General features: G+C 40.8%; 1 protein-coding gene across 1 annotated transcript; it reads left to right on the plus strand.

The window, feature by feature from the left end:
* Positions 1 to 11167: 11167 nt before the first annotated feature.
* Positions 11168 to 55668, plus strand: LOC148016063 (uncharacterized). The gene is made up of 5 exons (XM_087664539.1): positions 11168 to 13288; positions 13391 to 13558; positions 13652 to 13717; positions 55009 to 55077; positions 55178 to 55668. Exons 1-5 carry the CDS (start codon positions 11753 to 11755, stop codon positions 55247 to 55249), a joined length of 1911 nt encoding a protein of 636 aa, XP_087520665.1. The 5' UTR covers positions 11168 to 11752; the 3' UTR covers positions 55250 to 55668.
* The last annotated feature ends 16421 nt before the right edge of the window (positions 55669 to 72089 follow it).

The following is a 72089-nucleotide window of genomic DNA, read 5'->3' on the forward strand; positions in this document are numbered from 1 at the left end:
AATGCCTGGAGATTGCTTCTGAGTAGTGCGAAGATTCCAAGTTCTTCAATACATATTGATTCAATTCATTGTGATTTATTTTTGTAGTGTTTACCACTTGGGTATTCTCTATCTTCCCTTCCATCTCCTATCTCTGCTTCCTTCTACTTCTGATCCCTAGTGGATTCGACCTTTCAACAAAAATCCCTCTGACAATGGGCATTAATGGCTGAAAAAAATATGCCAAAATATTATTGGACTAAAGTTGTTCATACTATGGTCTATGTTATGAACAAAACTCCCACAACTGCAATTCAACTCTTGAAGAATGCTTTACAGACACCACATGCTTTACAGACATCTATAGTTAGCCGTAACACCACATCTTCAAGTGAATCTACAAGTGTTGCAAGTAAAGATAAAGGGAATAAGAAAGTGCAAAATGGTAATGATGCATCTACTAGTCATTTATGATTTGATGGAGATTCCAATGGTTTAGAGAGTTTGGATGATGAGCTTGGTATTCCTTCAATCAAGACACCAGGTGTACAAAGAGCACATGGTAATGTAAAGGCTCCACTGAGTGATCCAATGGTATACAAGTCTAGCAAGATCAAATATCTTATTTAAAGATTTGGTTTTGAAGGTTATGTAGCTCATTATTATGTTCATATAGGTAAGGTGGTTTTGAGGATGTTGAGCCCACTTGTTTTGAGGATGCTATTGGTCATGCTCATTGGGATGCAAAATGGATGAGGAGATGGTTGTATTAGAAGCCAATAAGACTTGGGATTTAGTACCATTGGTTAAGGGCAAGAAAGTTATTGGCTGTAAGTGGCTTTACAAAATCAAGTATAATGTAGATGGTTATGTGTATAAGACTAGGCTGGTTTGCAGAAGATTCGATTGTTGATTCACCCTTCTCTAGATAGATTGTTGGGAGTTTTCAAGCTTTCCTTCCTTTGGCTTAGATGAACTTTTGGTTCTTAGATCCTTTTGGGACTAAATTTTTGCATGAGTAAAAGCACATTCCTTTCCCTTTTTAAATTCCTAGTCTTATGCAGACTTGTGATTATACCTAACATCCGAGTTCCTAATTTTTATGTAAGAAGTTAGGAAGAAGAGATGTTTAGTGTATAAATAACAATATTACCATGTCACACTAACATAGGTATAAAAGGGAGAGACGTGTAAATTTTCACATCTTTTTGGAGCATTAATACATTATTGTCTCTTTCCTCATCACCTTGCTCATGATTTCTATGGCTTCTCTTCTCTTTCTATCTTTCTCTCCTTTTCTAGTATTTCTCTCTTCTCGTAACTCTCTTTCTCTCTCTTTTGCACCTCATCTTTTGTCTCTTCTACAATCTTCTCTCTCCAGTCCTCTCCTTGACAAGTAGTATTAGAGCATTGGTCTTTGATCCATTTTTCTCCTCTTTTTCTTCATGTTCAATCTTAATTTTCATCATAAAAATCAATTTCAAATAAATACTATAGGTACAAGACATGGATAGTGACTAGCAGTGGCATGCGCGGCATTTACAGTTGGAAGAAGACTGAATCTGGAGATCTTTGGATAAATATGGCGGTGGATGGACGAAATAGCAAGTTGCCATCATCAAATTTTCATGCAAATTTGAAGGTAACATGGTCAAATAGGAGTTAACTAGACTTGGAAGAGAAACAAACTATGGTTACTTTTTAGAAAAGAGCTTCTTCTTCTTCATGTCTAAGATCTCTATGGAACCTTCAGCCTTTCAACCTCATATTTCTCCATGAATCTTGCTTCTCTTCAAGAATGGATGGTATACAAAGCTTCCAGGGGATCGAACTCTACAAGTTACATACCATTTTGACTAGTTGGGATGATGCCACGTGGAGTAGACATCAACCCAAAATTTGTGCTGATTTTTTCAGCATGTTCTTCATGATTTCTTCACCTCTTGGACAACATTGATGCTTCTAATCCATCATTAACATAGTATACTTCAAGTCTCTGATGTCTGGGTTGTCAAATGAAGCTCTATTTCTCATTATTTTGCTCTCTTGAAACCCTAACTGTGCAGTCCATGGACAACTATGAAAGCTTTAGCTCAAGCTTCAATTTCTTGAAGATTCTTCATCATTTCAGCCTTGAGATTCATTTTAGTATTTTTTCTTGAAGAATTGCAAGGATTGAGCACAAATGGCCAAGGATTGAAGTTCAAAAGCTTCTATGGAGTCAAAACTTGGGGGAAACGGGTTTAGTGCTTCAATCTCAAGCTTCTGAAGCTTTAAGATTGCTTCCAAGCATTAAATGCACAAGGATTAAAGATTATTTTAGCAACATTGGGCAACTTGAGGCTTCATTAAGCATTTGGGGATTTTTCAAGCCTTCATCAAACTAACAAAATGTATTCATATTCAATTCTTAATCTCTCTCATTCATCCAATTGTTGAGCTTCACCCAATTGATTGAGAGATTAAAGAATTGTAAAACTTCCATCAAATCTCAACCAATCATTGCTTAAATCAGCCCATTCATGGAATGCATTGTTTACTTGATTCATATTAGATTCAATCAGTGAATTAGAAGCTCTTGATTGAAGTTTTAACATTGCATTCAATCCAATTAATTAAAGCCCAATTGATTAATAAGATTGCTTACTCTAATCCATTGATTTGTTGATAATTGTTCATTCATGGAAAAAATATATCATAATTCATTGTAAAGGGGAAGTTAGCAGTGAGTCACTACTACATGGTAAGACCCTCTTCCCATTCATTTTGCTAAATTTCAATTCTCTTGCATTTCATGGAAAGAGCTGAATGAAAGTTTCACTAATGCATATCATGCTGACTGATTAGAGTAGCATGCTACTGCCATGTTGATATTCTCATCGAGAAAAAAGGTGGATATCGGGGAGATAGTGGGACAATAGAGAGGTGACCCTCCCCCACTGTTGAATATCTCGAATGAGTGCAACAAATTGATTTGAGGGGAACTTTGCCCACCTCCCAATGATTCAGAGCTCATATAGCGAACCTGTTCTACCATTTCATCCTCACATAGGTACAACGAGTGGAGAATTGAATATTGAAGCAGTTTCAAAGACTCAAGTGCCTTGAAGATCCAAACTGGGTGAAGTAGGGGATTTACAGGACACTACAAGTTATTGCATATAACATCTTTATCATTGAAGTATAAATGCAAGTACTATAGGTTTTCCATAGGTCCTATCCAATGTCCTACAAGGTTTGGTACCCATTAGGCACTACCATTTTGCTCTCACAGGTGGAAACATAGTACTTACAAGTTAAAACAAGGTGCAGGCTTGGATAGTTCAGCCTCAGAGATTGAATTGCAAAATTTTCTTTCCTAAACTTATTATGACATGCTATAGCTCATCTCTGAAGAGGGCATTGTTGGCTCCGGTTTGAATTAAAAAAATTTGGGATCAAACTTTTCTAGCTCAAGTTATAGCCAATTTTATGACTAGGGGCAGTGCAGGACTGCACTACTATAGTAGGTCATAAGGGAAAGAGTAAGGCACAAGATGAGTATGCTTAGTAAATCAAAGATTCTATGTAGGAAAATACACCTCAAGAGAGACATGAAGAGCCTCAAATGCAAGCAGAAATTAGTGCACTTAATAATACCATGTGTAAACATGAGAATAGGCATGCTAAAAGCCATATCGAGCTACTATCTAGAATGGAACAGATAGTATTGTCTACTAATCAAACGAAGTCTTTAATTGAGAAGTTGGTGGATTTCACTACCCAAAAAAAGGCTTCAATTGACAAACTAGAAGAATCCAATGCTCAAATAATGGCTCAATTCTCCCAAAGGACGCAAATGCAAATGGGAACCAAGGAAGCCAAGGAGAAAGCTCATTCAAACAGTGAACCTTCCGTCCCACTTCAGCCACTTGATCAAAAGGGTCAAGGTCATGGTATCATTGGATTAAGAGACATTCCCAATAATCAATATGGAGTGGATGAGACTTTGCAAAGGCATGATGACTATTTGGGTAGTTTGAATAGTGCTAATTCCCAAGCTTAAGGGCTGAATTTTCAACCTCCTAAAGGTCCTCTACCATAAAAAAGGTTTCACACTAGTTCTCAGCCACCTATTGGAAGAGTACCATCTTATTTTGGAGGTTTAATGCCTAATAATCATAGCAATCTATTTTGGAATAGTAACCTTTTCGTGAAAGGGAGTTGAAGGATAAGATCATTTTGACAAAGTACAACGGGCAGCCATCTTCACCATCTAATCTAGAGGAATGGATTTCAAAATTAGAATCCTATTTTGATATATTCCCTAGAACTAATGATATGAAGATTCATTTTGCATCTTTGTGGAAGGATTTGTGCATACTTAGTGGAGATACATCAATAAAGAGAACATATTTGTAGAGAATTGGGACGCATTCAAGACACTTATGACTGAAGTCTTTGTCTCTCCTCTTAAAAAATAGAAATTGGCATGGAGATGGTATGGATTAGAGCAAAGAGGCCTAAGTGTATGGGATTATACAAACCAATTCCTCAACCTTACCATGTATGTGGAGAGCATTAGTGATTAAACTAAACTCCACAAGTATATGTATGGTTTAGAACCTTCTTTATCAGCTAATGTTATGTCGCAAAGCCCTACTAATCTTTTCAAAGCCATTGAGCTTGAAAAATGTTATGAAAGAAAGTATAGAAGGGAGTTTTCATTTCAACCTAGTTATGGATAGCTAAGGACTATTTTAAAACAGGGACAAGTTGGCAATGTTTATGGCAACAATCATGCACCAAGTGGGAGCCTAAGAGTGCAAACTTATCCATCGTTCAATGCTTCAAGACCTCAAAGCAAATTCAGGACAACAAACAATCCAAGAATGGAATTTAAACAAGGGGGGGACAACAAGTTTAGATCTACTTTAGCCAATATAAATACAAAGTCTATTGCTATGGACCTCTACAAAAAAAGGAAAGAAAAGGGCTTATGCTTCAAATGTGGAGAAAAGTATACAACTGATCACGTAACAAAGTATGTATACAAAAATGCAAAAGCCAAGGTTCATTGTATAATGTCTTTGAAGATTCACAGGATGACACTAATGAGGTCAATGCATTTGTAACTACCACTGAAAATGAGGATGTTAAGGAGGAAGTTGGGCAAGAACATTTTTATGATCTTGCCACCGACACTTTTCCTTTTGATCAAGGTGGTAGTGTTCCTTTTGATCTGGGAGGAACTCATGATAAGCCGCTTGTTGTCACTGATTGTTCCATTTCCATGGATGTTTGGATAGGTTCTAAGAGCCCTAATGCAATTTGTATGAAGGGTAATATTCATGGGAATGATGTGTTTATCTTGATAGATAGTGGCAGTATACATAGTTTTGTGAATAAATCTATTGTGGATAAATTGAATTGTCTTTCCACTAATTTACAACAGCCCATAAGAGTTCAAATAGCCAATGGTGAAGACAAAATCAACACTCAAATATGCCCATAGGTTTCTTTATAGCTGGGCTCAAAATTATGAAGCAAAAGTAAACATGGTAACTTTGGAAATGGGGCCCATATATGTCGTGATCGGGTGTAATTGGTTGATGACATTGGGCAAAACTACTATGGATTTCTCACAACTATATATGGAGTTTATCTTTGATAGTGGATAGCTCATCCATGTACAGGAAATCTCTAGTAAAATACATTTTTAGCTTACCACCATTCAACAACTCAAGAAGGAGTACAAGAAGCGCTCATCACAGATTTTTATTTTGCATTTGAATAAAGAGATTGAAGATCAGTCCAAAAATTTAGCAAATCATCTAGCTTTGAAATCTCTTCTTGAGGAGTACAAGGATTTGTTTGAAGTACCTACTTCATTACCTCCTAAGAGAGCAATAGATCGCCCTATTGATTTGGAGCCCAACTCAAAGTCAATTAATAAGCCACCCTACAGATTGTCTAAGTGTGAGTATGAAGAAGTAGCTAAGCAAATCAAGGAGCTTCTTGAAATGGGATTCATTGAACCTAGTTCTTGTTAGCGAAGAAGAAAGACGAATCTTTTAGGATGTGTATTGATTACAGGGATCTAAAAAAGATCACAGTGAAGAACATGTATCCAATACCCAGAATTGATTATTTGCTTGATGAGCTAAAGGGGGCTAGATTCTTTACAAAGATTGATTTGAGGTTAGGGTATCATGAGGTACATATGCGAGAGGGTGATGAAATCAATATTGCCTTTAGAACTAGTCGAGGGCTGTACCATTTTCTAGTGATGCCATTTGGGCTTACTAATGCTCTAACTACCTTCCATAGTCTAATGAATAAGATTTTGCAACCTTTCCTCTTCCAGTTTGTCCCAGTCTTCTTTGATGACATTTTGATTTACAACAAGACTCTTCAAGACCATTTATCACATATGAGGAAGGCTTTTGATGTATTGAGGCATCACATATTCTTTGCTAAGGAGAAGAAATGCTCTTTAATACAGACTGAGGTGGAGTACTTTGTTGGGACATATTGTCAGTGAAAAAGGAATCTAGGCTGATCCCAAGAAAGTGCAGTGTGTTAAAGATTGGCCAACATCTACTACCACTACTTGACTTAGAGGGTTTCTTGGTTTATTATCATTTTTTCACTAATTAATTAAAAATTATGCGGCTATTGTAGCTCCTTTGACGACAACTGACAAGTGGAAGAAGGAAGCTTCCTTTTGGGACGCACTTGCAGATAGTAGCTCAAATCAGTTAAATGAACTCCTACTTCTGCCCCTATTCTAGTATGCCTAGATTTTTTGAAGGAGTTTACCATACAGTGTGATGCCAATGGTTGAGGCATAGGGGCTATTTTGTTACATGAGCATGGATTGATTGCCTTTGAAAGTTGCAAGCTTGCATATAAGGAAATGGCTATGAATGTCTATGACCAAGAGATGTTGGCTATCTTACATGCGATAAAGAAATGGCACCATTATTTGTATAGTAGTCATTTTAGAGTTCAAAGTGATCATAGGGTCCTAAAGTATTTCCTTACTCAGTCCAATCTTACTCCTAAGCAACGTAGGTGGGTAGCTACACTGCAAAATTATGATTTTGACATCACTCATGCAAGGGGCAAAGATAATGTAGTGGCTAATTCTCTTAATAGTATATATGTGGTGGTGGATAGACTCGTCGAGACAACCCATTTCATTCCAACCAAGACCCAATTTACTGCTTCATGAGTGGCTAGTCAGTTTATGGAGCAGATTTTTAGATTACATTGATTATCGTATGTGATTATTCATGCTAGAGAATCAAAGTTCACGAGTAACTTTTGACAGGTGGTATTCACATCCATGGGTACTAAATGGGCTCCTTCTACAACCTATGATCCACAAATTGATGGACAGACAGAAAAGGTAAATAAGTGGTTGGAGACTTATCTTCACCATTTCTGACATGATGTGCAGAATTCATGGGATTCTTGGTTGCACTCAGCCGAGTTTGCCTACAATAACTCCACTCATGCTAGCATTGGAGTTTCACCCTTTGAGGCTATGTATGGATATAAGGTGCCCTTAACCACAATCATTTTCACAATGAGAAAATCAATCCTCATGGGAAAGAAGAATCGGAAAGAATGTAAACCCTTCTTCCAACAGTGTAAGATGAATCTTAGGAAAACCCAAGATCAGATGAAGATATATACAAATGAGAAGAGGCAACCCTTAGAGTTCCAAGAAGGAGAATTAGTTTTGTTGAAAGTGTCCAAATCTCATTAGTCTACCTTGAAGGATGGATCTAGTAACAAGTTTTCTCACAAGTTTTATGGACCCTACAAGATCCTGAAGCACATTAGAGACTTGGTATATAGATTGGAACTACCCTATTCCACTAAGATTCATAATGTATTCCATGTTAGTTAGCTCAAACCTTTCTATGGTGCTCCTATTGATACAATTGATGAGCTGCCACCTATTAATAAAGGTCTTATTCAATACATCCCTAAGGTTGTCATAGGTCAATGTGAGAAGAAGCTTTTCTCTTGCTCTATCATTGAATATCTAATTAAATGAAGAGATTTGCCATATGAAGAAGTTTCTCGGAGGCATGATTCTATACTAGATGAGTTTTCTTACCTATGGAACACATTGATTGACTGAAGCATAATTATTGTGAAGCCAGTTATGGTGCAAACAGGGTCCTAACAACACAATGTTTTAGAATAGTTTTTGTTCTTCCCAAATTTTAAATATATGCCACCTACATAAGGTCAAAGTACTCTTCAAGAGCTACATTTTGACATGTGGCACGCTTTGTTTTGATACATTTACAAGAAGTTATGGAAGATTTGGCTCAACAAGGTCTGTTCTTACACAAGCTGTCTTCTTCATTTTGAGTCTATTTCTTGAAGACTTTAAGGCTCCAAACACTTTTAAAGCACTCCTAATCACACATAATCTGAGGCTTACTTTCATTCATTTATTTCAGTCCATATGTCTTCAATCTTTTATTCATTTCCCTACTTGTATAGTTGAAAACAGAATAGTACTCTTTTTCATCCATCCTTTCTAACTTTTGCGAGTTTGTTTTTGATGAGGGCAAAAACCTTGGGGACAGAATGGATTGTAAGAAGTTAGGAAGAAGAGATGTTTAGTGTATAAATAATAATATTACCATGTCACACCAACATAGGTATAAAAGGTAGAGACATGTAAAATTTCACATCTTTTTGGAGCATTGATACATTACAGTCTCTTTCCTCATCACCTTGCTCACAGCTTCTATGGCTTCTCTTCTCTTTCTATCTTTCTCTCTCCTTTTCTCGTATTTCTCTCTCCTCATCACTCTCTTTCTCGCTCTTCCGCACATCATCTTCTCTCTCTGCAATCCTCTCCTTGACATTCTATTGGATTTCCTTTATACACAAGCAAAAGAACTTGCTTTCATTTACTAAAAATTTCCAACCTTTGCTAGGATTTTCTAAAGGATTTGTTGATCTTTGCTAGGATTTACTCTTGGCACGGGCAAAACCACCTCATTGGCATTTTCCATAGTTTCCAAATTGTTATGGAATTGCTTTGGTTGTACTTGACTCTAGAGGGGCTAAATCCATTGCAACTCTAATAAGCTTTCTAATAAATTATCTTACCCTAGACATTGCATAAAGTAAAGAAAGGCTTGAAAGATTTGAAAAACCATAGATACGTTTAAATATTGGCAAGCATAGCATATTAAATAGGTCAAATGGTACGCTACTTTGAGAGGCCATTGAAGGTTCTTGGAGTGCCTATATGCACATTGTGTAGTTTGACTATTTGAATACGGTAAAGCAACATTCACATCATGCTAGGACTAATCTGAGACATAGGCCAAAAACTATTAAAACTATGATAATCCTCGAAGATTTTCTTTTTGTGGGGATTTTGATGAGTTTAAGACTATAAAGAGCCCAAAATGCACCTTTTTATCATCTTGAGTACAAACATAGCCCCTTTTAAAGTTCAACATAAAGATAAGGTTATAGTTTTTATAGGGTATGGGTACCACAATAATAACATTTCTCATGTTTTTAAATATCTTTTACATGCTTTTATATAAAAGACATGAAAATCTATTCTCCATGCATTTTTAAAGAGAAGATATGCGTGCATGAAAAGAGGAACAAAGTTTACATCAAGTAGTATGGAAAGGTTGACAAAGTTGCCAAATGGGGTTGTGGTGTAGTGGTTTGGGTGTCGGCCAAGTTATAAGGGTGCGTGAGTTCAAACCTTGCACATCATATCTTGATTTCCTTAAGGCATATTAAAATATGCGTTTGCTTGTAAAATGCACAAAGCCAACTTCCATGGTAGCTTCCCACTAGCAGTTGTGATTGAAAGTTTACTGTCTTCTTCAATTATAGCAAATCAAGAATGTAAAGTTTCTAGTGTAAAGAGGCCAATAGAGTGTCATCTCTAGCAATCCTCGATATTAACTATTTTTCCCAAGTAATTTACATGCATGTTTCTGAATAGTCTAACTATATATATTATATGGAGCTCACAAAAAACACTTTTTGGACATTTGATGTTTTAATCAAATAGCCGTGGCTAAAAATGAAGGGTTCACAAAAGGGTAATATGTAGTATGAAAAAACTCGTTTCATAATGTTTAGTGGCTAAAAAATTTACATCTTTTTTTAGCAAAATTGTCACTCAATTGGGGTGGGCTGCGTTTTGCTTTTGGGAGGTATCATTGTATTGGCCCCTTTTACCCTACTTGGTCATCCACCAGAAATAGATAGGGTAGAGGAGCCGCAGTTAAAAAACGGGTACTAGTTGGGTGACATCTTATAAGATCTTGCTTAGACCAATTATTCGACAAAGATGTTTGAACTTTGGGCACGTGGTTTACATGGTTGAAATAAAGCCTTATCGTTGACTGCTGGCATGGGGTCAACTCACATCACACAATTGTCTCCTTCTTGCAACTCTCATTAAGTGCCCCATTGTCACTTTATGAAAGCCTATTTTTGTTACTCATGATTTTCTATTTTGTCATCGTCGTCGCTTGCGTGTACAAGTAACTCGGTGCAAATTTCTTTATGCTAAGGAGGGGCAATACATGAATGATCAAATTTCTTTTTGCTAAGGAGGGGCAATACATGAATGATGAGTGGGAGCCCAAAAAGTTGTTAAATTTCCATGAATCGGAGAAGGGAGATGCACCTAAACTAAGGTGTTATTGTACTTGCTTCTCTACCCTGGAAGTGGCTAGACCTTGAGAGAAAATTTCAAATTGGTTGCTCCTATCCACACTTAAGTGCATCGTAAGGTTTGGAAAATATCAAAATCGATGTTTTTGTTCCTTTGCCTGTGAAATGTAGGAAACGAACCTTTGGATAACCATGTGAATTTTTTGAAAAAGGCGAGACAAGCTTTTTTTAATGTGTTCGGGGCTTTTGGGACACTCCGTGTGAAACGGGTCTAAGAGAGGAGGATTGGACTCTGGACTCTGGAGTGTGGACGACGTTCGCTTTATGGATCGTCAGGATGGAGGTCATCTTCAGAAAGTTCAGGTGGGAGGGCCCACGTGAGGCTCTAGCCTCTCTCTCTCTCTCTCTCTCTCTCTCTCATCAGTTCCAAGTCCCGAGACCTGAGAATAAACAACGCACGAGGAAGCAGAAGAGTGGGTGAGGCAAAAAGGTCGAGAACGTGAGGGTGAGGCACAGGCCTCTCTCTCTCTCTCTCTCTGCCAAGCTGCAAGTCTTAGGAGAGGCCCCCCCCTCTCTCCCCCACCTCTCTCTCTCTTTCTCTCTCTCTGTGCGCTTTTAAAGACCACCCCAGTCTCGCACGAAACATGTTTGCCCATTATCTCCTTCGTTCCTTCCTTCCTTCGTTTATCCATCCCATCATGTGCTCCCTCTTCTCGCGAATTTGGACAGCTTGCCCCTTCCCGCAATGTCCTTTCGGACGAGGCTCGATTCATTGCCATATCCGGAGCAATGTTTATTCTAAACTACCTGAAATTTGTCTAGGGGTGTGTTTGTAGAGAGAGAGAGAGAGAGAGAGTGAGAGAGTGAGAGAGATTTCCTTCCTCAGGTTCCAGTTCAGCTTCTGTACAGCAGCATAATCCTTGGCAATGTTCCACTGTGTTCAGCGCTCCTTCGGTTCGCTCGCGTGCAGCACTTTCATTCTTAGTGGCCATACCTGTTTATGCCCTGTCATCGTTATCATGCGAGTATAAACACAAAGCTTGCCTCCAATCCCTGCGCCGAGGCAGCTCCCTGCGGCTGAATATGCTCCGTGCAGCTGAATATGGACATTGATTCTGGGGCCTTTCAAGCAGAAGCAACCAGGAGGTCCACAGCAGACAGCATGCAGTCTTCGGGCGGACTGACACGTTACCACTCTGCGCCGAGTGCCTTGCTTGCAAGCCTGCTGGATGACGATCTTTTTTCTCAAGAACCCAGCACATTTAGTCAGGCTCAAGAGTCCGACTTTGCACGGTTCTTCTGCGGTGAGCTCGAACCAGTGCCCTCTCTTGGTGTTGCCGGGGAGATGAATGGAGCTGGAGCACCTTTCAATGTGAATGCAGCGGAGAGTCAACAGCATGCAGGGGAGAGTAGAATGATTGCCACGGGATCTCAATATGCAGGAGTACCTACAAAACCAACATCTAATGCAAGAGGAGGTCCTCTCTCTGCCATTTCAGAGCATGGACTTGAAGATTCGTTAGATGTTTTTAATAGTCCTCAGTTTCCTGCCCCGGATAGTCAACTGTTGGCACACTCAAACCATCGGAGCCTTTCAGACATGAAGCCAATAGTGACGTCAGGTTCAAACCTTTCCGAAGCCAAGAACAATTTGATTCGACACAATAGCTCCCCTGCTGATTTTTTGTCCAGGTTGGTTATGGAAGAATGCTCTGAGAGCACCATGCCCCAGTTTTCACAGTCCTACACCTCAAACCTGGTTGAGGCCATGCCTGAAAGAAATACAGGACAAAGTAATCGCTTCTCAGCACTTGCGAGACCAGTCCAGGCTGTGCGCAGCACAAACAGTACGGGAATTAACTGCGTGGGCCAGCCTAAAGATGCCAGAGGAGGTCTTCTTTCTGCGATTTCAGAACATGGGGTTGAAGACTCATTAGATGTTTTTAGCAGTCCTCAGTTTCTTGCCCCAAACAGTCAACTGTTGCCACACTCAAACGATCAGGCCCTTCCAGACATGAAACCAGCAGTGACATCAGGTTCTAACATTTCGGAAGCCAAGACCAATCTGATTCGACACAATAGCTCCCCTGCTGATATTTTGTCCAGGTTGGTTATGGAAGAATGCTCTGAGAGACCCATGGTCCAGTTTTCAGGGTCCTACACTTCAGACGTAGTGGCCATGCCTGAAAGTAAAACAGGACAAAGTAACTGCTTCCCAGAACGTGGGAGACCAGTCCAGACTGTATCTGGCACAAACAATACCGGAATTAGCTGCATGGGTCAGGCTAGGGATGGTACTGGCTTAGATCCTAAAATGAGGACGTTTGGATCCCTGAACAGAAGCGGACTTCTGCGTCAGAGTAGCTCTCCTGCAGGCCTCTTATCTCAACTTGCTGTTGATGTACTTCTGGTGGGTAATGAGAAGACATCAATTTCATCCCCTTCTGGTAAATTGACGGAGGAAGGTACTTTTGATAGAAGTACTGGGACACCTGTTTATGCCAATCAAGCAACATCTGTCTTGGATGAGGTTGGAATGGAGCTGGCAATGGAGGATGATGGTGCATTTGGACAAAGGAAAAGAGGAAGGGGACTTGAAATTAGAATACCTCAGGATATGGGGGTGACAACTTCACCTGTAAGTGTCTAGCTTGTCTGACAAATGTGATTGAATCTAGTTTTAATGGTACCTACTGGACAGTTCTTTTGATGACGATGTTTATGCTGGTTCATACTGTAGAGATCTACAGCAGAGCTTAACCTCTCTCAGTTGCATCACCACAACCACTCAGTGGGAAGCAGCTCAGGAAGACTTGCAAGCATAGATGGGTCTTTTGAGGAATCTGTCCTATGTAAAATCAGGGCAAAGCGAGGATGTGCGACACATCCACGAAGTATTGCAGAACGGGTCAGGCTAAGTCAAGCAACTTCCAATGAGCTGCTAGTATTTGAAATTATTCTGTCTTTATCTGATTGGAAATTTGCCAATTTGGTGATGCAGGTGAGGAGAACGAAGATAAGCGATGGAATGCGAAAGCTACAAGAGCTTGTGCCAAAGCTTGACAAGGTGAGTTTTCAGTTGCTTGTTCCCTTGATGATTTGTAAAGACCTGCTAGCCAACATATTTCTTTTAGGTTCTGATTGCAACCTTGAGCATCACCAGGGTGAGTATTTGAGTTACTCGAAAGTTGGTCTGGTGTGACTATCTACCAAGTGTTTGCGCATCTTTAGGTGTTTTTGCTGCATTCGGAAGTGTGGTTCTAGGACTTAAGTTGTGGCCAGCAAAGTTGTTACTTGCTGGTTTAAGTCTGAAAGCAAACCATTATTCTCCAATCATTTGTAGCCTTTTGTACTAACCTCGATAAGGGCAATAGCCCATTTGAATTTTGCATAATGGGATGATAAGTCAGGGTACGAATACTGATTTGGTGTTTAGGAAGCACGTCACTAGTCTCAGGATAAAAACTCTCTGTATGTTATTGACATTTTACCCAGAAATACAGGCACTGCTATAGCCTATCAGAACTCATGCTTTTTAATCCTCGGTATTTTATTAAGGCCAAAAAGTTGGCAGCATACAGCTTATGCCACCCAGTGACACCTAGCAGTTGTATGGTTGCGGAATCTCTGTTGGTATAGACACTGTCAAAAGCTAGCGAAAAAATTAGAAGTTGTATGGTTGCGGAATCTCTGTTGCTATAGACAGTGTTAAGCTACCAAAGATATTAGCCTAAGTTAATCTCATAATCACTGGCTAACTTCTTTGGCTCTAGTATAGCCCTGAACCAAAACTTGAGACAAATAATTCAAAAGACAAGTCTCTAGATTCTAGAAGAAATTAGAGGAACACTGGCTTAAAATTCTATAAAGGGGGATCACGGGCAGACCACTTTTTCATCCTTTATTACCCCTATCATCACTTTCTTTGCTAGAGACATGGCCATCTCCTGTCTCCTCTGCATTCAGCCATCATTGCCATTCTTAGTGCCAGTGTTTCTCTTCCTCATCCGGTGAAAGCGCCAGGAGACTAGGTGACCATCGTTGCTGCGATGCATCAGTCACTGCTGCTTTGTCCTGCCTTTGCTGCTCCAATTGCTAGACTGGAAGCTTGATGGCTGCTGCAGAGACATCTTGCTGCTGCATTTTGATGGTCTACACCCTCAGGCTGTTGCCTGGAGACAATCTTGCTGCCACATGCTCACTAAGTATGCTTTGTACACCTGCCGTTACTTGTGCCCTGAGAACTGTGCCTGCCTTCGTTGGTTCATTTTCAACCTCACAAGATTTGACCCATCATGAGGCATGCCTCATGGTCACACATGACAGTGTTGACCCACTTCTTGTGGTAGTTATTGGCCTTTGGGATTTGCTCTAGCCTCTAGACCTGCCCAAGCCATGTCATCTTTGCTTAGGTTGCATTCACATGTCATGAAACTATCCTCATGTGTCCATCTGCTGTCTATGTGGTTATCCATCTCTTTCTTGTTCTTGGAGGACATCTTAGAACTATGTAACCGATTAAAAGAGACGAACGCTGAATCTGTATTTCTAAAGAATTCAGGGACACATTGTACTCCTAAGAGTTTGGCATCTTTGTGTTTCTAAGTGATGGGAATAGAAACATCACACAAAGATGAGTTTGTGCTATTTACAACAAGGTGTGATCTTAAGTGAGGTGGAAGCTACATTCTGATAAAGAGGGTTTGCAAGGCAAAACTTTGAGGAGGGAGAAAGTGAGGGTACTCTAGAATTGCTAAGGGCTGGATACGATGTCAACTGGAAAAGAGAGAATTGTAGTAGTTGTTTATCTCCCCCTTATAAGCCTCATTATTGAGTCAGTAAGCAGGATATCAAAAGCTTTGTAATTCCTGAAAGCATGTATCTATTTTGGGCAATTCTTATTTGGGACATCACATTTATTAGTTTTTATCTGATATTTTAATAGCTTTGGCTTAAGAAGCTCCATTGTAGTTTTTGTTTTGAGTTGTTGAGACATTACAGTCTGATAAGAGTTCTTTCTTTACTTCATGGCCTCCTTCCATAAAATTGGAGAGTTCTCCTAGTTTCCTCAATATGCAATCTGCCCACCTCCTAGAGGCTATGAGGAGGTTGATTTGGATGGCTCCTCTGACTTGCTTTGGAAGCCCAAGGGCGAGGGGGAGCACCGGTGAATGTTCTATCCTAGTTGTATGGGGCTGCTCTTGTTTATATCAGCAGCTGGCCAGCTCATTGAATTTGGTCCTTTATGAGGTTTGCATAATCTTTGTTTCAATTTGTAGGCTTGGCTATGGAAGTTTACTTGACTCCTTGAGAAGCATAAATGCTGTCCTTGATCCAAAAAGTTGGTAAGGTGTGTCCCAAAACAAGGGGATAACCTTATCCTATCTCTTTGCTCCCCCTTGTCCTACCCGTCTCATTTGGGAGTGCAAACGTCTACATACAAAATAATGAGAGAGAGAGAGAGAGAGAGAGAGAGAGAGAGAGAGAGAGCACATAGCAATGGTGGTGTTGAGCGAGGCACTTGTAGAGAGGGATGATGGTGAAATGTTACTACTTTGGATGATGGTGAATGCTGCTACTTTGATTTTTCTCGCTTTCACTAAGTTGTTGCAAGAAGCTCTTCAGATTGTCAATATGGACAAGGGAAGTTGGATGGGGGAGTGGAAGCAAGACGAGAAGTACAAGAGGAGGCTTTTGAGCTTGTGATGAGAGGTTTCTAATCTTTGCTTTAGGCCAATTTTGTGAAGGGAGATGAGAAGGTGATGCGAATATATGCTAGAGTTTGTATGAGGAAACACATTATGTACGACCAAGATTGAAACACAAAGACTCAGATAGAGACAAGCAAAACTCAAGTCCTAAATGCAAGACACAAATACAAAAACTCAAAACTCAAACATGGAGTGTCGGAGACTAATATAGAGAGAAGAAACTCTAAAGTGAATGAATGCTATAATAGAATGTAAGAGTGTATACAATGACCAAGGTCAGAGCAATGCAGTATCGGAAAGTGATGTCCACCAAAGGTGGATCCCAAGTGCTATGACCGCGAGCCAGAGTGCAGAGTGCGGAAAATACCAAACGTTGATCACTAGTGCCAGGGAACTGAGGCAACTGCAAAAGATGATCTGTGATGATGAGGGCAACAACAGAAAGTTGCAAATACAGCCGTAGAAGGGTTGCTTGGAGGAGGAAGAACACAACCAACTGTCACTTGGTTGATGAGGGTCAAATGTAAGCAGTATGAGGTAGTTTGATTGTTGGTGATGGTTGATGGGACCAAAGACAACAGGAGAGAGGGTGCCAAACAATGGGTGATAGTTGTGGAAGAAGGCAAGTATGTAAGTATGCAACATAAGTCTAAAAAGGGAAAGGCTAAGTGTGTGGTCACCATTGTGTAGGGGGAGGTAGGGAAGTAGTCCTTGAAGGTGCAGTGGCATAGGAATGGACACGTAAAGTACAATAGGTGAGCCACTAGTAGACCAATCAGCTAATCCTTCAAGAGTAGTGAAGGATATAGGTTGTTGAGGTTGCCCGTGTGCCATATATCTAGTAGTTGTTGGGGCAAATGGAGCAGATGGTGCAGTAGCTGGAGGCATAGCTCCATTGCATTGGCCAACTGGAGTGGAGGCAATTGTAGCAGTTTGCATTGGTTTTCTAAGAGGAAGACCATAGGCCTTTATACGACACTCCGTGTCCATCGGCTTGACCTTTGGTAGTGTGTGCAAAACCTATTTTTCTTAGGAATTTGTAGCCAAAGGGATTGTGTTTGTGTGGTTCCATTGAAGGAAATGGTGTCACCCTTGTTTTGGCTTGCCTTTGTATCTTGTGAGTTCTTGCCAGTGGTGGTTTTCCCTTACAAGGAAAAGGCAACTAACCCTCTGTTGGGTGTAAAGTCCCTTCGTCTCCCTTCGTCTCCCTTTGTCTCTGTGTAAATAGATTTATGGGTGTGAACACACCCTTAATGTACCCCAACATATAAATACATTCTTTTATTCCTTGTGTACCATAGCAAATGGTACACCTATCTCTGTGTTTACTCTCTCTAACTCTCAACTCAGCTTTGCGCTTCAGCTAACGCCTTGATCTCACACGCCATTGCGCACTCATCCCTTCAAAGTGGTATCAGAGCCCAGAGTGCACGCTTTCCGAGATCAAAGGCAGCTTGTGAACTCGAGGCAAAAGGTCAATCAAGCACCAGTCAGTGTGACTCGCAATTGCTGAGTGTGTGGCCGTTGGGCGATAGGCTGATGTAGGCAATCAACAAGACTTTTGGGTAATGAGCGATAGCTCACAAGCGGAAGGTAGGATCAAGGTAGGTCCAGTGTGGACCATAGCGATAGCAGCACCAGCGACGACCAGCGGCAAGAAACGTCTGTAGGGATTCGAGGCGTGACAGGCATGATGGAGCCGTGACCAGCGGGTGATGGATAGGTGATGTGCGTTAGAATTCGTTTTTCTTTTTCCTTAAAATTTCTCTTGGAATTTCCCCTTGGCTTGACGGGGGTTCGTGTGTGCAAGCACATAGTTCAGATTTGTGCATATCTATGCCGAGAAATTTGGGGCTTTTTAGGTTGAGTGCTGCTCATGCAAAATCGAGGCATCTTTGTCGGAAATTGCAGACATTGTGCATGTTTGAATTAGGGATTTCCCCAAATTTATTGAAATTTCACTCATCCGAGTGAAATTTCTCAACATTGGGCCCATAAAATTTGGGGCTTTTGCTGTATTGGTGAAATTTTGTTCAGCTGAGTCAGATTGGCTGACATTCGTGCACATTGGACCTGGAAATTTTGGGGCTTTTGCTGAAATCTGTGGATTTTGGCAAAGTTAATGCGTGAAATGCACTTTGGGAATATTGCTGAAGCAATCTTGTGGTTATAAGCAGAGTGATTTGAGCATTTTATCTCTCACTTGTGCAATTTTGGAGAAATTGCAGAGATTTCTTGGTGTTTTGGGTATCAGAAGATGATATGAGCACATATGTATGCAGTACACTTGCTGGACAGCTCCCATTGAGTTAATGTATTGCTGATTATTCATGTTGCAGCAGTCTTAGTGATCATTTGCAGATTTGGGATTGGTGTAGATGTATTTTTGGTGATATTGCTGAAGTGGGAGTTACCTGGCAGTGGTGTATGCATTTAATGTATGCTGAAATTGCAGTCATACTGCTGAAAGTTATTCTTTCTACTGCTGTACATGTACTTGAACTGAATCTTGCTATTATTTGCTGAAAAATTGGGCTGAAATCAATTGAATATTCAGCTCATTTTTGCTATCATAAATTGCAGCATTGAATTTCTGGTTTATTGCTGAAAAATGGCTTCAAATGCTTCTAGCAGCAGTGATACTAAATCCCTCTTTGAAATCACGAGGTTTGATGGCACTGGCTTTGACTTGTGGAAGGATAGGATGCAAGGCGTTTTGTTTCTCAAGGATTGTGAAGATGCTCTCTTGGAGACTAAGCTTGCAGCTTTGACAGATGTGGATTGGGATAGACTTAATAAGAAGGCCATTGCATACATTAAGATGGCCGTGTCTGATGATGTACTTACAGACATCAAGTGTCTTAACACAGGTTATGCTATATGGAAAAAGCTTAAGGACACATATGAAAATACAACTCCTGTGAATCAAGTGCATCTTATGCGTAAACTTGTGAACATGGAGTTGGATGAGTCTAAGCCAACATCTGAGCATTTGAGTGCTTTCACAGGGGTCTTGAGTCAGTTGCAGGACTTTGGTTTGGCGGCTTTTGACGATAAATTGAAAGCTATTTTCTTATTGATGACTTTGCCTGACAGTTGGGAATCTTTGGTTGTGTCACTTAGTAACAATCCTGCTTTGACTTTTGATGGTGTAAGAGGTTTAATCCTTAATGAAGAAATCAGAAGAAAGTCTAGTGGTGAAAGTAGTGGCTTAGCTTACCATGTGAGAGGCAAGTCAAAAAAGAGGGGTAATGCAGCCAATAAAGGAAAAAGCAAAAGCAAAAGCAAGGGCAAACAACAAGATGTCACATGCCATTAGTGTGGGCGTAAAGGGCATAAAAAGGCTGATTGCCGGTACTTCAAGAAAGAGCAAGAAAGAAAGAATTGGCAGGGTAAGAAAAAGAAGGATGATAAGAAAGATGATGACAACACTTCCTCAAAAGAAGTTGCAAAGGCAAATGTTGCATTTAGTGTGTTCATTGAAGAGCTTCCTGACACTGAAGAGATACTTGTTGTAACCTCATGTAATGATGCAGATATTATAGCAGCAATAGGTGATATGCACATCACCAAAAATGAGGTAATTGTTCCCTTACTTTCAGCTCATGATGGGCCATCACAATCATGGATAGTGGACAACGGTGCCTCTTTTCATGTTACTCCCTCTTTGGAGTCATTTTCTCAATACACTGCAGGTCGCCTAGGCAAGGTTTATTTGGGTGATAACTATGCATGTGAGATAGAGGGTGTTGGCACCATTCACTTGGCTCTTGAAAATGGCCAAGAGCTGATTTTGCAGGATGCCAGATTTGTACCTGGCATAAAGAAGAGTCTACTATCAGTTGGGTAGCTTGATGCTAAAAGGTATTTTACCACATTTGGTGGTGGATCTTGGAAAATCTATAAGGGCTCTATATTGATTGTTAAAGGCAGCAAAAGGGAGACTTTATATTATTTGCATTGTAAAGCATTACCTGGCAAGTTCTTGGCTGTGGCTGAAGTCCATTTACAGATGGAGCTTTGGCACAAAAGACTTGGTCATATGAGCCAAAAAGGCCTTTAGGTTCTCTCCTTTTTAGGGAGATTTGATGTAAAAGGCTTTGGTCTCGAATTTTGTAATGATTGCTTGTATGGAAACAAGTGAAGTCTCCTTATTACTCTGGTGGCTTAAAAAGTCTAATGCTCTTGCCACTCTGATGTGTGCACTATGCCTGTTAATTCGTATGGGGGTGCACGGTTCTTTGTTACTTTCATTGATGATTTCAGTAGAAAGTCATGGGTGTATGTACTTAAGAGCAAAAAGGAAGTGTTGGATTCTTTTAAAAAGTTACATGCTTTTGTTACCACACAAAAAGGGCTTAAGTTGAAGGCCATAAGAACAGATAATAGGGGTGAGTATGTCTCAAAAGAATTTAACAAGTTTTGTGAGATGTATGGCATTAAGAGGGAGTTGACAGCCCCTTATAATCCTACATCAAATGGCGTGGCTGAAAGATTTAACCGCACACTTTGTGAGAGAGTCAGATGCATGCTGTCCATAGCTAATCTCCCGCAATAGTTTTGGGGAGAGGCTCTTAAAATTGCAATTCATGTATGCAATCGCTCTCCTAATCGTGCATTGGAAAATGGCATTCCTGAAGAGGTTTGGTTTGGCAAACCTGCTTCATATGACCATTCGCATGTCTTTGGCTATGATGCCTTTGTGCATGTACTTGTAGAATAGAGGACCAAACTAGACATGAAATCCATCAAGGGCATCTTCATGGGATATGGAGTTGAGGGAGAGATGGGTTATAGAGTTTGGCTTTCTCAGGGCAGGAAGATAGTATGCAGTTGAGATGTAGTATTTAATGAGGCAAAGTTGCTGAAAAATGCTACACATGGTGATCTTAACAAAAAGAAGGTCAAATTTCAGCATGAACAGACAGCCATTCAGCAGCCATTAGTTGAAAGTTCTATCCCTTTTGATACTGAAAATGAGCAGCAACCTATTGTGCTACAGCCAAAAGATCTTGGACAACAAATAGATGCACAGGATGAAATAGGACAGCAAGAACATGCTGAAAACAGATTACAGCAGCAAGAAAATGCTGAAAATCAGCCACCTGGTGATGGCGTGCACATTCCTCAGGATGTAGGTCCACTGCTTGATAATACAGATCATTGGGTAAGACGGTCGACACATGTCAGAAGGCGGCCACAGAGGTTTCAGCCATCTTTGGATTGCATATGTGAAAACAAGAGAAAGTGGGAGCTTGCTATGCAAGAAGAGATGAAGTCTCTATATGCAAATAACACATGGGAGCTTGTACCTTTGCCCAAGGATAGAAAAGCTATTTCAAATAAATGGGTTTACAAAGTGAAATGTATTGATGGGAAGCCCAAGTACAAGGCACGGCTGGTTGCTAAGGGCTATACACAAAAGGAAGGCATAGACTTCTAGGAGGTCTTTTCACCAGTGGTGAAGATGGCTACGCTCCATGTTTTGTTTGCTCTCATTGCATCCTTGGATTTAGAGTTGGATCAGATGGATGTGAAAACTACTTTTCTTCATGGTGACTTGGATGAAAAGCTATACATGAAGCAGCCAGAAGGATTTGCTATTCCAGGAAAAGAGTATTTAGTTTGTAAGCTGAAACGCAGCTTATATGGGGTGAAATCTCACTGCATCCTTGGATTTAGAGTTGGATCAGATGGATGTGAAGACTGCTTTTCTTCATGGTGACTTGGATGAAAAGTTGTACACTAGCAACCATAAGGATTTGCTATTCTAGGAAAAGAGTATTTGGTTTGTAAGTTGAAACGTAGCTTATATGGGCTGAAACAAGCCCCTAGACAATGGTACAAAAAATTTGATACCTTTATGTTGAGCCATGGATTTAAACGCAGTCATGCAAATCACTGCTTACACACTAAAAAGGCTGATGATGGCAGCTTTATTATGCTGGTTTTATATATGGATGACATGTTGATTGCAGGACGGCATAAGAGTACTTTGAATGCTCTTAAAAGGCAGCTGAGATCAACCTTCTCTATGAAAGATTTGGGGGTAGTTGAACACATTTTGGGCATGCGTATTAAAAGAGACAAAGGGCAGCGTTTGTTGTTTCTCTCACAGGACAAGTACATCAGCAAAGTTCTTGACAGGTTTAATATGGCTGATGCTAAGCCTCTTGGTGTGCCTTTACTGCCACATACAAAGCTTAGCAAAATTGATTGCCCTAGAGATGATGCGACTGCTAGTGCCATGAAGGGTATACCTTATGCATCAGCTTGTGGATCTTTGATGTATGCCATGGTTGCAACTTGCCTTGACATTGCTTATGCAGCGGGAGTTGTTAGCAGATTTTTGTCTAACCCTGGCAAGCCACATTGGGAAGCAGTGAAACGTGTCTTCAGATACTTGAAAGGCACACAAGAAAAGTGTATATGCTATGGAAAGGGTACACTAGAGTTGCAGGGATTTTGTGATTCAGACATGGCAGGAGATCTTGATACTAGGAAATCTACTAGTGGGTATGTTTTTACTTTGGCTGGTGGGGCTATCTCTTGGTGTTCAGGATTGCAGAAAATTGTGTCACAGAGTACTACATGAGCTGATTATATTTCAGCCATTGAAGCTTCTAAGTAAGCTATTTGGCTTGGCCGTCTAGTCAAGGATTTTGGTCTTTCTTCAGTACTCCAGTGTTTGGTTGTGATAGCCAAAGTGTAGTATGTCTGGCTAAGAATGCCATGTTCCATGCACGTACCAAACACATAGATGTTCGGTATCACTTTATTCGACAGGTCTTGGATGATGGTCTTGTTACATTGACTAAGGTCAAAACCCAAGATAACCTTGCAGATGTTCTTACTAAGTCTCTTGGAAAGGCTCAGCATGAGCATTGCATTCGTTTAGTGGGAGTTGGTTAGCTGAAAGGTACCACTTCGGGTCTTTAAGTGGGAGGTTGTTGGATGTAAAGTCCCTTCGTCTTCCTTCGTCTCCGTGTAAATAGACTTACAAGTGTGAACACATCCTTAATGTATGCTAACATATAAATGCATTTTTTAATTCTTTGTGTACCATAACAAATGGTACGCCTATCTCCGCGTTCACTCTCTCTAACTCTCAGCTCTGCTCAGCTCTTTAGCTCACCCCTTGATCTCGCATGCCATTGCGCACTCACCCCTTCACCCCCCTCACCCCTTTGAATGGATATGTGTGGAGGATTTCTTGTGGACTTGATGGTGCAGCTCGCATAATGCAAAAATGGACATTTAAACTCGTAGAAGGTTGTCAATCTAGGGAGTGAGAAAATTGAAGTATTTGTGAGGCAACTTGTTCAAGAAGAATGTAACTTAATCGTCATCTGACTTCGGGGAGCTAGTAGTGCCAAACTCGATGAGTAACTACCGATATTCGGCCAACTTGACTTTCAAATCATCCCCTTCCTTAATGGAAAACTCTTGAAGCTCATAATTGAGATCGATACATTGAGTGCGGTCTTGAGCCGCATAGTGGTTAATGATATAACTCCAACGCGCAAATGCGAGGAAAAATTGCTGTAATTGAGTGGAACTCAAGAAGTAACCCGTGCATTAACTCAATTGTGGCTGTGTTATTGCAGGCCGTCTGATTAGGGTGAGCTGAGCGAGGGTTGGTACTAATGACAAGGTTCCAAAGTCCCTTGAGATTCAAGCATGTGTTGTATGAAGTTCGACCAAGTGGTGAAATTCAGCCCGTTAAAATGTGTCTTATCCATGAAGGCATTCTTGGCCATGGCAACAAGAGTGGTAGTGCTAGGAGATGGAGAAGGTGTGTAATGGAGGTAGGGTGGATAGGGGGACAGGGCAGAGGAGTGCAATACATTTGGGAAGGAATCCTAGAGTGTCCACCATGCGTATGAGAAGTGTACATAGCAGATCCAAATGTGGGCAAGGGCGGGTTGGGTATGGGCATTGTAACCGCTTCTGGATCCGAAGGTGGAGGGATAGGGACACTGGGAGCAGAGGATGCTCTTGTGTAGGAGTGACCCAAGGGATATGTGACCATAGTTCATAAGCAAGGATGGATATCCTTGCGTTTGAAAGGTTGTGTGGTGTTAAAGGGTGGCATTTCCCCTAACACTGCACCAAGAGGTGGAGTAAATGGAGGGTAGGTAGATGGTGGGATGGGGAAAGAGAAAGTGTTAGGAGCGGAGATGGAAGATCCAACCCTTAGTGTGCTTTGAGCAAAAGTGAAGTGGAATCCAAGATTTTGAAATGAAGATGTTAGATTGGAATGTGGAGAAGATAGTGGTGGGATGGGAGGGAGTTGAGTAGTGTGGTTTACTTGCTTAGATGAAACAAATGTTTGAGATATACTTGATGAAGAATAGTTTGCTTCGAGAGTCTTCTTTATTAAAGTTAACATATTGAAAATCATTCGTTTTGGCTCATACGACTCAAAAGGGTTATACGAACTTGACATAAGGCTTGGCAGTGATGAAGGAGATGTATTGCTCTTGCATTTGTCATGATCCCTCCAAGATCAGAAAGATAGTTAGTCTCACCAATTGGTCTAGATGGAGTAGCACCACTCGTTAGAGGGGTGTAAACTTGATTGTATGTGAAGCACAAGTGCTCCTCAAACTCTTTATTTGTAAGATGAACAAAATGAGAAGAAGAAGATGGTAAAGGTGAAGATGTGCCTACCTCCTCCTCGAGACTACAATGCCTTCTTAGAGCCTTCAATGATGGAAAAGCTTGACAGAGTGTCATAGGATTCCTAGAAGGTGCCTGAGACATTATGAGTCAGAATTGAGTCGTGTGTGAGTCTCGCACAAAGATTAGCCTTCGCAATTACTGTCGGATACTCTTTGGAAGAGCACTGGCTCTGGTACCATGTGAAGTTATGCTAGGGTTTGCATTGAGGAAACACATGTACAACAAAGACTAAAACACAAAGACTCAGACAGAGACAAGCAAAACTCAAACCCTAAACACAAAACACAAAACTCAAAAACTCAAAACTTAAACATAGAGAGAAGAAACTTTGAAGTGAATGAATGTTGTAAATGAATGTAATAGTGTATAGAATGCCGAAGGGCAGAGCAATGCAGTGTCGGAGAGTGACATCCACTAGAGATGGATCCAAGTGTTATGATCACCAACTGGAGTGTGGAGTGTAGGAAACACCCAACGTTGATCACTTATGTCAGGGAACTGAGGTGACTGCAGAGGATGATGCTTGATGATGAGGGCGGTAGCAGAAAGTTGCAAATGCAGTAGTAGAAGGGCCGCCTTGAGGAGGAAGAATACAACCTGCTGTTGATTACAGAAGGGAAGGCCAAACGCAAGCTCCGGAAGGTTGCCTGATGGTGAGGAAGGGCAATGCCAACTGTTGCGAGGAAGGGCAATGCCAACTGTTGCCTAGTTTATGAGGACCAAATGCAAGCAGTAGGAGGCAGTCTGATCGTTGGTGATGGCCGATGGGACCAAATGCAGTAGGAGAGAGGGTGCTAAACAGTGGGTGATAGCTGTGGAAGAAGGTGCCAGGCACCGGAGGAGCTATGGAAGAAATGGTAGCAATCACGAAGAGTAGATTGCCACATGGGTGAAGGTTGATGGCTGAAATCTGCACTAAAAGAATGAGGAATGGTGGACAGCTTGTCTATTTATAGATGTTGAAGGGTTCCCCAAAAAATTAGGGTTTTGGGGGACGGAGAACCCGAAACACAACCTCGAGAGAGAAGCCACTAGCTTCGTGCATCCATGCTAGAAGGAATACGAAGGTCTCGTCACCAAGTCGCGGTTGAACCTCCGAGGTCCCAATCTAGGTGGTACCTGAAGATCTTGGGTATCAGTAGAAGAGATGATTGGTTGAAGACAGCCACCCCAAGAAAGTAACGGATGGTTGAAGAATTTCACGTGGAGTAGGTTTCCTCTCTGAGGTGGGAGGTGGAGGGATCCCCCGCTTAAGTCGAAGAAGTAGATGCTTCCTCTGAGAGCAAAGAAATAACATCCCCCTCTGAAATACATAGGGAATCCAAAAACTCATGGATCACAGACTCGGAAATGTCTAATGACGAAGGAAGTGCCGTTGGTCGTACGAAGAAGGTATCTGGGGTGCCGGAGAGCTCCCAGAGGTAGCCTCTCAAACCTGAGTAGTCAAGGGTGGGGAAGGGTGGGGCTCAGAATGAGCAAGAGGTGGGTAACAATCGCTGTCTCTCAATGGAGCGGACTGGGTAGTCGAAGAAGAGGAAGGAGACAAGTAGCCACTGTCTCTCGAAGCAGCCGACTGATGAGGAGATGGTATCAAACAATCACTCTCTCTTGATGGAGTGGACTGTAGAACCATGGGCCGTGGTAGCCACTGTACCCGAAAATAGGTGGGAGAAGACTGCCGTTGGCATTGCGACGATCTCCAGGAGGTTGTAGCACCAATCGATCCTCCATGTGCTCGAAAGGACTGAGTGCACATTGGATGCGTCTTATTGCCTTGAGCATAGTACTTTGATAGCCGATGCAGAACAAGCTCTGTGGGCCAGAAAGGAGAGGTGGCACAAGGAGTGCATGGTGGAAGATGCATGTACTCCGGAGGGGTGGGGAGCAAAGGTTGATGTCGACAAGCATCGGTGGTGTGTTTGGTGATGTCACAGTAGGAGCACCAATAGTCTCGTCATGTGTTGGTAAAGAAGCCATGGCTACCAATGTGCCTTGTTGAAGAAGGAAGAGGTCAACCACCATGAACCACAAACCGCAATGTCGGCCTTAAGGGGTGTGAGGGCAGTGTGAAGCACGAACCGCAATGTTCGTCTCAAGGGGTGGGAGGATAGTGGAAGGGCTGGAAGTGAGTTGCCAGTGGGAGGAGGATGTGACCAGCAGTAAGAGGTTGCAACCAATAGAAAAACGCAGGTGAGGAGAGAGAAATACTAAAAACGCAGGTGAGGAGAGAGAAAGATTAAAAACGCAGGAAAAAACAGCAGCAGCAATCAATATACTGAAATCAGCTCTGAACAGTGTGTGATAGACTGGAAACAGGCGCTAGACTGTTGTAGACAGCAATGGCCAGCTTGGACCGTGATGTCCTTCGCGTTTGGGGTGTGGGCAGCAAGCTGAAATACCTGAAATTTGCGAAAACGAGATTGTTTTTTGAATGGAGAGTGATCAGCAACAGTCGTTCTGCTGTAAACAGCTGCAAATTGCGGGTGGAAGGCTGGAAATCAAGCGCCAATTGATGGAGACAGCAATGGACAGCTTCATGTGAGATGTCCTCCATGAACGGGGTGTGGGCAAACACCTGAAATCTACAAAAATGAGATTTTGATGTAGCGGAAGAAGAGAAGTGGATGCTAAACCCACCACCGGTCTTTGCCTTCACTAGAGTGGAGGATCTTTGCCGCTGTTTGAGTAGATCCAGCTCTGATACAATGTCAAAAGATGACGTACCAGCGAGATAGTAGGGTTTGCAGGGAGGAACATGTAGTGAACTCGGCAAACATGGAGAAGAGAAGGGAAGAGAGAAGAAACTTTGATGAATGGAACGATGAAAATCTGAATCATGAAGTGAATGTGATACAAGGGAACGAGGGTGCCGTAGCACAAGGAAGACGATGAAGACAGCCACGAACCACGAACCGCAATGTCCTCCTGAAGGGGTGTGAGGGTAGTGGAGAGGTTGGAGAGAAGAGGTGATGGACTGAATGAATCAGCCGTAAGGAATGAATGAGAGAGTGGCCTATGAATAGGCACAGTCAATCTAGGATGGCGCCCCTTTTTGGGGCTGCAAACCCTAAACGCAAATCGCAGAAACGCAAAAACGCTAACTGCTGGTGAAGGGTTTCTCAACAGCATTCCCATCACTTCATGTGTCAAAAGGGCACCACGTAAAGGACTAAATTAGCAAGACAGAGTTTAGGCAGCCACGGAAGAGGAGAGTTAGAGTAGATAAAGGCAGTGCTGTTACAAGGGAGGGCTGTGATGGAGTCATTTGATAACTAAATGAGGACCTTGAAAGCTACATGTGTTTCCATAAGGCTGGGGATCAAAACTTAGAGCTTCTGGTTCTGAGGCAGTTCTGAACATCACATGTCAGGCTATGGTTTGTTCTGCATCAACTTACCATGCTTGCAGCCTGTTCCTATTAAGGGCCAAAGACTATCCACTAGGAACTTAGAGGAATAACAATCAGTCTGTGTTCTTCAAAGGATGCCAATACATAGATGAAGCTGGTGTGCAGGAGTTGTCTGGGAAAAGTCTTCGATTGTGCAGGGGCCATTTGGCATTACTGGAAAGGGGCAGCTATACTGGATCAATAAAAACAGCCACCATGATAGATGTGAACAGCTGTCCGAGAGCAAAGTCATGCAGGCCTGATTGCACATTTCTCAATTCCATTGGTTGTAGTCATCAAATACAGTCAACACATTATCATAACCTTATCCACTGGACATCAAAACTAGAACACTGCTCTGCTTTTGCTTGCAAATCCTGGTTGCAGATTAATTTGCTGCAGATTTCAGCCTGTGCCCGACCATCCTAAAGCTCAGTGTGCTTGTCAATATTACCCCACTATCTCCATTAAAACTTTCATGGCCTGTGTAATACTGCCCTGCCCTCCTGTGTGCAGAGACCTGTCATCCTGCTGCCCTGCTGTGGAACCCTTCACCAGCATGCCAGCCTTGCCTGAGTTCATTGTGTATCTGCAGCCTGTGTGACCCTGCACAGACCGGGGAGCAGACAGCTCTCTGTTCCAGGTCGTGTGCACTGTTCTGCTCTGTGCACACTGCTGTACAGCCCCCCTGTATTGCTGTGCAAAACAGGAGACTGCAGAGGGAGAGAGTGCTGACGGGCTCTGTAGCTGGAAGGGTGTGTGTTAGTAGACTTGTGACAGGCTCCAGATTTGGGACTGTCTGCTGCAGACGTTCCATCCTCCTGCTGCACGTGCAGACAGTGGACAGTGTGGGGACTGGACCACAGACTGTGGGACACTTGTGACCCTAAGTTGCAGCTGAACACCGCCTTCATTGATGAAGAGGTAGATGCCTTGGGGCTGGATATGGACGAGAATGAAATGGTTCCAAATTTTGACACTGAACATGCTGAGCCAGTGGTAAAGTGCTCCAAATATGTTGAGGCCACCCCTGTGAGTGGGACAAATGCATTGCCTCGTGGGGATTTGCAGACATTGCCTTCTGCTCCAGTGACTGGTCAGACCTTGTCCTATACTCAAGCAGGCACAGACCAATGACTCCCAGGATTTGGACTGGGAACATATTTTGGATTTTGTAAACACGTTGCTTGGGAATATGTGCAACATAATCAGAATGACTGCTGTGACTTTGATGAGAATGATGTTTGCGTTACTACTGTGGACACAAAGGTGTTGCGTTCATTTTCCTCCTTTCATGAAAAAGGGGTTATACCATTTTTCACTGCAAGAATTCCCATGATGTCCTTTGTACGATCATTGCTGATGAGTGTTGTGCAAGAGAATTGTGTTGAGGACATTTTTGTGGGCCCAAGGGGGTTTTATGAGGTCATGCTCAGATCCCCTCATCATTGGCATATGCTTTTGGGTAAGTGGCCATTGTTTTATGATCACAGATTGGTGCATCTAGTTTCACGGAGGCCCATAGCAGACTTTACAGATTTGCTAAAGCAAAAATGCCCAGTTTAGGTGGAAGTGGGGGGTTGCCTAGGTGTGTATTGGCCTCTTTTGCTTGATGCCATGTCTAGGATTAGCAAAGTGTTTGTCCCTCCTAGTGTTCGCATTGTCAACAAGAACAGAATGTGCATGCTTTGGGATACCTCTTGCTAGTGGACCTACTTGGCTACCTGTGAATTCTCCTGGTATGCATTCCTTGCACTTGTGTCTTAAATGGGGGGCTTTTGTGGGACATTGTTTCCATTGTGGCCAATTAGGCCATTTTATGGCAGAATGCACTGAAAGGAAAGAAGCAACAAGTCATGCAAATGATGTGCCTGTGGTACAACAGCATGATCTTACCTCACATGCATATGGATGCCGAGCTTGCGGGAGAAAATTTGGACAAAGGGAAATAACTGCTTTCATCCCCCTCTGATGATAGTCGTGGTTGGCAAGAGGTGCATTGGCAGAAGGGAAATAAGTTAGATGATGTTCAGCACACTGGATCCTTGGAGATGATGCATAGAATGGAATGTGCACCTATGTGTGCCGCAAGGATAAATCTTTGTCCTATGTCACTAGTATTAACCCTTTGAGCACTATGACAGCTTATAATCTAAAGGCTCGATAGGAGTCACCACATAATCCTCCTAAGCGTCCGGCCTTTTGATAAACATGGTAAAGTAATTACTCTTTGGGACCGCAGATACCTGCATTGTAGTATGGTTGATGTGGATCAACTCTCAACTTCTAAAGCATAGAGTGATGGAATAAACGCTGTTGTGGTATTGATAGACTTTTTGGATGAGGATGTTCTTGTTATCTTGGTGAATAGAATTGCAAAGAGGTGGTTGCGACCTCAAACGTGATTTTCTTTCGGTTCATCATGAAGTTGGCTACATGGAATATTTGGGGTTTTTGTTCGTGGAGCAAACAACATGCTATGTGGCAAGCCCTGCACTCTTAATGCTTGGGATGCTTTGTGTGTAATGGAACATAAGAGTCATAAAGACGTAGGGAGAATCTTGCACTATCATGGCTTTAAGCTATTCTATGCTGCTATTCTTGTAGGAACCCATTTGGGTGTGTTATTGATTGTTTGAGAGCGATTTCAGCCAATCATGATTAAGAGAGATGTGTCGGGCAGATTCATGTTAAGAGTCATTCCTTGGACGCCACACAGGCAGGTGTCACGTGGCAGCAATCGGCTGCATTTAATGCACATCTGACTTGATCAATTATTGGCATTATTTCCAGCCTATAAAAAGCAGTCTTGGCATATTGTCTCTCACAGATTTCAGCTTGCTGACTGCGGAGATTGTTCTCGAGGCTGATGGAGATCAAGATCCTCGAGATGGAGACATACGTAGATATTCTCTCTGCACTCTGTATAATTCTGCATCCTTATACAGCATTCTTCACTGCAGATCTTCTGCGTTTCACTGTCTCTTTGTCTCTCTCTCTCTTCTCTCTCTTTGTCATGATCATTCGCTTCCGCATTGCTTCACTTTGACATGGTATCAGAGCATTGAAGGACTAGGGTGGATCTATCTGAAGAGGAGTTTTCAGCACGACACAAGGCTGCATTTTCAGCATTCAAGTGTGAGCAGGTGGGCTGCACATCAAAACAAGGCTGAGGTGAGCGTGGGTGTGCGAGAAAAGAGAAGATTTGCCGAAGTTGCTACTGTTTTTGCTGTTAGAGAAGGTAGAAGGCTGCGTTTTTGTCCTTCAAGTGCAGATTTTACCTTTTCATCACCTCTGGCGAGCAAAGAAGAAACGGGACAAGTGAACCTCAGCCCTAGCAGCGTGTATTTTCATAGTCAGAGGGGGCTGCTTTTTGTGTTTTGTGCGGGCATTGTAGGTGAAGATGTCTTTTGAGGCCAAGACAAAGTTTTAGGTGATCATGGACCGGAACATGCCCGTCCTACCGATTCTTCCTTTAGATCAAAAGCTCGATGGTGAGAACTACCGCATCTAGCGGGTCATGATGCTTGCCATATTGGAGTTCTTTGATTTAGCGAAGCCTATTATGGAGGCTACCAATCGTACTTCTTCGCGAGACGAGTCCAGATTCTCTTCTAGTGAGAAGGCGGAGTTGGCAAAGGCTCAAACACATTGGGATAAACTCAATACTCACATTCGCTCGTTTTTATTTCTCTCATGTACTACAGTTGTTATCTCTCATATAGAGCATTTGACGGTGGCTAGGGAGATATTGTTGGAGTTGGATCTGATGTATAATTGGATGACGGTCATGAAGCGAGTTTCTTTGGAAGTGCAAATGAGGACTATGAGTGTCAACAAGTCATCATCCATGCGGGAGCATACCAACAAGCTAAGGCAACTTCAGATGCATGTTCAAAACGCAGGGAAGGTGATCACTTTTGAAGACATGGCGATAACTCTTCTTTCACAGCTATCGCCTCGCTTCAGTGGTTTTTATTCCGCCTTGATTGCTTTAGGGTGGTGTGAGACTCTTCGGTGGGAAGAGTTGGTTCTTGTGGTCTTGGACCAGGAGGAGCAACCGAAAGGAACTAATGCTTCGAAATCTAAAACTTTGGTTGGTTAATCCTCTTAGAAGAAAGGGAAGGACCAAAAGAAGAAGAAGGAAGACAAATCTAAGAAGGACAAAGACAAGGAGTCTACTTGTCACATTTGTGGCAAAACAGGTCATTGGAAGAAGGATTGCCCCGACAAGGAGAAGAAGGAGAAATCTTCAAAGGATTCCGGAGCGGTGGCTGCTCCCTCATTAGCTACTTTTCTCCATTTGGAGGTGGTTGAGGATTCAACCTTACCGGCTTCTGATGTTGCGTTGACCGCCCCATTTACTCGGGAGTGGATTGTTGACTGTGGTGCTTCTAGGCACATGACTCCTTCAACAGGTGTTACTCATTTGCGGCCTTCTCATGGTCAAATTCTTATTGGAGATAGTTCGTCTATTCCTATTCAGGGACGGGGCAATATGCATCTTATTCCAGATCAGCGTGGTGGTGCCCATGCATCGGAGGTAATTTATGTGCTTGCATTGGGGTATCATCTTCTCTCGGTGCACAAGATTTGTGCCCTTGGCCTCTTGCTCGAATTTGATGTGGATTCTTTTCGGATTCTTAATCGCAGATCGAGAGCAGTTCTTTCTTCAGGATATGAGGAGAATGGAGTCTACAAGTTGTGGTCTTCTTCTGCCTTGACTTCTCTTCTTTTTACCTCGCAAACTCAGTCCGAGCTTTGGCATGCTCGGTTTGGTCACCTCAATTATGAATATCTTCGGAAGGTGTCTAGGACCAGTTTGTTTGAAGTTTACTAGATATTGTGGCGAGTCAATAGCCTTGTGTATCCTACATCCGTGGGAAGTAAACTCGTGATGTTATTCCCAGCAAGGCTTCGAGGCGGTCTTTAGCACCCTTGGAGCTTGTTTCCATTGATCTTTGTGGACTGATGCAGACAAAATCCCTTTGAGGGAGTTTGCATTTCATGCTCATTGTAGATGATTACAGTAGGATGACATGGGCCTATTTCTTGAAGCTGAAGTCGAAGGCTTGCTCGAACTTCAAGTATTGGGTGCTCTTTGAGGAGAACCGATCGGGGTGGTAGCTGAAGACCTTACAATCGAATAAGGACGGAGAATTTATTTAACTTGTGTCTCTTGAAGACTCTTCTTCGGATGAGGAGCCTACTTCCCAGCCATTGGCTTCACCGATTGGTCCTCTGTTGACGGTGGCCTTTTAGAAACTTTAGTAGATGAAGAGCGTTGAGGCAAGATTTGGCCTCCTCCTTGTTGGGCCTGTGACATGCTCGAAGATTCAGGGATCGAGGGGGTCCTTGAGGAATGGCAACCGCAGGAGGGACTACAGAGGTCATGGCGGCACCAAGCACATACTATGGAGCTTGTTTGCTCTAACTACTATTTGATGTTCCATGTTATGTAGGATAGAAAGCCTACATCAGTGAAGGAGGCTTTACAATTTGATCCTTGGTGGAAAGCGATGGAAGCCGAGTTGAAGGCTATTGAGCGGAATGGCACTTGGTATCTCATGCCTCGTCCCTTTTATAAGAAGGTGTTTGGTGTTTAATGGGTCTTCAAGACCAAGTACCATAGGGATGGCTCTTTGGACAAGCACAAGGCTCACCTTGTTGCTAAAGGTTTTGCGTACCGCCCAAGTGTTGGTTTCCATGATACTTTTGCCCCTATTGCTCGCATGGCGACTATTTGTGCGGTTCTTGCCTTGGTTGTCATAGGAGATGGCTTGTCTTTCAGTTGGATGTGAAGTCGGCCTTTTTGAATGGTGATTTGGAGGAGATCTATGTAGAGCAGCCTCCTGGCTTTGGTTCCTCAGATGGGAAGGTTTACAGGTTGAAGAAGGCCTTGTATGGCCTGAAGCAGGCTCCGTGCGCTTGGAACGAGAAGATTGATTCGTTTCTCTAGGCCAAGTTGGGATATCAGCACTGTAGGCTCGATCTGCAACTTTATGTGCACACTTTCGAGGGTGGTCATGTGTTGTTTGTTTTGTATATTGATGATTTGATTGTTACAAGTGATGGAAGGCCGAAGAGACAAAGGCAGCCCTACATCAAATGTTCAAGATGATGGATTTAGGACTTCTCCATTTCTTTTTGGGCCACGAGATTTATCAAACTCAAAGGTGGATTTTCATCTCTTAGTAGAGATATGTATAGGAGCTCTTGGTGACTTTTGAGATGGAGGATTATCGATCCATTTCTACTCCTATGGATTCGAACTGGAAGGCCACTTCACACGCATATTCTCCTTTGGCGGATGCTACCTGCTACCGTCAGTTGATTGGATCATTGATTTGGCTCCTCAACACATGGGTTGATCTATGTTTTGCTGTAGGTCTCTTGGCTGGGTTCATGAGTACACCTCAGCAGGTACATTGGCAGGCTGCTCAGAGGATGCTTCGGTTTCTGAGGGGGACCTCCAACCTTGGGATTTCCTATCCAGTAGGTACAGATGCTTCTGATATTGTTCTTGCAGGTTGGAGTGATTTGGATTGGGCTGGTGATGTGGACCAACAGTGGTCTACTACAGGTTATTGTTTTACCTTGGGTGCTGGTGCTATCTCTTGGAGTAGCAAGAAGCAGCCCACGGTAGCCCTATCTTCGATTGAGGTAGAGTATTAGGCTGCATCTTCTACCACATGTGAGATTGTGTGGCTTCGATATTTGTTGGAGGAACTTGGTTGCCCCCAGACTCGTCCTACTATTTTGCGGTGCGACAATTAGAGTTGCATTGCCTTGGCACGGAATCTCGTATTCCATGCCCGGATGAAGCACATTGTGATCCAGTATCACTTCATTAGGGAGAAGCTTCTGGATGAGACCATCGATGTGGAATAATGTAAGACCGAAGATAATTTTGTAGATTTGTTTACGAAGGCACTTCCCCAGGCTTTACTTCACCGGCATTCCAGATCCTTCCATGTGCTGCCTTGTTTAGGATCTAAGAGGGGGTGTTAAGATTTATTCCTTGGATGCCACGCAGGCAAGCTGCCATGTGGCAGCAGTCGGACTGCATCAGTCCGCAGCATTTAATGCAGCGGACCTAATCAATTATTGGCATTATTTCCAGCCTATAAATAGGTTGAGTTTCGAGTAGTCTTGGCATATTGTCTTTCATAGATTTCAGCTTACTGATTGCGGAGATTGCTCTTGGGGCTGACGGAGATCGAGATCCTTGAGGTGGAGACATACGTAGATATTCTCTCTGCACCCGTGTATAATTCTGCATCCTTATACAACATTCTTCATTGTAGATTTTTTGTGTTTCATTGTCTCTTCCTCTCTCTCTCTCTGTTCACTTTTTGTCACGGTCATTCGCTTTTGCATTGCCTCACTCTGACAATTCATAGTTATTAAAATTAATTATGATGGGGGACTGATGGGCTTGTATGCTCTCAATGATGTTTTTGCTCATTGTGAGTTATGGCGTCAGTTGTGAGAGTCTCTCTCTCTTGGAAGACTTGGATTTATCATTGGTGATTTTAACATGTCCGTCAATTCATCTCGTTCAACTTCTCGATATGGACTAATGGATAGGTTTGAATACTAGGATTGAAATGTTTGGCTTTGGTAGTATTGAAACAAGATCTATGGTCTTAGTTATCTCCCCATGACCATGGTTACACCTTCCATTCAACATGTGTGATGTGCCCGATTGAAGACCCCTCAGTGACATGATTTAGTGGCCCATTAAGAGGTTATCCTAAGTGATGCTACTCGGTACTCTTTAGAATAACACGTGGTTTGTCACTTAGGCTCTCTCGAGTCCACTTCGCAATGGAAGGTTCTGACTGTAACCCATAAGGATTAACCTGAATTTGGGTTTTTACTTTGATGCTAAGGTCACCTAATAGCTTGTTGTCTATTGTCGATCTTTGAGTGGCTGTGTTTGCAAGTCAACTCAGACCGAAGCAAATCAATGTTGCACTTGGTTCTTAGTGAGTGAGAAATAAGGGGGAGCGATATGCGTTGACCCCTCTACTTGTAGGGTATAGTCTCGACTTCGGTCCCTTAAAATGGCATTGATCGAGATCTAATACATCATGCTAAGCATTTAAGTACTTGACCCTTTTCTAATTACATTGCCTTGAAGGAAAACTCTTGGCTCATCGAGATTACCCATTCGTAGGACGGAGTGGACTTGTTGGTCTCGCCCTCCCGCTTTCCTCGAGGGTGTGTTTTAGTTATCAAATTATTCTAACACATTTATATTTGATATGCAAAGATAGCTTCCTTAATTAACCATTGAATACTAGTTCCTTTACGTAATTTATTGTTACATACACAAAGACAATGCCAAACAATCCTTTGAAAGTAGTTGTAAAACAACATATTTATCCTACGCATTCTCCAAGGTGCAATGTCACCTTGGCAATTTGTCCCTTAATTTGGGACTTGTGTCCATATCTCATGGTACACGATCCCCCAATCTGTCCTTATCTAATAGTAGGGCCTTTAAGGAAGTCCATCCTAGGCTCGTAGGGGTTTGGCCAGTCTTGGATAGACCCAAGGGATTTATGGCTAGATCCCCCATGGTATTCTTTTTGCCTCTTAGGCTAATGTCCCCCCTATAGAGAGATGGGCTGGTCCTAGCCCCCAATGGAGTCAAACCAGCCCCTTGGTTAAGGGCTCCCGCCACTATGCTTCGGGGAGGTTTAGTATGATCATTCCTTTTCAATCAAGCAATCACTTGAATATCCATAAGAGTCAACCAACTTATCGTGGTTGGGGAGACCATCTCTATCCCAAAATAATCAAGCTTTTCTTTAAAGCAAAAATTTGACAAATTAAACAATGTTCTTTGAATTCTTCAAGAAGAAGATGCAATCCACAACAACTTATTCTTCCTTGGTGTGCGATCACAAGTGGTACATGTCGTTGACATGCTAAAATAATACATCTCTAGCCTTTCCTTTACATCACAAGCTTTTTTCCTAAAGGATTCCATACTTCATCATGCACAATCTATGCATGATTTTCTTCGTTCTAATTCCATGAATGCCCTTACTTTTAATGAGTGATTGTTCCATAATTTCTATGCAATAGCAAACTAGTGTCGATAGTAAGGAATTAAAGCCATAAGAACCATAGGACAACTATTCTTTGATTCTTGTGTTAGTAGTAAGGAATTAAATCTATAAGAACCGTAGGACAACTATTCTTTGAGTTTGCACATATTAACTATGAGGAATACCTTCATTTTTAATTCTTCATTGGGAGTGCAAAGTTACTTAGCCCATTTGAGAGGCTTCTCCATTGGTAGATTGACATGATTGAGATGGCACATATCCTCCCTAGATAGGATTTGGTTTCTTCAATCCCCTTGCAGTCCACCTAGTTCCTTTGTACTTTTGATCATGGTTCTATCTTTGAACTCTTGGATATGCTATAGTTTTCAGATTTTGGACAATGGCCTAGAGCCATCTTGCATCTTGTAGTCTTGTAATCTTTTATTTTTTTGTAATTAATACAATTACCATTGAGAGAGAGAGAGAGAGATAGAGAGAGAGAGAGAGAGAGAGAGAGAGAGAGCACATTTACCTTATTGTAGACTTTCCTTCATGTCTGTTATTTTCAATGTTGACATGATGGTCTGATGTAAAGATTTACTACTTAATTCAATTAACTTCACGAAAAAAAAAGAGAGAGAGCACATTTGATTGTCATATTTGTGTCATTCGGAATGCATCCGTCTTTGATGTTGCTACTGTGCAAGCAATGGATGAAAATAATCCCAAACACAGCTCGACGAGAAGAGATAAGGAGCATTGGTAAATGTGTCGTGGCTTAGTTTTCAATTCAATAGATGCGGACACTAATACTTTGTACCTTCAGAATACTCTTGGTAGTGCAACAAAACGATAACAAAGTCAACCCCTAAGCCACTGCCCAACCACCCAACAAGACATTTGAAACCAGAGCCCGCGTAACACTAGATAGGCTTTCTCACCAAGATAAAACAATCACATATCAGGAGTGATGTCCTAAAGAACTATGGGCATCTCCTCATCCAACTTGAATACCAAAAGAGTACATTGTAACCGCCAAGAATGTCATCCACCATGAGATATTAGAACACCAAAGCACCATAGTACATCAACCATGCAACATGAGCATCAATACTAACCATGAAGCATAGCAACCCACCAATGGCCTCAAGGTATTCTAGGCATCTTTTGTTCCAACTTGAAGCAAAAGGATACTTATGTAATTACCAATACTCGTTTCCATTGAGAGGCAACAAAATACCCAAGCATCAAAGGAGAAGAGTGAAGCTCTCGCCAATATGGTAGGTCCTTCCATGTGCGACAGATTGGAAACTAGTCCTGCCTCACAACTGCACACCAATTAAGATGCTGGCCTTTTGCTGTGGGACGATGGAGTGGCTCCTTCTCCCACGTTGCTCTGGGATTGCAGCTCGCAACCCCATTGGCACGACCTCTCTTGCTCTCAAGTCCTCTCTTTCATAGCACAAGGGTCTTCTATTGACATCCTCCCTAGGGAGGACTTGGTTCCTTGGCATACAACAATTTCTTCTGCTCCTTTCTGTTATTGTTTGTATTCCTTATTTGATTTGATGTAATATAACTATCCGTTACAAAAATAAAAAGAGAGAGCACATTTGTTTGCAAATGGTGATGTGGTAGGCTTATCCCTCTCTTCATAGAAAGATCTAATTGGTCAAGCCTTTGCAGATGATACATTTATGTTCTTGAAGGATGATAATGATAATGTTTGCTAAGCCATGGACATATGGGACTTGTTTGCATTGGGCTTCAAGGCTGCATATTAATACCAACAAATCTGCTTCCATCAGTTGCACTAAATGGGACTTGCTAGCTTTGGTTTGGCAAGGGAAGGTGGTAACTAAGGGCAATATTATGACACACTTGGGCTATCCCTCTACGGTGAATGTCATATCCAAGAAATTGCTCGATTGTATATCCACATACATTGTTGACAATTTTGTCTATTGAACATCACAGGCATGGCCATGGTCTTCAAGTTGCTTAGACAATCATGCTGCCCATGTTTTCATGTTACTTGCTAGTGGTTCCTTGATTTAAAAGCGTTTTGTGGGAAATCACTCAATCTTATTTGTTTTATGCTTTGGAAAAAGGACTACACACAATCTGGCATTTCTTGGATTTCTTGGAATCATATCTGCACACCTTAAAGAATGGGGGTGTGGAGACTCACATGATAGCTCTTGATGGTCTTTGTTTGAAGCTATGTGTGTTGGTCAGCAGCCTTGGGTTTCTATAGCCAAATTCTTTCTCGAAGATGAGTTTTTCGTATGGAAATACTCAAGTTTAGGCCTCATGGTGGCATGTTATTAATGGAAATACCCAAGTTTAGGCCTCATGGTGGCATGTTGTTAATGCTGATCAGCTTGTTGATCTCAAATCTTCCAAGAGCTGCTGAACTTAGTGTAAAAAAATGCTAATGCAAACATAGAGAAATGTAGAATGTAGGACACCGTGATCTCTAGTACGCTCAACAAAGATGAATGTATGAGAATGCGAATGATACAATGAGAGGCCTCAAACCTTTATGTCTCAAGGATTGAGGGCTCACATCTGCCCTCTTTCATCTTTCTCTCATGACATCAGTATTTGTTGCTCATGTGAGTCATATGATGGGTGTGTATTAGATATTGTTGCATTTGGAGCAGCTTTACAACCAGAGGATGCCCATGAATCTGGTGTCTAAGGAGGTAGAGATGCAGATCATGGATCCCTACAAGTCTACATCCTTGAAGGTCACATCAATAAGTCACAAAAAGTGCAAAAGAAGACCCTCAATGCGAGGAAGGTGATATCCTTTGAAGATATAGTTGTCACTTTTCTTGCATAGCTACTCGTCCAATATAGGGGATTTTATTCTTCTTTAGTCACTTTCAGATTGGTTGATACCATCATTGGTGTTGGATTAGGAGGATTGTTTCAAGCTGCTCTTTTCATAGAAGGGGAATTTGGAGGCTTTGATGGCCAAAACTCAAAAACACAAAGAAGAAGGGTAAGGAGAAAAAGAAGGATGGTAAGTCAAAGAAGAAGGACTCCACCTACCACAAGTGTGGCAAGACAAGCCATTGGGAGAAGAATTGTTTGGATAAGGACAAGAAGACTTCCAAGAAGATTATGAGCCTTTAGTGTTGAGCTAAAAAATGCATTACATGTTGATTAGCGTCTTAAATAGCCCCAAAACATGCCTAATTAATGAAAGACCCTAAAAGGAGCGAGTGGTTTGAGAGAATGTTTGTGCAAACCCTAGTTTGGGAGGGTCAATCCACATCTATATATAGATAGGCTGTGCACCATTCAGCCCATCCCTTATATGCAGGTTTCTCACTCTTCAATGTAGATTTCAGCCATCAGCCTTCATGTGGTTGTCTAGTCTTTGCTACTACTACCACCACTCCATTTGCTGCTCCAACTCTTGGCGACTACCCTTCTCGCTGCCTATTGCTCCTCCTACTGTTGTGTTTGGCCCCAAATAGCAATCAGTAGCTTCAGTTGACACTCCTATAGTTGCATTTGGCAGTTTCAGCCATCACAAGTTTCCTCAAGCACCTTCACTGTTGTCGCCACGCATCGTGCTGCTTCTGATGATTTGCATTTTGGTCTTCTTCACCCTTTGACTACTCTGATTGGTGGTTACAACACTCAAGACTCATCTCCAATGGATGTCACACTTCAACACACTACTTTTCTACCGTGAGCATTCTATATACTCTTACATTCATTTGTTGCATTGATTCATTCACTTCAGAGTTCTCCTTCTCTCTTTGTTTATATTTGTGTTTTTGCGTTTTGCGTTTTGTGTTTAGGGTTTGAGTTTTGTATGTCATTGTCTATGTCTTTGTGTTTTTTTCGTGGTCATACACTCTGTGTTTCCTCAGTGTAGTTTGGAGTCTCATCTATTGAAGTCTCTGGAGTGGCATTTCGACTCTCTTGAAAGGCCCTAGAAAGCCTTTTTGGGGCTAGAAACAGAAACCAAAATGGAAATGAAGAAGCAAAACAGTATAGAATGATGTGCTTTCTCAATACCGACATCTAGGGTTGAGAGGGGGTTCCCCTCTCTTGGTATTCTATAGGATTTGGCACTTGTCTTTGATATCGGCCTCCCTTCCCTGTTGTACCTCTCCTCTGCATTGCATGAGCTCATCATCTTTGTAAAGGGTGTTCGAGCAAGTGGACAATTTCCCCACAAGGGACATTGTCCAACTGGCATTTGTTGCATGAGCATTCTCAGCATGTACTTTGCATCTCATTGTGTAGAGCACCCTTGATCAGCTCCATCGGTAGTTCTTACCCTACCATTACTTCATGGCCCTTTCCCTTGTTAGTGACACCCATGGGTGGATGGGTAAGCTTGTTTGTTTTGTGATGTGTTGGATATCACCATTCCTTTTCCTTTTCCCCTACGAGCATAGTTACTTGATTGATTGCAAACCATCTCTAATCAAATCACTCAATTAAAAAAAGAAAAAAAGAGGTTCAATGTGGTTCCATTTGCCTTTGCAGGACTTAGTAGGCCACTGGGCAGCTGATGAGCACCCTTTGTTCGATGCCTTGTCCTCTTTTGGTTGACTACTTGGACTCCTTTGGTAAGATAACCATTGCCTCGTAGTCTTGGTAGGCCATGGTAGGTGCCGTCACCCTTTGTTTGATACCCTGGTTGGTTTGGGGTAGGATGCCTTGGGGTAAACATGGGTTGGCCTACCTCTCTAGCCCTATTTTGGGCTTGAGAGGGGTTGTTGAGCTTAAAAATGCATTACATATTGATTAGCTTGTTAAACAGCCCCAAAACATTCTTAGTTAATGAAAATACACTTAACTAATGAAAAACCCTAAAACGAGGAGTGGTTTAAGAGAGTTTTTGTGCAAACCCTAAATTGGGAAAATCCATCCACATTAATAGATAGATAGGCTGCCCACCATTTAGCCCATCCTTTTGTGCAAGTTTCTCACTCATTAGTGCAGATTTCAACCATCGGCCTTTCTTCATGTGGATGTCCAACCTTTGCGATTGTTGCCACCACTTCGTCTGCTGCTCTAGCTCCTACTTGCTGCGTGGTGCTCTTACTTTTGATTTTGGCCCTAGACAGCCATCGCTAGATCTAGTCGACACTTCCACAGCTGCGTTTGGTAGATTCAACCATCACCAGCATCTTCAGGTGCCTTCACAGTTGTCGCTAAGCATCTATTACTTGTGATGATCTGCATTTTGGTCTTTCTTCACCCTCTGACTACTTCGACTGGTGGTTACAACACTTGAGATCCCTCTCTGGCGGACCACTCCGATACTCTATTACTTTTCCCAAAACATGCTTAGCCCCAAAGCATGCTTAATTAATGAAAAACCCTAAAACGGGGAGTGGTTCGAGAGAGTTTTTGTGCAAACCCTAAATTGGGAAAATCCATCCACATCAATAGATAGATAGGTTGCCCACCGTTCAGCCCATCCCTCCGTGCAAGTTTCTCACTCATTAGTGCAGATTTCAGCCATCGGCCTTTCTTCATGTGGCTGTCCAACCTTTGCGATTGTTGCTACCACTTCGTCTGCTGCTCTAGCTCCTACTTGTTGCGTGGCACTCCTACTATTGATTTTGGTCCTAGACAGCCATTGCTAGATCTAGTTGACATTTCCACAGCTGCGTTTGGTAGATTCAACCATCACCAATATCTTCAGGTGTCTTCACAGTTGTCGCCAAGCATCTACTACTTGTGATGATCTGCATTTTGGTCTTTCTTCACCCTCTGACTACTCCGACTGGTGGTTACAACACTCGAGATCCCTCTCTGGTTGACCACTCCGACACTCTATTGCTTTTCCCTTGAGCATTCTGTACACTCTTACATTCATTTATTGCATTGATTCATTGATTTCAGAGTTCTCCTTCTCTCTCTGTTTGTGTTTGTGTTTTTGCATTTTGTGTTTTGTGTTTTGCGTTTGAATTTTGCATGTCATTGTCTGTGTCTTTGTGTTTTTGTTGTGGTTGTACATTGTGTTTCCTCGGTGCCTAGCAATTTCTTCACATTCAAGAGCAACGATTGCTTCAACTTCATTTGCGTTCCTTCACTTGGAGGTATTGGAGACATCTTCACCATAGGATGGGACATTAATGGTATCCATGGCTTGAGAATTGATCATGGATAGTGGTGCTTCTCAGCACACAACTCCATCCAAAGAAGGCATTGAGCAATTGTGTTCTATTCAAGGCAATGTTTGTGTTGAAGCAAGTCTTTGTTTTTGTTCTTGGTATTAGCAAGATTCAAGTCATTAGCGATGTGTATGGTGGTGCTTTTGTATTGGAAGTACTCTTATGTCCCGATCTCAGCTTTCACCTCTTGTTGGTGACCAAGCTCTATGGCCTAGGGCTGATTGTTGAGTTTGACATTGACCCTTTGTGAATGCGTGATGGTTAGACAAAAGAGGTGGTGTGCCAAGGTTGTGAGGAGCATGGTGTCTACAGATTGAAGAACACATATGCTCTTTCTCACTATCTCCTTTCTTCTCAGTCCGAGATTGAGCTATGGTGAGCTGTATGATTTAGAAACTCAAAACATTGTGAATATATGCTAGGGTTTGCACTGAAAAGCACAGAATGTATGAACACAACTAAAACACAATCATGCAGACAAAAGCACAAAAATGTAAACAGAGAAGGAAAGATAACTCCGAAGCAAATGAATGAATGCTGTAATGTCCAATAGCCGATGACTCTCATGGGAGCCGGTTGAGGGAGTAGTTGAAGTGAGTGTGATGTGCACCATAGACGGATCCCGAGTGCTGGTACCACCAATCGGAGTAAGAAGGTAGTGAAATGTAGCCTATAGGAGTGTGTGTTGGGCCTGACTGAGATCTCCAGCAGCAGGGGAGTTGTTGTATGACTTGGCTGGACTGAAAGCACAGCAGTTCCAGCAGCAACTGTGATCAGGGTGGCAGTTGGGAAGGATAGAACGGGAGCTGCAGCTACATAGAGTGTGTCTGGAGTAGTGAAGATGGATAGCAGCCCGCCACCTTGCTGAGGATGACAAAAACGTCGACAGAGCTGGTCCACATGGGGGGGGGGGGGGGGTTACTTTTTTTTGTGTCTCTACGTGTACTGTCTACAAATAGCAACAAAATGCGGTTGTGGGAATCCTCCAGTGGGCTGGGCGGCAGGTGGGATATTAGGGTGCCCTTGGTACAGAGGAGGTGGCAACAGATGTTGGTGGCTAGACAGCTACATGGAGATGAGGACTGATGGCTGGTTGGAATGAGATGAGTGATTGAGCACACCATCTATTTATATACGAGGAACCAACCAAATTGTGGGAGTTTTCTTATGGGGTAGAGAAACTCTTCTTAGCATGAAAGTTTGAGTTTTTGGGCTGTTTGAAGGAGCTAATTAAGGTCTAATGAGGAACACTTTTTTTCTTTTGCTTAAGATGTGAGGTAAAAAAATAAATCAATAAAGGGATTGGAAGTGTAGTTCACCCCGTGTGGACCATGAAATGTCTCACCATAAAGCAGCAAGGGCATTGGTCTTTGGGTGTACATCGACTGCCCAAAAACCTACCAAGACTATGGAGGTGATGGTTATCTCACCTTGGGAGTCCAAAGGGCCACCTCCAAAGAGGCCAAGAATTGGAACAAAAGGTGCTTGTTGGCTGCCTAGTAGCCCACTAGGATCTACAAAGGCGGTATAAAACCACTCTGAACTTTTTTTCTTTCAGAAAGTAACTATAACCATGGGGGAAAATAAAGGAATGATTGGCTCACAAATCACAAAAAAATTGTATGGACTAAGTCACCCGTAAGCATAGTTACGAAGGAAAAGAGGTGCGCTTTTGCATATGAATGACTCTTGAGAAGAGGCGAGATCTCGAGGCACGTGCAACAGATCAAGATGCCTTGGCTTGATCAAGGCCATGTGTGGCTGTTGATCCCACCACATTCATTCCATGAGTTACACCCTCTCCAATATTGACTACGACTACACCCTCATCCTCCCATGTCCAAAGCCATAATGTATTAGAGGTTGGGGCATCTACTTATGATGTATCTCACATACGACAACAGAGTACCCTTGAGGCTTCATAGGATCCGTAGAGGGAGGAGACCGATGTTGTTGTTGCTTGCTTTTTCTATGTGGATCACATTGTGTTTCATATTGTGAGATAAAATTTGTAAAATAAAAAATGTTTGTTGTTTATCTGTTAAATTTTAATGAAATAAATTTTATTTTAAATGATAATTCCTTATTTTGATCTTTGAAGTTTGTATCAATGTATCCAATACTATACGTGTGAAATTTGGAATCATGATGTGTATTGTGTTTAATATTCAATTAGGTCGGAGTCTTCAAGGGAATGTTGAAGAAGATTGCTGAATATGGCCCTACTTACATGCCACCATCATTAGAGCACTTGCGTACTACTCTCTTGGAGAGGGAGAGATGGAATGTTGAGCAGACTGAAGTGAGCGATGCGCAGTGGCAATGCAATGTCCTATGTTGAAAATGCAGGTTGAGAGCAAAACGTGAGCAAGAGTAGAGAGTGAGAGTTAGAGAGAGGGATGCATGATGTTCTTGGGTACAATCTTTTTTGTGTGTGTATCTCTTTAGGTTTTAGATAGATATATACGAAAGTACAAATGTACTAAGGGTATGTTCACACCTGTGCACATATAAAAGGCACGACGATCCTTTATTCCCAACAACCTCCCACCTAAAGGCAATGTGTCTTAAGAGGAAAAAAGAATCAGCTAAGTCTAGGTATGTACAAAGCTGAAATACATATACCTATCCAACTCCCATCATCTATCGGCAATGAGCAAACCGCTCTATTGGAAGACTCTTCGTGAGAAGATCAGCACGATTATCATCTGTATGCACTTTGACAAGCTCAATGCTCTTGCTGCTAAGTACATCTCTAATGAAGTGATACTTCACCTGTATGTGCTTCGTCTTTGCATGAAAGAGGGGATTCCATGCTAGTACGATAGCACTTTGACTATCACAATGGAGAACATGTAACTTTGTAATGCCAAGCTCTCCCACCAGACGTGAAAGCCATAAAGCCTCCTTGCATGCCTCAGTGGCAGCCATACACTCTGCCTTTGTAGTAGACAATGCAACACACTTTTGTAGCGTGGAGATCCAAGAGACTGCTCCTCCTGTGAAGGTAAACATATACCCAGAAGTGGACTTTTTGCAATTCGCATGACCAGCATAGTTTGCATCCGTAAAGCCAATGACACATGCCTTCTGCTTTCCAAAGCAGATGCACAAATCCTTTGTGTCTTTGAGGTATCTCATAATACCTTTCATTGCTTCTCAATGCTTTTTACCAGGGTTTAATATGTATTTGCTAACCACTCCCACACCAAAGGCAATGTTAGGACGTGTAGCAACCATAGTATACATCAAACTGCCAATAGTTGAAGCATATGGTATCTTGGCCATTTCAGACTTCTCATCATCAGATGTAGGGCTGTCCTTTGCACTGAGTTTCACACATGGAGGCAATGAAACCCCAAATGTTCCCCCCCCCCCCCCCCCCCCCCCCCCCCCCCCCCCCCCCCAACCATATTGAAACGTTGCAAAACCTTGGAGATATACTTTTGCTGAGATAGATAGAGTAATCCTTTTGACCTATCTCTGAGTATTCGCATACAAAGAACGTGATTTGCATCACCAAGATCCTTTATGTCAAAGCTGTCATGAAGACTTTGCTCCATTGAGTCCAAGGCATGAGTATCCCTGCCAGCAATCAGCATGTCATTAACATACAAAACCAAGATAATTAGGCTGCCATCTGTTGCCTTCTTGGTATACAAGCAGTGATCCACTTGACTTCTATGAAAACGTTGAGATTGCATAAATGTATTAAACTTATGATACCATTCTCTTGGTGCTTGTTTCAGCCCATACAAACTCCTTTTGAGTTTACATACCATCTTCTCTTTCCCTTTTGCCACAAACCCTTCAAGCTGCTGCATATATATGTCTTCATGCAGATCGCCATGCAAGAATGCAATCTTTACATCCATGTGTATGAGCTCCATATCTTCAGCTGCAACCAAGCCCAAAATGGTTCTCAATGTAGTCATCTTGACTACATGAGAGAAGATCTCATCAAAGTCAACTCCATGTTCCTCCTTGTATCCCTCCGCAACCAATCTTGCTTTGTACTTTGGCGAGGAACGAGAAGTGACCTTTATCTTGTAAACCCATTTGCATAGAAGGGTTTTCTGCCCTTTAGGCAACTGCACCAAGTTCCAAGTGTCATTTTTCTCAAGAGATTCCATCTCTGATAACATGGCTTTATACCATTTCTTGTTGTCCTGTCTGTCCATTGCTTCATTGAAGCAAGATGGTTCACCACAGTCTATCAACATGACATAATCAGCCACATTGTTTGCATCAGGAACAAATCTATCAGGTTTTCTAGTAGCCCTAGACGATCTCCTAACCCTATGATCATTGTTTGTTGGCTGTTGAGCTCGCAAATTTCCATTTTCAGCTTGCTGTCCTAGCATTTCAGCTTGCAAATCAGCATTAACAGCTTGTTGTTGTAGCTGTTCCTGCATATCCAATGGCTCATCATTATGGTCAATGATTGGCTGATAATTTCCAGTATTATTTTCTACATTTGCAGGTTTATTTACAGCAGGTATTTGCTGCTGTAGAGTGGGCACATTTTGTTGTCCAAAAGGTATTTCTTCTCGGAATACAACCCTACAGACCTCCTTAGTCTTTTCGGACTGTTCATGCATGCGATCTTCCTGGAAGATAAATCATTGCTGTGTACTATTTTCCTTTTCTTAGGATCCCATAATCTATACCCCATTTCACCCTTGTCACCATATCCTAGGAAAATGCATTTACAGGACTTTGGCTCAAGTTTGTTGCGTTCTTCTTTACAAATGTACACAAAAGCCTTGGAGCCAAACACTTTCAGGTGAATATATGAAGGTGGCTTGCCTGACGACGCCTCTTGAGGGATCCCCCTCCCCCCCCCCCCCCCCCCCCCCAAAAAAAAAAGACCTGTTCACTGATTAATCAAGTGAACATCTTTCATAATAGCCTTTGCCCAAAAGCCATTGGGTGATGCAACATGAGATAGCATAGTACGGATTTTATCTTGTATCGTCCGATTCATACGCTCTGCAACTCCATTTTGGGGTGGATTATGAGGGGCAGTAAGCTCTCTCTTTATCCCTTTGCTGTCACAAAATGCCTGAAAGGCCTTGGACACATATTCCCCACCATTGTTAGAGTGAAGACACTTAAATGTCTTATTAGTCTGATTTTCAACCAATGCGAAGAATTTTTGAAACTTGTCAAGCTCTTCGTCTTTGCTAGGAATAGGGTAAACCCATATCTTCTGTGTAGCATCATCAACAAAGGTGACAAAATATTTCTTTCCTCCTAAAGATAACCGTGGCATTTGACATACATCGGAATGTACTAACTCTAGAGGAGAAGATTTCAACGAAAGAGACTTCTTATGAGATGTCTATGCATGTTTACCATAAACGCAATGATCACAATGCTCAAAATTAGCATAACGAAGACAAGGCAAGTAACCAAAGGAGAAAGCACTTTCATTTCAGTTTGACTCATGTGTCCCAACCGGCCATGCCACAAAGAAACACTTGGCTACTTGGTCACGGCAACAACATGGTCACGCACACTAGATACATGGAGAGGATACAAGATATCACTTTTACAACCTTTGGTAATCACTCTAGATCCCTTATGGGTCTTCCATTTTCCATCACTAAAGGTGGTATGAAATCCATCGTCATCTAGCTGTCATGTGCTAATCAAGCTCTTCTTGAGTTGAGTTACATGCCGTACATGCTAAAGTGTGAAGGCAGAACCATGCTGAAACTGCAACTGTACATTGCCAATACCTGCAATGTCACATGTATAGTTGTCTCCAAGATAGACAACACCGTGTCGATCCCCTGTATAGTCAGAAAACCACTCACGATGAGGGGTGACATGAAAGGAAACACTTGAATCTAGAATCCAAGTGTGCATGTCATCATCCGTATCTGCAAGTAAAGCATGTGTATTAAAGTGTGAAGAGACAGAGTATGTCATTCCCACTGTCATTGTCATGAGTGACTACATTCACCTCTTCAATTTTGACACTGCTCTTCTTAGGCTGGCTCTCTTTCTTCTCTTCCTTGCTATCATCTGTCTTCTTGCCCTTTCCTTTCTCTTTCTTCCATTTGTAATAGTCACGTTTAAAGTGACCCTTCTTGCCACAATGATGGCATTCAACATCCTTACCATGTGATTTACTGCGTCCCTTGCTATCAGATTTTTCTTTCTACTGTGATCTGTCCCTAGTATGCAAAGCACTGGAAGACTTACTAGATGCATAATTCTACCGATTCATTTCTTTCATGGAGCACTTTCTATATCAACAAACAAAAGCATCACATTAGAATTGCTCATAGCAGTCCTAAATGTATCCCAACTCTCTGGCAGAGTACAAAGCAAGAATGTAGTTTTAAATTCTTTATCAATCTTGAACTTCAAGGTAAACAGCTGGCTGAAAATGGAGTTAAACTCACTCAAGTGAGTAGACATTACTGTACCCTCTTTCATACGCGAATCCATAAGCTTTTTCAGCTAGTAAACTTTGCTTGCGGCACTCTTGTGGGCATGCAGTGCTTTCAGTTGAGTCCAAATAGCATAGGCAGAATCCAAACCTTCAATGTTAAACAACAAGGTATCAGAAATCGATAGCTCAATGGTTGAGCATGCAAGCTCATTTAACTCATCCCAGTCTTCATGTTCCATATTTGCGGGTTTTGTCCCTTTGGTCTTAATCGGCCTTGCTTGCTTCTTCTGCAACATGGTATTATAGCATAGTTTTTGCCAGATTGCAAAGTTACATGCTTCTTCAAGCTTCTTAATGTGCATGAGATGACTGCTGTCATTGCTGCCAGCCATGATTTTCAGCCCAAATGTGACCAAAAAATTCAGCAAATGCAGGCCCAAACTGTCACACAAGTGACCAAGGTATAAAGTACCAGCCAGCAATAAATAACCACATAAAAGCAGAAATTTCAGATCTGCAAATAAATTTTCAGAAGCACTAAACCTTGTGCTACAGCACTCCACAACTAATTACAGCTGTTCCAAGGACAAATACATCACATTACATGAGAAGTCCCAAATTTTATCTGCAATTTCTGTTGTAGATGCACCCACGGGCACAAAATTTGACACACAGAGTCAAAAGCCCCAAAATTTTTGTGCTCAAAGCGTCAACCATACATCTGTATCGTCTTTGACATACATAGAATAGGCCAATTTTGCCAAAATAGAACAATTTCAGAAAAACCCCCAAATTTTTCCAAGTGCGAGATGTTCAAATTGCATGGAATTAAACCCGTATGTACATAAAATGACCAAATGGTGCACAAATTTTGCCCAAACAACAAAAGCCCCAAATCGCACGGGGTCCAATGTGCATCAATGTCGAGAAATTGGGTAAATTTCAACCCCATTCTTGCATGCATATGAAAAGCCCCAAATGTCAGAGGCAAAATGTCACAAATTCCTGCAATTTCTAAGACAAATATCACTGTTGTGTCTTGCTCGCATCAAATCTAAAACAAATCCCTAAAGTTTTGGCACAAAGCTGCCCAAAATTTTGAACTGTGCCTACATGCACGAACGCTCGTCAGTGGGCAAAGGGCTTGCTTGTAGGGAACCTTTGAAAAAATTAAAAATTTTGTAAAAGAAAAGTGAAGAATATGCTTCGTTTATAGTTGCCAGCCCGTCGCGTGCTCGCGTGACCTGAAAAACGACGTTTTGACCTGCGCCTCAAGTGCATGACGTGCGCATGACTGTGTTTGACTAGGAAATGACGATTTTGACTTGCATGCAACCTGGAACTATTGCCTATCTGTCCAGTGAAAGAATAATGACGAGCTGACCTGCACGGACTCCGAGAAGTGCGAACACCTTAGCTGCAGCTCTGATGCCAGTTTGAAGTGAGTGATGCACAGTGGTGATGCAATGTCCCGTGTTGAAAATGTTAGGTAAAGAGCAAAATGTGAGCTGGAGTAGAGAGTGAGAGTCAGAGAGAGGGATGCACAATGTTCTTGGGTACAATCTTTTTTGTGTGTGTACCTCGTTAGGTTTTAGATAGATATATATGAAAGTACAAATGTGCTAAGGGTGTGTTCACACTTGTGCACATATAAAAGGCACGATGGCCCTTTATTCCCAACATAGGCTATAGAGGATACGAAGATGCTTTTGGGCATGCCATGGTGTGCTGATCGTAGATGGATGGAGTGATAGGTGCAAGAGATCCATTCATGGGCTAGTAGCATATTCTAGCGGTGAGATGTACTTTGTTTCATGTCATGATGCTTCAGGCACAAGTAAGAGTGCCAATGTACTTGCCCATGAGTGGATAGACAGCATTGAGATGGTTGGGCCATAGAATGTTGTGGCATTCTTGGCAGATGGTGAGTCAACAAATAGAGCAGTTGGTGCCATAGTTGAGAGCTACTATCCTCACATTACAGTTTGTTTTTGCATGGCTCATTGTTTAAACAATCTTCTCAAGGATATTGGTAAGCTTTCATGGGTTGAGCTGACCATTACTAAAGCTGCTGAGATGGTGACCTTTGTGCTCAACCATCAATATGATCACCATGATTTTTCAAAGTTCAAAGAAGTTAAAAAAAAAATCCTCCTCAAGTACTCGACACTCGCTTTGCTTACAACTTCTTGATGCTCAGTCGTTTGAGGGAGTGTAGTGGTGCATTGAGATACGTATTCATTAGTGATGAGTTCAGGAGCTCCCCTTTGGCTTCTACTCCTACAGGGATGTCATGCATAGATATAGTTAAGGACATGGGATTTTGGGATGAGGTGAAGAGGATTGATGCCATGGTTTAGCCCATTATACACTTATTGCGCCTCGGAGATGCGATGCAGCCATGTATTGGCAAGGTCTATGAGGCTATGGATAGGATGATTAAGTGCTTAGAGGAGTTGGTGCCAGATAAGGATGAGTATGATGAGATCTGCACCTTATGTGTGACATGTTGGGATGCCTATGCATCTCCTTGGACCCAGAGTTTCAGGTCGTGGGCAGGAGAGTGACAGGGAGGTTGCTGATGGTTGGAGGCGCATCTTGGAGTGCATGGTTCCTGATATTGAGATGAGGTACATAGTGAAGGATCATCTTGCACTCTTTAGGAATTTCCATGGTTCATATGGTTGTGGTGATGCTAAGGTGGACAGGTTCACTAGAGGCGGTCCTTTGTGGTGGGAGGATTATGGCTATGATGGCCTTGAGCTTCAGCGCCTAGAAGTTCGCATTTTGAACCAGGCTGTTAGCTCCTCTTGTTTGGAGAAATTGTGGAGCTCTTATAGACACATTGCGTCCAAGAAAAGGAGCAGCCTGGTGTGCAGAAGGCCAGTGATCTTGTCTTTGTCAGTGCAAACTTACGTATGCTTTGCAACAGTGACTGCAATCCTTGTAGTGAGTGGGAGATGAAGCAAGAGGAGGAGCAAAGAGCAGGGCAGGTCCCAGAGTTAGGAGAGATTGAGGAGGCAGCACAGGAGGTAGCAGAGGAGAGCACTAGTGATATGGCCGATGAGTCTTGACTCTTGAGGTCCTAGGACCTAGAGACATCTATGATGTATGATTATTGATGATGTATGTATGTTTTTGATGTACTAGAGAGTAGTCACTAGACTTTAGAGTCTAGTTCCCAATGTGATCATGAGTCATGACACATATGACGTATCTTTTTGATAGTTTATTGCATACTCACTGCCTAGTATTTATAAATTATGGCTCGTTGCTCTTGACTCTTGAGTCTTGACTCTTTGATTCTAAAATTTAATCACTAGAGTTTTAAATTTCTTTAATTGTGTGCACACTACACTTTAGACTTTATTCTTTGTAATATATGTCCAAGTATTATTTGAGTTTTCAAATTTGCAACGTCGATTGGCCTTAATAATACAATATATCTTGCACGCAACTGCCAGCACCATTCATGGCAAAAGCAATGATCAGTATGATGGTTAAAGTATTCTTTTAGACTCTAGAGTGTCTTTGAATACTTGTGAAGTTGTCTAATGTAGAATTGTTTTTTACCGCCCCCGCCCCTCCCCCAACCCAACCCAGTTCCCGGAATGGGGCCTCTCCTTTCCAATCACGTTCCTGTTTCCCCTGTTCCTAGAATGGGCCTTCCCTGTTCCAACCGTGTTTCCCATTCCCATTACCGTTTCCTGTTCTCTGTTCCCTGTTCCATGTGGCTATGCCTGCAACGGTGTCAATGATAAAGTAAATGGGCGAAGAGGTTTGTATTGCTAGTGGAGATAGCTCAGGATCCCCTCAAGGGTGCTCTACGCAATGAGATGCATAGATGAATACACAAGCAAGGGAGGTGGATGCGAAGGCAATGCCGAAACCTGTAGGTACCAAGTGAAGGGTGGGAGTCCCCTCTTAACCATGGATGTCGATGTCGAAAGAGGAAGGGAAACCTAATGTCAGTCTTCGTGTGGCATTGAGAACCATGAAGAAGGATGAAAATGCAAATGAAGCAACTCGGCTGAAAGAGCTGGGGAAAAGCAACTGTCGCAGTAGCATTGAGAGATTCCTAAAGATTCGCCTTAGGATGGGAAGTCTCCACACTGGTAAAGGAGCAAGTCTCCAAGGAAGATGGAACCACAAATAACAAAAACCCATGTCTTCAGCTCAAGGATGACTGGTGAAAACTTGCATGTTAGCCCTAAACCGAAATACAGAACCTTTTCATGGAAGTACCAAAAAGATGAGAACTTACATTCTAGTGTTTCATACTGAGATGCTTAGGTGCTAAACAAAATAAAAGGAGTATTTCCTGATCATGATTGGCCAACATCAATGGACGTGTTGAGAAGGGCAAGAAGGCAACAAAGAGTAGTAGAAAAACAAGCAGAGAAATAGTGTTCCAGTTGGAAGTTCCTTCATATCCTTAGGGTGTAAGCTCCGGCTTGTTGATAGTGGAGATAGGTTAAACCTACTATGATTGCCTACAATATTGTATGGCAGAGGGGATGAATCACTCTTTATTGGAAGGTCTTTAGAACTAGTTCATGGTGTGGCAACTATATGTCTTCTATGAGACTGAGAGGGCCACAAGTCATTTTTGTAGGTTCTATATTTTGCGAGTTGGGGCTTTAGGATTTTATGTGTGTCTGGACTAATGTCTTGCCTGACTAGGCTCTTTTCAGTATTTAAAAAAACACTGCTCTACTCTGATATAACAGCAGGTAGATCTTCCCTTGAAGTAAGAGCCATGGCCTTTGAACACTTGATCCATGTTTGTATCGTGAAAAGGATCTAAAATAAGTGAGAAGTCAGCTGTTTTCATCCACATGGATTGATTTAAAGCAAACAGAATGCTTTTTAAACCTAAACCTGAAAATGGACACTGTTTTATACTTTGCAAATTAGCTAATGGTTATTCCACTGTGTATGTTAACAGCAAATCAACACTGCTGATATGCTAGACGAAGCAGTCGAATATGTAAAGTTTCTTCAGCGTCAGGTTCAGGTATTACTTTTTGAATCATAGATAAGAGTCAATTTCTGTTCTGAGTAACTGGGAGGTTAGTTTGGTACAATTCATGTTTATGTGCGACAACTTTTTGCAGGAGCTATCGGTAAACCGATGCAATTGCAGTGGCACCTGCCATGCAAAGGAAACCGCTGGTCCAGAGGCTTGATGCTTTGAGAAGCACTAGCTTCTCCATGGCAAAAGCTTCAAACCATTGTTTATTGTATTCTATCTTAGATGTCGTGTCCTGATTGTACAGTAGAAGGGAGTAATCCTCTGCTCACAAGTTGTGTTAGCCTGTCTGTCTATTAGAACGTGAAATTATGGTAAGTGTGTTCTCAGCAAATGTGACTGTATTCTGCTGTTCAGTTTGCTTCTGAGGCACTGTAGCCTGTGGTTTCAATATTGTATCAATGTAGAAAAGTAGATTGTTTGTGTCTGAATCTTGTTTATGCAGAGAAAAGCTGCTTTTGGAAAATTATCAAAACATGACAGGCAGCATACCTCTGATTTAGAGAGTTTTGACTGAAAATGATAATACAGGCCTATGTAAGAAAGAAAGGGAAAGATGGTCAGAGGATTTTCTTTAATTTTTTGTTGCAAGCAAAGTTTACTTCACAAAGAGAGAACAGACGCTATGCCTGCCTTATGGGCAGGCCAAGGCAGTGACTTGTAAGGTTAAAAACTTACTGTTGTATGGTGTGGTATTAACAAGGTGTCCATATCAAACAATGGCATCTAGGGAGGACTCTTATTACAGGCTGAATACAATTGTAGTTGGAGGTGGTCCTTTTCCGATGATAGAGTATACTACATGGTGGGTAAATGGCTAAAGGCCGTGGGATCTCAGATGATGAAATGTATTGAAGGCCTTTGGTGGTAAGAACCAGTTTTGAGATTGATAATGCCTGAAGGGAGCTGGCTAGAACTACCATCCTGGGGTCTCCAATATTGCCTTTACCTTTCTTCTAGGTTAGCCTCTTCCTAGTGCATCAGAATTTTGAGATATAGAAGTGCATGGTACTCTTAGGTTTAAGGTGAGATTGTTTTTGACACACAAGCTGAAGTGCCATAACACACTAGTAGGCCTTTGAGGTTGACCCAAATATTGCAGAGTGACATGAAGACACTATTCATGCTCCACATAGAAGGCTTGCTATGTGGAACTTGAGACCATTGGAAAGGGGATAGTCTTGAAAGCAAGAATTGTCCAAAAGATGAAACAGGGTAAAACATATCCATGTGAGAAACATGAATTTGACCAACATAGTAGCTATCATACAAGGAGGCATCTAAAGACTTGGCCTCAAGGGAATGCATGATTTTAACCTTTCCATATTGTCCAAAGTGCTCAATATCTAATCCAAGGGCTTGGTGGTACAAGGAGTGTCCTTGATACCACATTGGATTGGTGGTTTGTGTAAAACCAACTGGTTTTTAAAGAAGGTATAAAGGTAAAATAAAAAGAGAAAAAAGAATTGAATCACTTAAATATTGGAAATATGACTTCTTTTGAAATGTTTCATAATATGTAGGATCTTAATGGTGTGGGTGAAGGGTGAGGGGAGTTGTAGTGCTCGACTAGTCTTGCACATGCTTAGTCTTTGCAATTGTTGCACATCATAGCCATCTCTCTTTCTCTCTCTCTCTTTGTGCAGCATGGAAGCACACATCAACCACTCCATCTTTCTCTACTTATGAGCAACATGCAACAATAATGACTACCATGGATGTCCATGTTCCTTTTGTCTTCCATGAACCTCTCTAATCAAGCTCATATTGGTAGCTATTGGGTAGAAAAGAAGTGCGAGAAACGAAGTAAGGAAAGGAATTGTAGTATGATAGCTCAACTAGGAAGAATATATGCTCAGCCATGGGTCCATGTCGTCGCAGGCAAATCGAAGGCCTTATAATGAATGGACAACAAAAAACTCTTGAGCAGCTCATGCATTATTAGCAAGCTTAGAAATTTAGATGTTGAAGCGAGTTTGGTCTTTGATGTTTGTAACACACTAACTTAGCTAAGCAAGTGAGCTTTTTGTTAAGAGAACTATTTGATGATGATCTTGAATAATGGTGATAGAGTAACATTAATCAATTAATCAAGAATTGTTATTGTCTTGGATGTAAATCGAACAAATATAGTGACAGTAAGTACTTGGTTGGATATGAAAGGGACGAGGATGAAGTGTTGTCACTTAGTGCTTGTTAGAAACAATTGCCTTGAAATACCAATATGATAGGTGCATCTAGAGATTTGGTCCATGCCTCTTGGACGTCCGAGACCATAGTTTTACCTAACCAAAAGGACATATGTAAGCAAAAAATCGAGCCACAATTATTATTAAACATTCCATTCATATTCTTTATGAATCTCAGGTAGCATATTATTCTTGTGGTCTTTGATTGCTTGGATTTTGATTTGACATGATGTTTGTGAGTGCATTCTAGAACAATAGATATTAAATTTGCTACTATAGACTAATACTCCATACAATGCTGTATTAACAAAACTTGTTGCTTATCATATGTATTATGATACTTAGCAATCATTCCATATAGAACCAAAGGCTCAAGAACACACTTTGCCTTTTCTCTTGAATAGGACTTTACAAGTACCAAGTGTTCAATTTATAAGACCAAACTCTATGTGGTGTTCAAATTTACTAGTTTTCCATATAGTAGAGGGATCTATATAGGTGTTATTAGGTTCCTCTTGATACCATGTATATTACCCAAGCATGAAATTGAGCACCAAATTTGAAGCTCAATTGGATAGAAGTAGTCACATACAAGATCAAAAGTACTAGATGGTAACAATGTGTATGTGTAGTACAAGATTTGGTACTTGTTTATGGTTCTATGCATCGAAAGGTGCTGCAATAGGTTTGGTGCTTTATAGTACCGTGCATTGTATCCAAGCATGCAATATGCTCTAAATACAAAGTTGATTTGAATATCAAGTGACATACAGTACCATATCGGATACTAAAGTGAATGTACAATATTCGTTTTGATCCTTTTTGGAGTTGCATTAGTTTTGTAAAGTAACAAACTTGGTATTGCCATAGATTTGATGCTTCACTATACCTTGTATAGTACCCAAGCATATGCACCAAAATAAAACTAAAATAAATAGTAAGATTGACATACAACACTACAAGTATATTTATTGATATCAAATTATATGAACAACACCAAATTTGGTGCTTTTAGTGTTGCATTGGTTCTACACAATATTAAAATTGGTATTGCAATAGATTTGGTTCCTTGCTTGGAATTGGTATTCTATAATAACAAATTGGTATTTTGTCCTAGTTTGGTACCCTGTACTAGTTTGGCAAAAACATCAAAATCCGCTACTCTATGAATAGTATCAAATTTTGGTACTGTTCTAAATTCATGGGGTTTCATAAAAGTAATTGGATTGTTTTGTTGTGAAAGTTTGAGCTCTAAGTTGAATTGTTTTCGTGTGATAGATTGAGCTCTACAAAAGATTTAAGAGCACTTTTCCTAGAGTGATGTTGTCACTTAGATCCTTTGAGACATTAAAACCATTCGTTGTATGAAAGTTGAAAGAGTGGTATATGTGCTGCTATGTATAACATGTTTACATGATATATTTCAAAAAGGATTTCAATCAAATGTGCCAAAACAAGTTTGGGCATCGTGGAAAAGGTCATCTATGTGCATGCTCCATTTTTTGTGCAAGGAGTGGCTCAAGTTAGTGTTCTAAAAACTAGGCAGTATGTTAGCACATAAGTATTATGTGGGCATCCATATTGTGCCATTGTGCCCAAAGCTTGTCAATAGTGAATATCATGCAAATGAATGCTTGCTTGGAAATTGCCTTAAATGTGGTGTAAGCAAGTTGCCATTTTCCCTAGACAAGATTGTAACAAATAGTAGTTAAGGAGGTGACTGTAAAGGTCTTTAAGGACACGGGAATAGGACTGGTTGGTGATAACAGAAGTGAGAAGAAGAGAAAGGATTTGGCTGCGGAAAGAATGCAAGGTGTTGCTTTTGTTCGTCTCTTTTTAGATGCTCTCAAAAGCTTAATCAAGTATAACTTTGTCTTTAAGTGGTAGGCCCAACAATTCAAAGATTACTTGGTTAAGTTTCTTAGCGATATTATTGTGCTTATTGTTGATTTTGTGGAGAATTATTTATTTAAAATGCAAAATGAGATTCAATCCATACATTGGTGGTCGACCCATGCACCTCTCTTATGTGAGAAACTCATTAGATGTTGTTGAGAAGACACAATATTTTTAAATATAAGATGTCAAGCTTCATGACATGTTGTTTGTTCAACATTGTTTTATGCTTCATGACAAGTAATTAAAACAATAGGAGCATTGTTTGCAATACCATTGGGTATATCATGGTGTTGCTTCTCAATTTAAGCCACACAAACCATTCTATTTTATGGCAATGTACTATCAATTAACATGCTTACACATGATGCATAAGGATATGGAGGACAATGGAGATATGTTTGCCATGCCAATGAGTAAGGATCATAAACCAAAATGGACAGTGGTACAAATGTCCAACATACTAGTTACCATTTACACATGCTAATTTATATAGTACCAAATTTGGTATTTGTAGTACCCAATTTTGGTATGTATTCCATAGTTGTCAATGGACCCAAAATATAGGAATAGGCACATAAATTCAACACAAAATGAGATTCATTTACAACTGTTGTTATTGACATAATACCAACATTAATACCACATATTATAAAAATTGGGCAAAGTAAAATAACTAGTACAAATATTAACCAGAAAGTAAATGCTACATGTATAGTACACCATAAGCAAAGTAACAAAAAAACCATAGGTATAATTGCATTAATTTGTATATTGCCAAGTATATTAGAACTCTAGTTACATTGCTTATTGGATGGTAGGGGGTCAAATTTGTAGGCATACCCTTCTAGTTGTATGACATGGCCAGCCACAAATGAGGAGATGTTATTCTGTATATCAAACAAGGGGTTCCTTTGAGAGTAAGCAACTGGGAACAAATCTTCTATCCAACCACACTGCCATGGGTAGATGACATCCATAAGATAGAAGGGTCTAACCAGGTCATAATACGTGGGCTCATATGAGCTTATACAAAGGCATGACTTATAGTCACTCTTCAATGATTTGTATCTAGAATCATTGACGAGAATTGTGTTGGAAACATTGAATCGGAGGTGCTTGTCCCATACTTTCTTCAACAACTTTAGAAAAAAAGCTTGTTACCATACTTTGCTTTTATGCTTTGCACATGCTGGAGATTCTCAGCCTAAACCTCACAATCATTTTGGAAAAACATGTCTATAAATGTAAAGCAAGAAGTTAGTTTACAATAAAACACATGCACATAGTCTATTATTAAAAGCTAAGTATAACAATATCCAGAAATCGTCCTCTCATTTTCATCAGTCAAGGAAGGCACGCATTCATGATCTTGCACATATTATTCTTTGTGTAGCATGACCTCAACATTAGGTATGCATTTTTCCTTAGTTGTAGGATAAACTCTTTCACATCAGGTCTTGGAACACAATAGACCTATTGAGGTATATCCTTGATAACCCTTTGATAGCAGACTATTGATGTCAAGTATTACAAGCTGCTCAGAACTAGCTAGCACATCCTTGAAGAGCAGTGTGTTTGAAGATCTCTCATTTAACCACAAAGGTTGCCTTACTACAGTACCCAAATCCCAAATGAGAAAAGGAAGACACATACTTTAAAAAAAAAATTCTAAATAGTAATACATAGTCCCAAGAGAACTATAGAAATACCACCATGCCAAGGTTGGTACGAAGTAATATCCAAATGATACAACATGCTACCAAATTGAAAGTACACAATTAGTAGTAGAATCCCTTACTGCACCTTGTAAGTGGAAGAACATGAATTATGATACAACACACTAAAGATAGAAGGCAGTGAAAGAACTAAAAGAAAGTGCTATTGATTCATTTAAAGCATAGTATGAAGTATAGAGTACTGTCACAAAAGCTAGATCTTGCAAGCATGCATCTATTGACCACAACCTACGGGGCGCTTCTTTGCTTTGACATAAAAAAAGTTCTAGCAATGTGGCTGAATCAATGTAGTCACTTGCATCTATGTCCACCCTAGAAAATGTATCCTCCACAGATGTATCTTCCTTCGTACTTCTAGTCTCAATAGTATACCTTGCAACACTTCTCCGTACTGCCATCTACCATGCTCCTGCCTTCTTAGGTTTATCTCCCTTTCTAGCAATGTGACTGAATCAATGTGGTTGAATCAATGTAGTCACTTGCATCTATGTCCACCCTAGACAATGTATCCTCCATAGATGTATCTTCCTTCGTACTTCTAGTCTCAATAGTATACCTTGCAACACTTCTCCGTACTGCCATCTACCATGCTCCTGCCTTCTTGGGTTTATCTCCCTTTCTACTAGTCTTCTTTCTACATCCGTGCTTTGCATCATCTTCCCCTTCTCATCAGCAGCCTTAACATCACAAGCCCTAGCGTCACTAGAATTTTCATCAGTAGCGCACACAATGGCAGTCTTGATAGTAGTAACCTTTGCATCGACCACCTTGGGATCATTAGCATTAGCCTCATCATTAGGCATTACCTCATTATGGCTTCCTCAGCTTTGTTGCCTACATTTGGCAACTCTGCATCCAACACTATGGTCTCAAGAATTGTCTCTCCCAGATTTGGTTGCTTTCTTATCCTGTTCTATATAACGGTCTTAGCATCTCCTTCTCTACACTTTGATATGTTTTCCATATCAACAATATTTGAGGTATCCACCACATTGTCCACACTCTCCAATTGTCAATCACTTCTTTTCCCATCCACGGTACTAGTAGCAGAGAAGTCTTGCAAGACATATGCACATCCTTATAAGCATAATCCTGCCCACACATATTATTGGGAGTTGACTTGGTAGGAGCATGGTATTCCTTCACTCCCTTATTGAACATCTTCTTCTTGATAGTCTTAATAGCACCTTTTATAGCCGCACATACACATAGAAAGGAAACACAAGCTTTGATCAAATAGGGATAATGGTGTTACAACCATACTTAAGACAAGTGTCACTTGTTTGCAAAAGAACATCAAAGCATAAAGGTTGGTATTGATGTTAACAGGAAATCATGAATCTATTGACAATATGAGAGGACTCTAAAGCCTCCCCACAAGCAACATAAGACCCAAAGACATGGATGGTATTCTATGAGGCCTTGGCAACAAGGTGAATGTTGTTCCATTCTTCACATTTGCAATAAGCTTGTTGATGAAATGTAATTGGAGTTTTCCTTTTGCACACTTAGCCTAAAACTCTTCATAGTATTTTTACAAAAACACATCAAATAATTAGACATATAAACTGCTAATATTTCAAGTTCCATACTTGCTAGTCACACAATACCATAAGAAGTAACAACAAACACCATAAGCCATACAATATCAAAAATACCAAAAAGCTTCAAATGCAAGAAATTTTCAAAAGTACCATAAACCAAATAATAAAATATAGTATCAAAAGTACCAGAAGTACCTTAACAGCAATTTAACAAACAATGATAAGTACGAAAAGGTACCTAGTAGTACCAAAGGGATTCAAATAGGACCAATTAGTACTAAATAAATACCCTAAACCAAACATGTAACTAGTAGTACAAAGAAGTATCCAATAATACCAAGAGCACCCAAAGTTTCATACTTGCCAATGAGTACAAATGAAGTAGAAGCATCATCAATAAATACCATAAGCTAAGAAGTACCAAAAGAATCTAGCACGAGGAATTTCGAAACAGTACCAAAAGCACCAAAGAATATCAAAGAGCACCAAAAACTCACAAAGAGCATTGGAGATATTGAGTATCAAAAATATCAAACAATATAGAGTTCCAAAACAATACCAAAAGCATTAAAGAATATGAAGAAGTACCAAAACTAGTAAATATTATTAGAGAGTACCAAGGAATACCAAAAATATCAAACAATAGAAAGAGTTTCAAAACATTAGAAAGTACCAAATAACAACAAAAAACTTAGTAAAAGTACCAAAAAACAAAAAAAGCTCTGGACAATATCACAAAAAATACAAAAACTATCAAAAGTAGCCTAAAAGTAGCAAAATGTACAAGAATTATTAAAACTACCACAACCATAAGGACTTTCATAGCCAATAGGACTACCATAGCAACCAAATCCACCAACACTTTGAGAATAAACAAGGTTGCAAAATTGTAAATGCTACCAAAATTGTTAGAAGAACCCAAATAATCAAAGCTAGCAACATTATCGAAAAACTATCAAAACTACAAGCAAAGCCAAAACCTTCCTCCATACCAGAACTATCTACATTGCCAAACCCTCAAAAGGACCAAAATTGTCTATGAACCAATGCTAAAACCCACTAAGTAGTACCAAATGACATATACCAAGAAGTACCCTAAACCCTAAAAACACCACCAGTACTACAAGCCAATTTTTAGAACCACCATAACAATGTCCTCAAATAGAGTACCTCCTACTACTGAACCTTAGCTTGAAGCCTTTGAATGCCTTCACTAACTCCATGTCATCGAAGTACCCTAAACCCTAAAAACACCACCAGTACCAAGCCAATTTTTAGAACCACCATAACAATGTCCTCCGATAGAGTACCTCCTACTATTGAACCTCTGATTGAATCCTTTGAATGCCTTCACTAACTCCATGTCATTGAAGTAATCATCGACTTGCTTCCAATTTAGCCTTCATCTCCCTTATATCTGTTCATCATTGAGAGGAGTTTCCCATCACAATTGAAGAATGTGTGCTTACAATGAAATAGTATTCTCCATTATGATCTCCTTGCAGACTCTCCCAAGTTCCATGTCATCCTTTCAAGTAATGCCTCCAAATTAGAAACATAATTAGCCAACCACTAGCCCTATGTACATATGCTCTATTTCTATGCACATGTTGCTACCACTTTGCATCATGCGAGGTTTCTTGTTAGAATGGGGGAGATCTCCTTGGGATGCATCATTTAGCCTTCTCTCCATGATTCAATTTTTTGCTCTAGCCCTCTAGTCTTGCTCCCACACATATTCACCACACCTTCACCGAAGTGGGTCCATGCTAGCTTATGGCATTTAGGGTCTTTTGTGGATGCATGGCATCTTTCATAAGTATAGTACCACACAAACTTGTTGGTTAATTCACCACATTAAGGGGGACCTTGATAAAATTTGTAATGCAAAATTCTGCAATCGTTGAACAAATGTGGATGCAAATGATATAGGTAGTTTTTTGAAAATTTTTGGTACTTGTCCTTGAAGACTGCCAACCACTAGTTAGGCATATCATAATCGGTGAGATCCTTTGGAGGCTTTCCTTCAAGTCTCAATCCATACTCTTGATGCATACCCTTTGTTGTAAAGAAATTTTTTGTTTATTGAGGATATTCTTCCATTTTATTTTTACCTAAAATTTGGAAAAACAAAAAGTAGTTAGAAATACACTTTCCATCCTTTCTAAGAAAGTACATATTTTTGCTTTGTACATGCAAAACAATTACTAGCATAATGCATTTTTGGTGTCATATCTTCAAAGTGCTGACTCACAATACCAAAATTGATACTCTAGAGTACCAAATTTCGTAATGTATGCATTTCACATAATCACGTTTCACAATATGCATGGTTTCATGAAATAAGAAAAGAACAGTTGTAGTAGATTGCATACAGTCTTACATGCTTAGTTGCATTTAAACAGTATGCAAATTAAGAATATGCCAATTTGGTTCTGTATATCTAGAATTTCACAGCATGCAAAAGTATATACTTAAGATTAGAACATGATCATTTAAATAATTTGAAAACTGTTTTTATGAGTGCAAAGTTGCATAGAACACAATATTAGTGAGTCTGGGAATCTCCCAATTCCCATTTTTTGAATACTAAAAAGGTGGCACCCAGATAACATGCCCATAAGTTTCTCAAAACCATATAATGTGACCTATCATTGGAAAGCACTTGACAAATGGAATCTATTGAGCTATAGAGCGCTTGATTTGGAGTTATAGTGTTCAAATTATGACAAATCCAAAGATTTGACCACATGTCCCAAACTTATGGGAAATTCCCATATTTCCCAATATGGTGTTATAGAACTTTTAATAATCACAGCATGTGCACAATCTTCAATCAAACTAGACACCAGCCCCTTCAGCAAGATTTAGCAACGAGAAAATAGCCCACATTCATCAGCCAACAAGATTGATTAGAGATTGCTTGTACAATCGCATGCAAAGTAAAAGCTAGATCGATCATCCTCTCCAGTTACCTCTTGGCTTGCTAATAGACTTGGTCTCCTCGTCATTGAAGATGACATATTCAAGATCAACTAACTTGCAGTGCTTAGCACTTGCCCTGATGTTGGGAATACTTTTTTGCTGCATCTCAGTTTTTGCAGTGATGATGGTGCCAAATCCTTGTTGTCAATGCTTTGAGGGGATTTTGATACACTCTCCTTGCTCTTTGATGTGGGCTTTGTTGAGGCTCGATTGGCAGCAACAGCCTTGCTCCTTGGGGTCCTCATGGCACAACATAGCAAGAAAGAGTCCTTGCGATTTCCCTACTAGCCCTACAATGGCATCTAGGAATGTGAATAGGAATGATGTAGTGGAGCGAGAATGGAGACAATGTAGCACAATTAGTAGAAAAGTACATCAAAAGTGGGATGTCTAGTGTGACACAGGTGTCTATGAATAGCACATGAGTTCAAACTTGAGCACTTGACCTAGTAATGACACCACCTCTTTCACACGAAGCGTAACATGTGTGTTTGTGAATAGTGCATGAGGTCAAACTTGACCACTTCATTTAGTAATGCTACCACCTCTCTTTCACACACGAGGTGGTCCCATGTTTATTCTAGCCTAAAGAATAGTAGTGCACTCTAAAGAATACTTTCAGTTACATATTAATGTTCATTTTTCATCAAGGGATTCCCTCCAAATTTCCAAAGGAGTCTTGGTATGAGCTAAGGTGAAACTCAAATTGACCCTTGTTTTGTAGAACCAAACCTTGCTTTGAGAGAGAGAGAGAGAGAGAGAGAGAGAGAGAGAGAGAGAGAGAGAGAGAGAGAGAGAGAGAGAGAGAGAGAGAGAGAGAGAGAGAGAGAGAGAGAGAGAGAGAGAGAGAGAGAGAGAGAGAGAGAGAGAGAGAGAGAGAGAGAGAGAGAGAGAGAGAGAGAGAGAGAGAGAGAGAGAGAGAGAGAGAGAGAGAGAGAGAGAGAGAGAGAGAGAGAGAGAGAGAGAGAGAGAGAGCGAGAGCTTGCAATGCATTCATTTTTGGTGCCGCCTTGGGCATTTAGTGTTGTGAAGCTTAAGGGACCTGTTTAGTGGTAGCTCGATATTATCAAATATGTTGATATCTTGATCAGAGATGATTTAATTTCTTGGCATTAGGTGGTCTTTTCAATGACCCTACCTTGGCTTTTGTACGTTTTCTTTTGGCACTTCATTTGTGACATGATATAACAACTCATTAGAAAAAAGAGAGGTAGATGGGAGATAAGAGAGATAAGGGGATGTGGAGATAGAATTGCAAAAGGATAATTCAATTAAAACTTTGGCTTGGCCTTTGCAATGAGTTTATCCCCAACATAGCTTCATTCAAATTCATAGGCACCCTTTCTTGTTACTTGTTCATTCTCCATCATATTGTCAAGATGGGGATCCTTTTCTCTCTACATATGTAGACCTGTTCCTCCAAGCTAACTTATCTCCCATCAAACCTCTAACCCAAAAATTGTAATTGATAAAAAAAAATTTCCACCTATTTTTACCTTTCTCTTAGTCCATATATTGAAGGAATATTCTAAGCCATATTGTCTAGACCTAAATCCTACCATCATCTCAACTCTTACTTTGCCCATAACCGTCTATCGAATTCCGTTTGCTTAACCAAAAACTCTACTTGTCTTGCCAAATCTCATCTTGAAGATTGTAAGAATGTGGAAGTGCTACTAAGATTGAGTAAAGAGCCAAATGAGGAGTACTTCTTGAAGAGTTTGAGGATTCACAATGGCCCCAAAGAAGGTATTGGTGTTGGGCTAGAGGTTGTTCAAATGAATGAGGTTCTTGTTGTACCACCTTGACTCAAGCCCAGGTGCTCATCTTATATCTAGAAGTTATATTCTCAATTACCACAATAGTTAAATTATTGATTGATAATTTTTCACAACGAGCATCCCCTTTTGTGATGGACAATGTGCATATGTAGGGCGTTGTCTAAATTGATTATATTATCTTTACTTTATAATAATGGAACAATTTTTTAGTATAAGAAACCCATAATTAAAGTTATAATAAAAAGAAAAGTAGATTTATTTCTCGACATTTTCTAAAAAGGAGATTAATAGAATGTATAGTATATATCGTGCAATCATTTCAAGCCTAAAGGAAAGCTAGGCCTAAGAAGCTTAATATTAACCTTGACAATACATACTTGATGAGATCCTATTCTTTGGAAGGATTGATTAGTAGAGTATTAATATCTTAGTTAGAAATCATCATGTGTTCACTTAGTAGTGTATTATTCTTAATACGATACCTAAGATGGAATAGTTAAGAGGGCCTTAAAATTTATACATTTAGAGGATCTCCCTTTCAAGTTCCCCTCTCAAAGGAAGATTTTCCATGACTCTAGATTAAATCGATGTGACAAATTCTTGTCACCAAAAGTAGGAGTCGACGAGGTTGAGGAAGACTTAAGGCCTCAATGGTATATGAACTTGAACTTAGGAATGATGGAAGTTCCAAGAAGAGGCTATGCTAAACCAAAGATATCAGAGTATTCCCAAGGTCAACTTTTCTCTAGAAAGGTGGATTTAGGCCTACATTAAGTTTATGAAAACTTAATTGATTACATGGAATCCCATGCTAGAGGAGAAGGTAATTAGATAAATCTCATGCATAGATTGTGTTGCAAAAGATTGCTTGATGCATTTATAAGGGGATTTTTTGATTGCTTGTGTAAGCAAAGGGAAGAACATGAGAATGAAAATACTTTGAACTTAGCCAAATCGATCAATTATCACCATGAAAATAGAGAGAGAGAGAGAGAGAGAGAGAGAGAGAGAGAGAGAGAGAGAGAGAGAGAGAGAGAGAGAGAGAGAGAGAGAGAGAGAGAGAGAGAGAGAGAGAGAGAGAGAGAGAGAGAGAGAGAGAGAGAGGCTACAAATAACAAGTGTAGGGACACTTGTCTCTTCAAAGTGACACATATCTTATTCTAGATACCACATGTCACTTTTCTAGAGGAAGAAACTTATAAACCTTCTACTCTAAAAATATTCAAATGGTTAAGAATTTGAGATAGCCGTCGAAGAAAAAAATGTTATTTACAAAATTTCGAAGCCTTTGGTGTGAACAAAATTTCCATTTGAGCAACTTTCAAAAATAGTAGCCTCCTATGTTTTATGCTCCCAAATTTAGATTCTTGAGAGCTTCATTATATAGGCCACCAATTTATGGTTTGTTTCTTTGATTAGGAGCATCTAGTTTCACTTTCTAAAACCACTCATTTATGGGCTCCCAAGGCCTTGGTGAAACCATCTATAACTTAATTCTTTATGTTGATATAAGCCAAGTCAATATCACCTACCAGAACCTGCTCCCAAATGAAATGGTTATGGATCTATATGTATTTGGTCCACACATGATACACTAGGTTCCAAGACAATCGAATGCTACACTGAGGTTATCATAGTAGATGATAACCTTCTTATCCACATGTATCTCCGAATCACCAAGTAGCTTGCGTAACAAAGCTACCTCACATGTTGCAATTGTAGCACCTCTGTACTTTGGCTCTATACTAGACAAGGCAACTGTCAACTGTTTCTTGTTGCTCCAAGTAACAACATCACTCCCAAAGGAGAACATAAAACCATAGGTAGATCTCCTATCTAAAATACAACTAGCCCAATCTACATTTGTGTAACCATGTAAATCCAATGGTACACTTGCTTGACATGGCGCAATAATGTGCACTACATTGCATCTAAATGTGGATTATGTAGAAGCTACATAAACTGACTCTCCAACTAGTGATTGTCAAATAGATAAGTCTATCCACCACAATCTTTGGATACATAGTAATATCCTTAATCAAGTCACCCCCATGTGCAGTAAGCTTTGCATTAACATTCAAAGGTATAGAAGACCCTTCACATTGTCAATCTCCATCTCAATATCACCCATAATGATCAAATTATACGCATACATAGTAATGACCATAATACTTGCACCACTCTCACATACATAGAGTGAGTGATTAGCTTGTGCTCTATGAAATCCAATGTTGACAAGATATTCTAAAATCTTGTCATGGTATGCCCTATGTACTTACTTCAGCCCATATAAGGCCTTACAAATCTTGCATACATAATTTGGATGATTCTCTTTCACATAACCAGGTAGCTACTCCACATAAACTTCCTCTTGCAACTCCCCATGCAATAAGGCATTTTTTATATCCATTTGATGCAGTCATTGCTATGATATCACTTACAATGATCATTTTAGCCACTAGAGTAAAAGTCTCCTCATAATCAATACCATGAGTTTGTGCATACACTTTGGCAACCAACCATGCCTTATAGTGCTTCGATAGATTCATCTGACCTTGTAAACCCATTTACTACCCAATAGCTTTTTTGTCTTCAAGTAAGGGTACCAACTCTCATGTGTCATTATCTATAAGTATAGCCATTTCTTCATCCATAACACGATTCCAATACTCATTACCCTCTGTATCCTTGAAATAAGTGGGTTCCATATCTTGCACAACCTTAGCCATATATGCATAATGATGAGCTACATAGTTTTCATATGTTAATTGTTGTGTTGGCTTTCTTACTCTATGTGACCTCCACCTGGATCACTACCAAGTGCTTTAGCATTATCTTGTGTCTGGCATGCACCAAGTGTTTTAATAGATGGAATCCCAAACTTCTCATCCAAGTTTTGCTTAGAGATATCTAAATCATCATCAGCATGGGAGAAACTTGATGGTATATCTAATACAATAGGTGAGTCCCCAACTTTCTCTTCAACTTTTCTTGATATTTGTGATTTAATTGGTGGAGTAACCTATGATTTGAATTTGCCACTCCAAGGCCTATCAATAGAACCATGACTAGGAGATTCTTGTGGATCTATGATTGCTAACTTGTTTTTTGCATAGCCACAATCTCATGCTCATCAATCCCCACTATATTTTGCACATTGCTATATCAACTACTCATTTAATAAAAAAATGACATCCTTGCTAACTCTCAATTCATGTGTAATAGGGTTATAATATCTATATCCCTTATATTGAAGATAATATCCAATAAATACATATTTTTTTGCTTTGGGATTCAATTTACTATGCAACTCATTAGGAATATGCACACAAGCAATACATCCTAATACTTTCAGATGGGACAAATTTGGCTTTGTACTTGTAAAAATCTCTTTAGGTGTCATAACATGTACAATAACTAGTAGTGGGTATCCTATTCATAATGTATACAATAGTAGCAACAACTGCTACATCCCAATAGTAATGAGGGAAGTTGTATTCTAACATTAGTGCATGAGCCACCTCTATAATATGCTTGTTTTTTTTCTCAGCAACTCTATTTTAATGCAGAGTATATCTACATGTATATTGCCTCTATATACCATTTTTGTGTAAAAAATCAAAGTACTCATTGGAGAGATATCCTCCCCTCCATTCAACCTTAGGCATTTAATATACAACCCTACCTCCTTCTCAATCAAAGCCTTAAAGCTTTTAAAGTGAGTGAACACCTCACTTTCCTCATGCATAAAGTAAACCCATACTTTGTGAGTATGATCATCAATGAAGGAAACATAATACCTACAGGCACTCAAAGTTGTAGTCTTTGTAGAATCCCACACATCAGAATGTGTCAATTGAAGTGGCTTTTCATGTGGAAACACATGCCACCTTGCTTTCTTTTCAAATTGACATGCTTCATATACTTCATGCATCCCATCAACCTTAAACTTGGGTAAGCCATTCACAATCTATTTTGACTACATATCTTTTAGCTGCTGCACATTCACAAGACAAATTTTCTTATGCCAATTTTTAATAGTAGCCAAAACCCTTGAACCTTGTGCAAACATGGTAGCATCAATTTTAGGTAAGCTTATATCAAGAGTAAGCAATCTGCCAATATATTTTTCTTTTGCAGTCAACCTGCAATCATTTTTAAGATCTTTTACATAACAACCATAAGATATGAACCATTCAGTTGCTTATTAGAATCTACAAGATGGCCTCTTTGACTTCACCTTCCTCGAGAATATCCTCCTCTATTTTGGTGTGCATCATAAGCTTGACCACAACTACCACTTTGGCCTCTACCATGACCTCTACCTCTCCTAATAGAGTGAAACATCTACTTAGACTTGTTTATTCTTTGAAAATAAGATGAATCCAAGCCAAGGTTCTTCTCCTCAAGTATCCACATAGAAACCAAGTCTATAAAATTAGGGATATCATTCCTTGTATTCATAGATGACTTGAAGTTCTTGTATTAATCTCCAAGTCCATCTCAGTATGCACACATAATATCATTATCATCAATTGCCACACTGATAGATTGAAGAGCTTCTACAATACTCTTGATCTTCAAGGCATAATAATTAATAGATAGGTTTTGTCTTTTCACTTGATTTAGCTCTAACTTGAGCTGCAACTTTTTGGCCTTTGTATTTACTTCAAATAGCCTTGCCATATTCTTCTATGCAACAACATGGGTTTCAGATTCCTACAAACAGCCCATCATGCTATTTTTGACATTGATATATAGCCAATACATGACTTTACTTTGTGTCTACTTCCTATCTTTCTTAGCCTTTACTTATTCTATAGTAGCATTTCGTGTAGGAACCTTAGGTGATATTGCCCTGTC

This window comes from Lygodium microphyllum, chromosome 23, assembly GCF_053477565.2.
Source record: "Lygodium microphyllum isolate KBCC chromosome 23, Lygodium_microphyllum_v1.1.10, whole genome shotgun sequence".
NCBI classification, from domain to species: domain Eukaryota; kingdom Viridiplantae; phylum Streptophyta; class Polypodiopsida; order Schizaeales; family Lygodiaceae; genus Lygodium; species Lygodium microphyllum.

Excerpts from the sequence above, each read along its gene's own strand:
- LOC148016063 (XM_087664539.1), top strand. The coding sequence starts at position 11,753 with ATGGACATTGATTCTGGGGCCTTTCAAGCAGAAGCAACCAGGAGGTCC. Across the intron at positions 13,289-13,390 it reads TGGGGGTGACAACTTCACCT|AGATCTACAGCAGAGCTTAA; the intron begins GTAAGTGTCTAG and ends TTCATACTGTAG. Across the intron at positions 13,718-55,008 it reads TTGTGCCAAAGCTTGACAAG|CAAATCAACACTGCTGATAT; the intron begins GTGAGTTTTCAG and ends GTATGTTAACAG.